Raw genomic sequence first — 72,089 nt, 5'->3', positions numbered from 1 at the left:
CTAAAAAGTGAGTATCAAAAACGTACCTTCAGGTACGCATGCTCCAGCGTTGTAACTTTCTAAACACGTCCATGTTTCTATTTCGTGAGCTTTGTAAACCTAATCTTGTAATGATCCTATCGAACGTTACGAGTGACCAAAGTTTTGGGAGGGTGTGGAAACACCACTTGCCCTTAAACTCAGGACCACCAAACTTTCGCATACATACTCTACATCTCGAAAATCGACAAGGGGTGGTGTTTGGGGTGATTTTTCGATTTATTTTTTCTCTATCTGGAACATTGGAACATTGGAACATTTTCGACAGAGAGCCTATGTTTATTTTGTAAGGAGATCAAAAAGAACACTGAGCCGATGCTAAGGCAAAAACCTCATGTCTCTACGATGATCCTATCGAAAGTTGCCAGTGATCAAATTTTGGGAGGGTGTGGAAACACACCTTGACCTTGAACTCAGGATCACCAAACTTTGCAATACATACTCTACATCTCCAAAATAGACAAGTGGTGGTGTTTGGGGTGATTTTTCGATTTATTTTTTCTCTATCTCTCACCGTTTTCGAGATATTCGCAATTTTTAACGCTGAACTTGAAAAATTTTCAGAGCCTACGATATTTTTCAATTTCCAGCCAGGGAGGACACGAACATGTCAATGCAACCTTCGAAGTTACGAACGATCAAATTTTTCGGCCCACCCTTGAACTGTTTAGGACCATCAAACTTAGTACACCTACTCTACATCACCAAAATTCGACAAGGGGTTCAATGGGGGAGTTTTTTCGATTTATTTTCGCGTTATCTCAAACCGCTATCAAGATATTTTGCAAATTTAGCTATGGACTTGTAAAATGTTCAGAGGTTGTGCGTGTGTGTTATGTTACCCTCACAAATTTTGATGCGTTAGAACTGTTCCGTCACCCTTTCTTTCTTCACATCTTGGACGAAGGACTTCTCGGCGACCTTAGGATGACGCTGCACACGGTGTCGTCGGGCAGTGCATTGTGAAATTCGAACACGATCTTGATCTTGGTGCGCACCACCTGTCTCCTCTTTGCTTTACGTGTATGGGAAAAAATAGATCAGCATATTCTTGGTTAATTAACATGGATGAATGGAATGTGTGATTACTAAAGCTTTTTTCTCGTCTGATAGGAGGGAAAAAAAGTTGATTTCGGCATCTGAAAAAAAAGATCGCTCCACAGCATCGGAATTGACCATCATTATTTATCCTCATCGTTGCGATGTAAAGAGGAGAAGATTTTTCCATGTGAGTTTTCGTTATATTAATAGTTGTTTATATTATTTGTCTCGTCCTTTAGATCTGTTAGTAGACACAAACTTCCAACTTCTTAGGATTTTATGTATTTATAATATAGGAATTTTAGTTTCTGCGATATTATACATATATTCTCTGATTCATTCTTTCCTTTTGCATTAACTATCTCTCTCTCATCTAGTTTCATAATCTTATTAACAATTATACAAGCATCAACGTTGTTCTTATATTTTTTTGTTCAATGCAACATGATTTTATTTTTTAAACACACTTAATGTGTGTTTCAAAGAAAGGTACAAAGTTTTTTTGCACTTGGACAAAATTATTACTTTGTATATATTTTAACTTTAGAAGACAGAGAAACGTAACACACATATTCTTAATTAATATCATTTTTCATTTGTTAGTACTTGAATTTTGGAAACTGACACACACACTAGAATTTTATACGATTGGTTTTTGTGAGTATGCGTTAAATCACCACTCCATTCCTTGAGCAATATTATTCCCTTGTTGCGACGAACAACAGTCAACTGCCTTTCCTGTACATTTAAAAAGGTAGAGAACATGTTTCTAAGAGGTAGGGTTAGGCTGAAATTTTTTTCTTAGGCTCTTATTTTCAAATACTCTCAATTTATCTTCCTTTTTCAATGCAAGGGATCGAGTTTTCGTATCCACAGGCAAAATTACTGTTTTGTATATTTCAACTTTTAGTTTCTTAGATATTCAAGGAAAAGACAAATGTTTATGAAGAGAAAAATAACATGCATTATAAGAATTAATGCTTCTTTTCATTTGTTAGTATTACTCCTAAGTACTTGAATTTGGAAACTGGTTCAAACCGAGTAATTATCACTTGGTTTCGGCCTGTAATTTTTTCTTCGCTAACTTCCTTAGCTGCTTTCAAAAATATTTTAGCATTATTCTTAATTGTATTTACGTACATCATCTGCATATGCTAACAGTTGTGTCACATTGTTTAATTTTAGTACTTCGTTAGTTTCTTTTACCTTCCTAATAGCATATTCTAAGGCAAAATTAATAAGCAATAGATATGATGCATCTTTCTTTTATAACCTATCACGAATTGTACATTTGTCAGACATATTAACAAGATTTTCAGGTATTTTAAATCGATTAATTTATCTTTTTTCACCGAATCATATCCTTTTTTAAAAAATCAGTGAATAGCTGATGGGGACATTTTGATTATATTCCCACTTTTCTCAAATGTCTGTCTGATGTGAAAAAAAATTAATCCACATCGATAATCACATATATTATTAGTATATGGGGTTAGTCTTGTTAAAGGAATGTTATATAATATTTTATATGTTGTTGAGAGTAGAGAAATTCCACGATGATTATTGCAGTTCATTTTATAACAGGAACAATTATGGATTCTTTCCACTGTTGAGGGATTTCTTCTTTATTCCACATTAAACAAATTAATTTATGAATTTGACGTATTATCGAATTCCTATCATATTTAATTAACTCAGCTGGTATTAAAATCAATGATATGTGCTTTCTTATTTTTTTTAGTCTTTTAATAGCATCTTTAATTTCAATCAAATTTAGGTTCTGCTGTGTGTACTTTATTTACTTCCGATTTATCTCCTACATGAACATTTAAGTAGTTCTTCCATCTATTTAAAATATCGCTTGGATTCGAATTCTTGAAGAGACGGAGAGGGTTGAGTTTTTTGAGAATATCACGCATTGCACGTTTATAAGAAATTGTATTTTCAATAGAAAGCGCATCCTTTATCGATGTTTCATGAGATTTGGTTGCCAACTAACTTTGATGAGGGAGTAGTGTGTCCATGTTCGAGATCCGTATTTCTTTGATTTCCTCCGCACAATTCGTACTAAGCAACAAAAAAAAATATTGTGTGTGTTCAAGGTGGAAGGGTGGTGAATAATTTTTCTTTTTCGTTGTTGGTGTAAAAAGCAAGAAAAAAATATTCCGTCAAATGTTGTGTTCCGTGTTAGAAATGTCAATAATCCTTATTTTTTTAAAAAATATAGTTTCGTTCGTGATTATTTTTTTAAATGGATTTTTCTTCTTTAAGATTTTTTATAATTTTTCATGTAGCAATTTCTCAGATCATTTTTATTCGATGATGATATGTTGTAGTTTTATGGGAAAATTATAAAAAAATATATATATATTCACACCCCGTAGTTTCCAGTGATTGTTATTAATGTTTTTGACAGTTAGCAAATTATACTCTTGGCGTGATGTGTACGGAAGTAGATTGTAAGCGTGGAGGGCTGCAAAAAGAAAACTGAGAGAGAAAACTACAAGTTTTGCATCCTTGGACTTGATGAATCGATAGATTTATTAGGAACATGCACTTTTTATAGTGACGTGCACCTGGTATCGAAGATTCTGATGTATTTTTGTTTTGGGTTATAAGTGTGTTATTCGATACAAAACTGGATGCCATTTCTCCTTCTTGAACTCCACATTAATTGTAATCCAACCGATGATAATGCAAATGGGTGACATGAAGCAAAGAATAAAATGTTGCAAAAGTTGATCCGTTTTTCACGATAGGGAACTCAAAATGTAGAATTTTCATTATCCTCCGATAACAAATTTTCTCTTTTCTACGATATCTGTATCTTGATCAATTATCTCCCACAAACAAAAAAAAATATAAGAACAACGTTGTTGCTTGTAGAATTGTTAATAAGAATGTGAAACTAGATGAGAGAGAGATAGTTAATGTAAAAGGAAAGAATAAATAAGAGAATATATGTATAATATCGAATAAACTAAAATTCCTATATTATAAATACATACAATCCTAAGAAGTTCGAAGTTTGTGTATATTAACAGATCTAAAGGACGATACAAATAATATAAGCAACTATTAATATATCGAAAACTCACATGGAAAAATTTTCTCCTCTCTACATCGCAACAATGAGGATAAATATTGATAGTCAATTCCGATGCTGTTGAGCGATCTTTTTATCAAATGCCTATATTAACTTTTTTCCCCTCCTCTCAAACGAGAAAAAAAACTTAGTTATCACACATTCCATTCATCCATGTTAATTAACCAAGAATATGCTGTTCTATGTTTTCCCATACACGTAAAGCAAAGAGGAGACAGGTGGTGCGCACCAAGATCAAGATCGTGTTCGAATTTCACAATGCACTGCCCGACGACAAAGTGTGCAGCGTCATCCTAAGGTCGCCGAGAAGTCCTTCGTCCAAGATGTGAAGAAAGAAAGGGTGACGGAACAGTTCTAACGCATCAAAATTTGTGAAGGTAACATAACACACATGCACAAAATCTGAAAATTTTACAAGTCCAGACATAAGATTGCAAAATCTCGTAAACGGTTTGAGATAGCGCGAAAATAAATCGAAAAATCTCCCCCGTTGACCTCCTTGTCGAATTTTTGTGATGTATAGTACGTGTGCCAAGTTTGATGGTCCTAAAAAGTTCAAGGGTGGGCCGAAAAATTTGATCGTTCGTAACTTCGAAGGTTGCATTGACAGGTTCGTGTCCTCCCTGGCTGAAAATTCAAAAATAACGTAGGCTCTGAAAATGTTCCAAGTCCAGCGTTAAAAATTGCAAATATCTCGAAAACGGTGAGAGATAGGAAAAAAATAAGTCGAAAAATCTCCCCAAACACAACCCCTTGTCGATTTTGGAGATGTAGAGTATGTATGCCAAAGTTTGGTGATCCTGAGTTCAAGGTCAAGGGGTCTTTCCAAACCCTCCCAAAACTTTGATCACTCTAACTTTCGATAGGATCATCGTAGAGACATGAGGTTTCTTGTCTTAGCATCGACTCAGTGTTCTTTTTGATCTCCTAACAAATTAAACATAGGCTATCATGGTTGACCCCCCTCTGTCGAAAATTTTCCGAGTCCAGCGTTAAAAATTGCAAATATCTCGAAAACGGTGAGAGATAGAGAAAAATTAAATCGAAAAATCTCCCCAAACACCACCCCTTGTCGATTTTCGAGATGTAGAGTATGTATGCGAAAGTTTGGTGGTCCTTAGTTCAAGGGCAAGGGGTGTTTCCAAACCCTCCCAAAACTTTGATCACTCGTAACTTTCGATAGGATCATTATAGAGACATGAGGTTTTTTGCCTTAGCACCGGCTCAGTGTTCTTTTTGATCTGCTTACAAAATAAACATAGGTTATCATGGTTGACCACCTCTGTCGAAAATTTTCCATGTCCTACCTCTCTGTCAACAGGTAGTGGGCCAAAAAAAAGGGTTTGGGGCCAAAGAATACAATAAAACAAATATTTGTTTGCTTGAAAGCACACATTTTTTATTTACAACTCGCAATACAGAAATGAGAGTTTGGGGGGGAACATTAGGTTTACAAAGATCACGATTTTGAAACCTTTAATGTTCCGAAATGAGAGGTGCGAACATTAGGTTTACAAAGGTCACGATATGGAAACATGAGAAAAACAACAATAGGTTTACAAAGCTCACGATATAGAAACATGGACGTGTTTAGAAAGTTAGAACGCTGGTGCATGCGTACCTGAAAGTACGTTTTTTGACACTCACTTTTCACAGCCTCTTTGTCGCTCTTTTAGTTCGTCACTGCAATAAAACAGCCGCGAAACGTAGAGAAATAGTGAGTTCGTTAACTAAAATGGCAGGGTTTTGAAGTGTCAAAGTTGGACTTGTTCTCAAATGCATATTTATGCCCTACTCACGTTGTGCTGTGTGACATCAAATTGTAAAGTACCGATGTTATCTCGATCCTGTTGCTTAGACTTAATGTATTAGAAATTAAACTCATTACTAACAACACCGAATGATGACAACGCCGGTTTGTTTGTGTAAAACTTACACATAACTCATCACCTAATAAGAACGTTTCCATATACACCTTTGTCCATGTTCGTTTCATAGAATCAAAATCGTGTAGTTATGGAATTCACACCAACTATGAACTTGGTTAGCTTTTCTTTGTACCAATCATCTTTCTCCCGTACTAAAATAAGTTATCCAAATAAATAAAATATTAACACACTACAGAATTAATTTAATTACATTGGCATCTATCTGTTGGTTTTCTGTAATGAGTAGATTTTCTAACTATCCTGGGTGTAGCAGTACAATCATTGGACAGAACGGAGGTAGTATTCCTTCCTTTCGTCTGAGAAATTGTCAGAGAGTGTTGTTGAACTTCTGGGGAAGCAGCACTGCAGCATATGTCTTCTCCTACCCATCCATCGAATGTTCAAGATTTTGTGAATGCCATGGAAAAAATGAATTTGATGGAAACAAATGAAAACAAGTTTAGAATTTTCCATTCCCTGTGAAAAGGCAGGTTTTGCAAATTTACGAGATTGTACACAGACTAAATCTTCTTCTCCATTATCTTCCTCTGTTCGCTTTCTTGATTTCTGAACAATGCAAGATTAGGTGAAGTTAGTATGTTGCTTACGTATCTTGTATAGATGATATTTGACCATTGTGACGTACCACTCTGACAACCCATTATTTGGATTGTGGTATGGCAAAAGGTCAAATATTGAACACCATAATGCTGAGACGGAAATTCGCGTACTTAAGACTATTGAACAACAGCACCATTATCATACATCAATGTTTTAGGTAAGCCAAGCACCGAATAACAATGTCTTATCCACCTTATAATTTACGATAAGGTGACCAGACATACTCTTTTTAAGAGTATTATACTCTTTTAGAGGTTTATATACTCTATACTCTTTTCAATTTGCAAAAATCCGCAAATATACTCTTTTCCTTGCTATTTAATTTCATTCATTATTTTATTTGTAGGAAAGCTTTAAAATCCACACAACGGAAAACGTCAAGATGTCAACAAACTAAAGTATTTTGTCCTTGACTCAAGAATTTCCTACGAGCAATTTCAAGAGTCATTTTCATATTCCATCAAGAAGTAAATCATATTTCAAATTCATTGGAATTTAAAGATAATGATTAGGGCTGAGTCGATACCTCTTTGAATCGATACCGATGGCGATACTCTCATCGATACCGATACTTGAAAATTGCAATAATTAAAATTTGTTCAAAATATTGATCAATATTGGTGTGTAAATATTCTCCTCCAATTATACCAAAATACCAAGAAATTTGCTGCAGAATATTCAAGAATTGCATCAGAATATTAAAATAGATATTATGTAGTCACAAAATATAGTTTTTTGTGCAAAATTAGTGTAAAATAAAAGGAAAGTTTTAATTTTGCATAATTTCAAGGATAATTAGACTGTCAAAAAGTCGTGCGGGATTTTTGCAGACCCCGTGAAAGCCCAAAATGCCGGAAAGTATCGGCTGGTATCAGTAGCTGAATTTCAACCGATACTTTCCTATACCGATACATCGGCATCGGGATCGGCATCGGCATCGGATCAGCCCTAATAATGATATTTTTGAAACTTACTGTTCAATTTCAAAAGCCGTTGAAAAACATCTTGAAAATTGGGGGAAAAGAAAAGAATCAATGATGGGTAAGTGGAGGTCAGTGTGCAAAGATGTAGTACAGGCTGGATCAAATTTAAAAGTAATTGTGCATCTTATACAATTTTTGTTTACTCTGCCTGGTACAAATGTTGGTTGTAAAAGACTCTTCAGTGTTATTGAAACTCTTTGGCGAGAGGAAAAAAGTACACTCCTGGTGTCAACACTCGAACAAGTAATGAAAGTGAAATTCAATATGGAAATGACCTGTGAAGAGTTTGGACTGGCAATAAAGTAAGATTTAAACATACTCAAGAAACCAAAATCATCCCAGAAGTATGAACGATGGTGCAATTGGTGAGTACGTATTTGTAATTTGGTAATTTCATTATACCCATAAGTAATTTGCATCTGTAGAGTGTGGGCCTATTTTATAGGGGCAATAGAAGCAATAACAAATAGCCACCCTTATTTTCGTTTTCTTTTTATGTCTTGTGCATGCGCAACTTCAACCGATAGACTATACTCTTTTAGGTCAATAAATATCTGGTCACCCTACGAAGAATCGAGAGAATGAACTGGCAAAACAACGAACCAACGACTGAAATCGTCAACAAAAATTAAAAATTTACGATCATCTAAGAAAGAATGATCTACATGATTTTCTTCGCCAAAAGTAAATTCACGATTTCATTTATTACTCAATGCCTTCCGAACTTTAGGTTTCCAAGTCTGCCAAATATCACATTTCTGCATCAACACAATATATCTTTATGAATTTTTGGTTACCCAAATTGTGAGGTAAGCATCTTCTTCATTGCATTTAATCCAGGATGATGTTTGTGGAATAGCGGTAATATAGAATTTCTAAGAGAACACAATTTACTTGGTTTGCCCATTTACATATCGCAATTGGATTAATAGGAAAGAAACTGTATTCTTTCCAAAAAATGTGCCAAACCATCCTGTGTCAGTCCTAACGTTAAGCGTTCATTCCATCCATTTTGAATAGATGTAAATACTAGGTTGAGTAGAGGATCTTTACCCTTGTGTTTTGCTATTTCCTCTATTGAGACTGGCACTTTTCTCTCTTCCACCTGACAACAATGAACAGCATCATCATCAATTGAAGAGTCTCCTGGTAATGGTACTTTACGTAATATTTCAACTACTGTAACTTAGGATGAGGATATGATGTTGAATTTCAATGCTGACAACAATAAATACTAATTAACAATTATATTGGTCTTATGTTTTGACGCACCATTGTCTGGAGAAAATGTATATTTTATTGCAGTGGCATTAGATAATATGTCAAACCTCTGACCTAGTAGAAATGCATAAAACTTGTTACTACCAAATACCAAACTCATTACCTCACCTTCAACTTGAGCGTATTTCATCTCCGTTTCATTAAAAATTTAAAGACAGAAGATGCGCATGCAATAGTATGCAGTTTACTATTAATCCGATGGTACAGATGAGCTCCACATCTATACGTCTATATGGCGAACCTCCGCAAATAAGAACAATGTGTTTATTCAGATCAAATACAACGGATGGTTCATTTATCTTTATTTCCGAAATTATATTTTGGAATTCATTTGAACATTTCTTTGACCAGTTATATGTGACATTCTTCTTCAGCAAATTAGTAATATTAAATTATTTGGAGGCTAGAATTGGAATAAACCTTCGATGAAAATTTGCCATGTCGATAATTGATGTAACTTGGATCACATATTTTGATTCAGAACAGCGTAATTGAGCATCTATGTTCTTAGGAGATGGACTGATTCCACCATTACATATTAAGAAATCCAAATATTCAAGGTTCTGAGATTAAAATGTAAATTCCTAAAAATTAATTTCATATTATGTGTAAAATTTTAGAAGCAAAAAAAATAATAAATAGGTTTTCTTATACCACTAAGTCCACGACCACTTCACATCAGCATTGGCCAAAATTAGAGTAAAAGAAAAAAAGGTTAAATGTCAAAAGCCAGACCTGCAAGAATACACAAACCCGCAACTCTTTTCTCTTTTAACTCGATACCCCTATTACCTCTGTGGCAAAATCATCATTCATCATACCGAGCTATGATCACAGATATAACAAATTTTAGCCTCCTTATGCATACTGACAAATTAACGTGGATCTCGAGCACCCAATCACCACCGTACAGTATACTTCCATTTTATTTAGTAGTTGCGATTTGATATTGGTTTCCGTGTTTGTGGTCGTCTAGCCACGAAAACGGAATCAATCTCAACATGTACCAAACAAGATGGAATGCTTAATCAACAAAATCAGAACAATTGGATACTTCGAACTTCAACTTTATTGCCCTTTATTTTCACAACCTATTCAGATAGTAACTTTTTCCCAACAATTAAGATCAATATCTCTTCCTAAATATAGTAGTCGGTACAACAGAATAAACCCACAAGAGTAATAAATAATTTTTTTAACCATACATACCGTTAAAAATTATGACGATGAACACACATATTAAATAAATATAACGGCATTTGCACGGTTTAGGTGATGGGAAAATTTGTTATTTTATCGACAATATTCTCAAAATCAAGCTGACGAATTTTGACTGTACTGTGGTTGGCATGGAATAAACGAACTAAGATTCAATGCACAAAATGGATAATTCAAAAGTATTCCTGAAAAGCAAAACGAACTAAAAGTGTCCGGTCATTAACACAAACAAAAAGAGATAAATTAGTATACCTAGTTATTCCATGTTATTCCAAGGAAGTTTCTTTTCGTATGAATGCCACAGCAGCAACTGTCGTTCTCTCGGGAGAAAACCTCGCCCGTAGCAGTGGCTTTCTCCCTTGAGTTACAAGGTTATCCCGCTAGGGGAAGCAGCGTTGCCGGATTTACTTTGCTCGACGTCTAGAGCCGAACCTCAGGAACACACTGACTCAAAACTCCTTGTTAATTTAACGAGGAGAATGTGGTGGAGCTTTTAAAATTATACTTGTTACAAGCAAACACCACATCCTTCCCACACATCGAGAAAAAGAAACACAGGCACCTTATAAAACGTTCACTAAAAAACCAAGGCAACAATCCTAATAATTTACAATAATAATAGCAATAAATAATAAATAGTGAACAAAGCAAACATCAAAGTTGCCCATAAATATCATGACTAGGTATAATTTGTAAGCAGATAGTGCATGACATATTTCCCATAATTTTCCTGTTTTTGTCCTTTTGTTTGTTTATATTTTTTATATTTTTTGTGTATATTTTCCCTCTTTTAAACATAATAGTAAACCTCATCAATATAATGTGATATATGAAATATGCAAGCATTTATCTCAACACAATATTAACCCCAAAGCTCCAATATGGAGAAGAAACCCACAGAGATATATGAAACCTCAATCAAATGGTAAACATACAAATATATATATCCATCTATGATAAAAACATGACGTGAATATACCTTTATCGGAGTGAAGAGATGAAAACAGCGAACCAACGCTTTCAATATAAATACCCATCCATCCCTATGATTGATACCAATTTTCTTTAAATACTCGAGATTCAAGTTCAAAAATTTGGAAATATTTGAGTATGCAAATAATGCAAATAACTACCCTTACACTTGACACATTTTGCAGATGAAACCTGTAAAAAAGAATGGCTCTCCTGCCAAAGAAAGTTTCTGCTCGGTAACAACCTAAATGTCAGAATGCTCTCTTAGCCAGGGTACAACCATAACATCCAATCAGACAAACGTATGCCTTGAATTCCAAAAAGGTTTCATATCTAATTGGGTCAGGATTCCCTTGTGAAACATGCCACTTCTCCAAGGACATCAGAGTGCTTCCCGCAAAATAGAATCAGGAGAAAACATTCACCATAGAAAGTACATCGAATCATATTACTGCAATTCCATTTCCACACAATCGTGACGAAAAAATCCATTGCTCAAATATTAAGGGGCCTACGTCAAAATGCATCCCACATAATGTACTCCTTTAAAGAGAATCTTCTTAAAACCTACTACGACGCTCAAATATGCACGGACATTACCCATACTTGAAAATTTATCCATCGTAAACACTCCCATGTTAAGGTTAAAAAAGAATGTATGAGATAAGCACATTGCACTCGAAAAAACACTTCGAGCGAACTTCACATCTAGGGAATCCTTGCAGGAGAAAGGTTCAGAAGCTAACATACCGGAAATTCATCGGTCTGAGCCCGTCTACACCGTCACACAGATCCAAATTCCATTTCCAGATGAGCCATCGACGAATCGACAAAATTGTCAAATCCCGGGTGCGACAAAAAATCCAATGGATTGGCAGCAATGTAGAGCAGGTGCAAGCGAACCAAGCAGAATCTGTAGTGGCAGGTCAGCAGGTGGCAAGCATACAGCAATCATGGCCCTGACCAGTATAATTCTGTGTGTTTTCCTGTGTCTTATCCTTATGTGTGCTGAGTGCCTCTTTACAGCCTCAGCTTTTGACAAAGTCTTAATATTTAGTTGCGACACGACATTAGTTATGTTTATTTTACTTCTGTTAACATAAGTCAGAATATTTTAAACTCCCAACGTTACATATATGTTAACATTTACATTTGACTTCAGGTAAGGGGCTGGACCCCGTATAAAGTGGCGGGTTCAAAATAGCCTCAGTGCTGACACACCCAAAATTTTAAATTCAAAATCAAATGAAAGATGTATTTTCGTGGTGGAATACTGCAAGTCATTTTCGAAATATGAACCTGTTTTTTTTTCCGTAATGTACATTGGAAATATGGGACGATCTCTCAGCAAGAAAACTTTAATTAAGCCGCCTTCTTTTTTCAAACCTTTTCAAAGTTTTTTAGTAATTAGTGTCCGGAAGTTGATGAAAAATTAACTTTTTCTGACCCTTAAAAACAATGATTTTTTCAAACCTTTTCAAAGTTTTTTAGTAATTAGTGTCCGGAAGTTGATGAAAAATTAACTTTTTCTGACCCTTAAAAACAATGATAAATCTGATATCGTGTCAGTTTCCCTTCAGTTAGAACCTGAAAAACTTTCTATTTTAAATTTTTCTTTGCATATTTCAGTCCTTTTTGGATTTTAGTTTACTTGTCAGTATCTTTAATAGTTTTGTTGCATTTTTTTTAGGTATATTTTTCTCCTACCCTATTGTTTCGTGCATTTTAATACATTAACTAGTAAAAGTTACATATTTAAATTTCTTGACATGTTCCTTTTAGCGAATGCACCATGAATCGAAAATACGGTCAATGGAAAAGCATAATATTAATGTTAATTCAAATGTTTGGCAGTGGATTAAAATATTTTATGTGAAGCCTACATTGAGGTTATTTTGATGGACACTATTATCTTTCATCTGTGGCTTTAAAGTAAAATTAGTGACCATGAAATAAACAAAGAAAACTACATTATCACTTAGTTGCTCTCTTCCCCCTTTGCTTAAGTGGGTTCAACCACCAAACAACTGGCTTCAACGACTAATTAGACTAGTTACTCTCTTGTAATTTAGGAAAAAAATCAAGTTTTCATTTTTACAAGGAAAATTTTTTTATAATATTTCGTTACCATTTTTAGGTCATTTTATAGGTCATTTTTTGTATTTCTTTTTGTCATCAACTTCCGAGCCTTAGTCATCATTTTTAATCCGACAAGCATTCTTCAGCTATGAAAATTACACCAGCAAACAACTAAAACTTTCCACTTCACTCTGCACTACACAACATCAGAAATGTGTATGTCTTGATCTCTGGATAAGCGTGCATAAAGTAGCGTGAACACTGTGGTGTAGGGAGATCGTGCTTGCCGAATGGAAGGTCTTGGGTTCAAACTTACTTGTTACCAAAATATTTTTCGGAAAGTCAACTGCTCTGTAGAATAATGTTTGTCTACCTTTTTCTGGATATTTACGTTTGATATTTATGTGATGTACGTCCAGCATTTCCGGATGCAGAAACATGCAATTTAAAGTCTGAGATGGGTAGTTTCAAAGGTTGAATATAGCATGATATCTGTGGTTGTATCATGTGTAAATCCGACGTATATTTTAGGTCCGCAGTGAAGTGTACAAATAAAGATCATCGTACTTTTGTGTATGTGTGTATGATGGTATGTGTTTGATGGTATGTATGTTTTTTTTTAAAAAAAATCTACTATATGCCCTGATCGGCTAATCGGGACTGGATCTACAGTTTAAACAGGAATCCGAACTACTGTGCAAAGATATAAAACCCGAAACACATTGAATACAAGATCCTGTTTAACAACATATATTTATGACCAAGGCTTGGAAGGTAAAGAAAAATCATTTTCTTTCCAATTGTTCGAAGACGAGACCAAACATAATATACGTATGTTCATTTGGGGTCATTTTAGGCCAGAAAAAGGTTGCTTTTATTTGACCTTCTTTGCTTTTCGGATTTTTTTTGCTTATTACTACTTTTTTAGCGTTTGTTTAGGTCTTAACGGCTTTTCTTTGCAACTTCACTATCTTTCGACTACGTTTTTACTGCCCATTCTCAATTCGAATCACCATCAATTCATCACCTCTTAAACATCCTTTCTGTGGTAAAGAAAATAATAAATAAATAAATATATTTGAACCATTTCTGAAACGAGAGAAAAACATTTTTGGACGACTGAAACAGGTACGATACAAGGTCCTTTAACCTTAACTTGTCTGGAAGGTCGGGCTCTAACGGGAAACTTTCTCTTGTTTTGAAGCTTTCAGCAAGGTATATCCAACCAGACAGCACGCACCTGCAATGATCTCAGGTCAGATACGGAGGTACCGCACACATTCATTAAATATGTAATTAAAACTAAATTTATTAAATTAATTTGGATCACATTTTATACGTCCTTTTTTCCGTTGTAGGTCCTTTTTATATTTTTAGGTCTATTTATAGGTTTTTCTTTTTGGAAATTTTTAGGTATTCAACTTCCGAGCTCTATTTATGACATATAAATATTTAATGTTTGTTGGCAAAACTTTTGGCAGCTAAATGAAAAGAAAGGTCTTGCCAAAAATGCTGCCAGTCACTGAAAGATCAAGAAGTTGAGTAGAAACATTCTCGAGGTAATCATCGCATAAATATTTACAGTGATTTAATATAATCTTATATTACATTATTACAACACTTCGTACTCGGAAAATAACAATAAAATAATGATCAGTAATGGGTGAGATTTGAACCTACGATGTTTCGTTCTTGAAGAAAAAGTATAACAAGACGACCGTCTAACCATCTTCTCCAGGAGATTACTAACATAAAACTCTGTAAAACAAGTTGTTCCCAGTTGAAATAACATTTTGCAAAGTACCAAAACAATTTTCGCCACAGATCAGGCAAAAAAACGCTCTTTGTAGAATCGTCTGGTATTTTGCAAATTTCTTTACTGTATTTTTGCCTAAAATCGAGAGAAATTTGCTTCATTGCATTTAAATGTGATGTTAATTCTCTCCACGTGGTGGAGAACCAGATTAATGTTTCCAACTGCACATAAATTTCACTTTTTTAAATTTCAGAACGAATACTCGTAAGCAAAATATCATTCGTAACTCTAATTTACGATTTTTCTTTAATTACGTATTATACTACTGGTTTAGGATTTCTAACTTCATGGAATGTGAAAGAATGATAGAAATGCACAGGATGCGTTTTCGTTTAGAAAGAAAATCTGTTGGTAAGTTTGATAGACTCTGAAGCAATATGTTGCCAAACTAATTCAGGACTTCTAATTTTTTAGGGGCTGTCAATTAAGAATTTGCAAAGTTCGCGTGTTGATTATCGCTCTTCTTCCTCATATCTTGGTAAACTTAACTGGAGAGTCTTAAATGCCAGGTGTAAAATCTGCGTTATAATTCTACGCCGATCAATATGTTTTGATTCATAACTTCGGAATTAAGAAAGATAACTTCCCCAAAAAACTATAAAAGAAATCATGAGAACTGTGTTTTACTTTGTCAAACAAAACAATTTTATAACAAGAAAAAATGTAAAATTCGAATGTTGTTTGCTTCAATATTTAAGAAGCGAAAACCAAGTTTCATTGTGATTTCGTACTTTCTCTTTCGAATTGCTAATGTATGTACTATAGTACCGTTTTCTATGACAAAAAATAATAAGCTAAGGGTATTTGCCTTCTGCCATTTTGAATCCAATATGGCGACCACGGTCCCAGATTGCGAATTTGGTGACATCACTTGTTTAACTCTCCATAATGACCTCTTTCAGAAAATTAGTGTTGTCGCTTCAGCAGGTGGCATTCCTACGACGTTCATTTCTGGGCAGTAGTCGCCATAATGTAGCTACTATTGAGCACTATTTCCTGCGATAAGGTTAATTCAATCACAACCTCACAAGACACAACCAAGTACCCACCAGTGAAAACATATAATATTTTGCATTTTTGATAAAATTCGAAACATTTTAAACCATGATTTTGTTATTTAAACGCTCAACAGATTATCCCGAAATGCTTCTAAACAACAGTAACAATGTGTAATTTCAGCTGAGGTTTAAAGATATTAATTAGCTTAATTGAGAAAAATACTCTCAATGTTAAATCATAAGCAACAATATGTAAATGCTTTAAACCTTAGCACAGAAAAATTGAGTGACGGAAGAATTAAGGACGATTATCGAACGAAACTGTCAAATAGACTCAATGTTTTCCAGGGTTTTAGATATGATGAAAATATACATGAAATAGACTTAAATGAGTTTTAGGAGCATATACGTAATGCAATTGAATCAGCACCTAAAGCAAGAAGTAGGATGCCGTGGTGTTATAATGAATGTAAAAATCGAATAGATCTAAAGAATCAGGCTAGATGTAGATGGTAAGATAACTCTGATGATACAAATGTTGGCAGTTGTATTAGATTAAAGGGAGAAGTTAAACGAACGTGTAGAAGTAAAAAATAAGGTACTTAAAAGAAAAAAATACCGACGTTGATACAAGTAGTGGAAACGTATTGTTTCTAAGTCACCCTTATAGGTATGCCTAGTATTTAACCTCAGTTGCGAATTATTTTGATGATTTTGATGATTCTTTATGGATTTTAATGCGTTCGACGATGTTCTAGCCATACTTTTTGCTCAATCTCATTTTTGGAGCCTCACCTTTGTTGGTATGCCATGATCTTACGTGATATAACTTAACCTATTCACTTTTTACAGCCTTTTACGGGTTAAAATAACCTACAAAGTGTAAAATGGTTGTTTCTATGTTATCCTTGTAGGTGGGACTAGTATATAACCTCAGTTGTGACAGTTTTTGATGATTTTGATGCTTTTTTTATGGGTTTTATAGCATTTGACGATGTTCTAGCCCTATTTCTTGCTCAATCTTATTTTGGGGCCTTATTTGTGTTGGTGGGGCCTCTACGTAAACGCCTACGATGTCTTTGGGGGCCTTATATTTTTTTTGTAGGTGGGAACTAAGCGTAAACGGCTACGATGTATTTTTTATGATGTGTGAGCCCCCCTTTTTCGATATATGTCGTTGCCTTTTTACAATGGGTTCAATGCCCCCACTACTATTGGAGGGGGGCACAGTGGGGGCTCGCAGTGATGTCAACTTACTCCACAAAAATTTCACCATATGATATTTCACAGGCGAAGCTAACCTACAAATAGGAGATGGCACTACTCAGTATTGCCATAAATTTCTATAGTATAGTGATTTTATTTTATGTGTGAAGAATATTTGGATCTAAGGTAAGTGTAATTTTTATAGGATTATCCATTTCTTTTTCTTGTATCTGAAACTGTTCAGTCACTCTTTCATTCTTGACATCATACACTAAAGTTTTCTCTGCAATAATAATGACGGTGCATAGAGTATCGGCAGGCAAGGAGTCATGGAACTCGCACACAATTTTGATGTTGGTACGATCGTTTAAGACTACATGCTTTGTCTTCTATGTGTTAATGACGAACATTGGTCAGCGAGCTATGAACTCATTGGGGTTGTAGTACACGTCCACATTGCCGGAGGTCACCCTCTTGTAAGCTGTGTATGCTTCGTACAATTTCAAGTAGTCGTTGTTTGCAATGTTCAGGTTGTAGTTCTCACGCGGGAATATCTCGTTCCTGCCATTTTTGAGGTAGATGTTCTTGATCTTGCAGTTGTCGAACTGGCTTGTATCGTTTTCTTGGTTGTTGTCCTCCCCTGTTTGGAACAGCACAACCACAAACTCTGGCATATCCTACCGGAGGCTGTTAAAATGTGTGGTCACGTCAAATTCAAAATGGTTGCCAGAAGCAGGTTTCTGCACGCACTGGTAACCGTAAAATTGGATGGGTACTTGGGGATTCTTCAAAATGTCTGCTTTGTACTTGAGAGCGTAGTTAGTTTCGTATTCCACTACGGGCATGCGCAGCTCCATGGACTGGATGATGCACTTGGCATGATCGGGTAGTGTGTTGGAAAGGGCTGAACCGTCTGCACTCAAGGTGTTGTAACCCATCAGCGCATCGTTGTCGTTGGCGCTTCTGCGAAAAGTGACGCGCAAACAACCCTTCCACATAATCTCTGTGTAGTCGGAGAAGGATCCAGGAAGCAGGCGCATGGGAAGCAGTACTGTGTGACTTTGAGTTTTGATTTTTGTATCTGCTTCGAATCCCCCTGCGTGGTAGTATGCTGCATCGTTCTTGGAGAGTTTCGGTGTTCCCACAGCTGTAGAGGTAATTCCGGGATAGTCAACCCTATCGATGACGGTGCCATGCTTTCTAACTTCCACCTGCGAGAACAGGTACGGCACAAAATCATCTATAAGTCTTAAATTTGTATTGGCAAGGAATGCTTCGCCGTTGTCTTTCTTCACAACATCAAACTTGATATACAAATCACCTCTGTGAAGGTGAATGAACACGTCCCCGACGTCCTCGTTGTATTCTATCTCTCGGTTCGCTTCATTGAGATTGGCAAACGTTCGACAATTGGGTGGGAAGGACTGCAACTCGTAACTTTCGATTTGCTCCATTATGGTTATTTATTATATGTTAATCTCCACGACGGCAGTGGTCGTGTCTCCTGCAAAATCAACCACCTCTCTCTTCTCGTTGGTAATTGCCAATTCTATCTTTATTCTATGCAATTACGAGATACAGGAAAGTATATCGGTGGGGAGGGTGTGTAGATAATTGGCTCCATGAACTCAGAGTTTGGTTTGAACGTAGCGATATTACCTGTCTGCTTGTGACTCCCTGGGATGCCGTCAGAGTATTTGGTGATCATACCTTCTGACACATTGCAATGTATGTTCAGAGTCTCGATGGCTAGAAATGTAGGAATGTTAGCAATGATGTGCTTGATGCCAGGTTCGAGCTTTGTGTTGTTCTCGAATCCCAAAAGCTCTCCGATGGTACCCAGGTCTACGGTTTCCGTGGCAGGCACCAGTTCCACCCTGTGAATTACAGAATTTTGCGACAGCAGCACACTTCTTGGAAATTGAGCCTGCAAGGTAGACAGGTTGTACTGGCCAGGGGTGATGCTGATTTTTTCGATGCCAATTTTGATGGTATTGTTGTGTACCGTCACATTAGGTATCAGGTACATGCTGTAGAATGCACGAAGAGCAATAGATTTAGAATAGATGATATCGTCATGCAATGCGAGTTTCAGAAGCGAAGTCTCGCTTGTGAGATGGAATACTCCCATAGTGCTTCAGATGCCACAATGCTTTCTGGAAATCCTCGATTGTTAGGTTATTTAATTGCGAGAGGAAGACAAGCATGGAAACGCAGAGATGGCTACAGTTCACATCGCTGAAACCCTGGATGCGTTCGTCATTGTAGTATAGGTTGACAACATTGAGATACTTTACCAACCCAGCAAGTGGCATGCCTCCGAATGAATCTAAAACAAATGCTTTGTTGTTGTTGGCTTTGAGGTAGCATACACAATGTGTACCTAGATTTTCGTAACTGTCTAGGTTAACCACACCACACTCTTGTTTCTTCACAACAGAGGGTAGAGAATCAGACATGAAAACTCCCCTGAAGTGCTTGACCCCCAACGATTCCATCAAAGATTCAGTATCGAAGTTCTTTTTTTATACTTTTTCAAACCTTCGAGGTTTTTTTTTTCGCTTTTTGGTCACACCTTTCCCCTACTTCTCCATAGCCAGGTTGTGGCGTTTCTGCTCTTCTAACTCGGCCTTGTTCTTTTTTTGCTTCGATGATGGTCTTGGCAATGGCGACACTGCCTCCTGCCAAGCTGCCTACACCACCCAAAGCTGCCAAGATAGCCGGGATGCTGAATATGAAACCTCCAGCCTTATGCTGCTTCTACTCCTCAACTGAGGAATGCTGAGCAGCAATTTCATTCCCTGACCTTTTGCCAAGCAGGAGTGTTTCTTCTCGCGCTGCTTTTTGGTGAGCATTCCATTTAATGTTCCGAGAGACTTGAGGTTTGCGTAAGGTATTTGGTAAACGACACCTTTGGGCTTCATGGTGATAGTGTGTTATTTATATATCGTGAGAGGGTAAGAAAAAATCTCTGCTTTGTCTAATGCAATGAAGTGATGCTAGGATGGTTATACAAGTTTTTTTCACAACAGTTATTTAGTTACAATCTCCACCCTAATTTTGGTTTTGAGTTCATGGCGATGGTCGTACCCAATGCTGCAACCCGTTCACCTAGCGATGCATCTGTGCTGACGATTCTCCCAAAAGCCGCATGCTCCAATTTCTGTCAGCATTATGACGTGCGTCAAGATTGGTGTGAGCATTGTAGGCAATGTCGTACTCCTTGCATGCTGCGTCCAGTTGGTTCACTCCCTTGTCTCCTCTTTCCAGTCGATGTTCGAGTTTCGTACCCGGACCGGAGTACTGGTAACCTGACAGGTGCATCTCGAAGGGTAGCTTGTTGATAATATCGTTCACGAGACCTCGACTCTCGGCTACATTCCAGAATTTGGGAGGCAGGGTGTTGATGATTTTGATAATGTAACCTACACCTTTGTTGTCGTTGACAATGAATTTGGCAAGCTTGGTGCTAATCATGTCCATGATGTCCATCTTCTCGTTGTAGAAGTTGCGATTGTCTGCATTTTCTTCGCCTGCGATAACCAGCAATTGATCTACAAGCTTCCTTACGTTGTCGACCCAAACAAACTCCTTGGGCAAGGTGTAGAGTTTGACACAGCTCCTAGTCTTGAGCTGAATCCATATTGGATTGATGAGGTTCCTGTACTTTTCTCCACTGCTAGATTTCACACGATTCTGTGTTGCATCTTTGTTTTGGTACAGTGAGTCCGTCATGATCAAAATTTCTGTGTAACTTCGGTAATCCTCGTCTGTATAATCTTTCGATTGCTTCTTAGTGAAAAGTTCCCACAGTCCCAGCGTGCCAGGATACCTGGCCCAACTGTTCTTCTCGCCCAAATTAACTTTTACATCGTCGCCCTCGAACGTGACTTTCGATTTTCCATTTTTCCAAACCACACCCACGTTATGTTCCATGGTCGGGTACAATCCGAATACCTCGCATTTTTCGAATTTCCCAGTGCTTAAGTAATCCCTCGCCAACGGACCAAGCTCGAATAGCATGTCCGAAGAGGTACTGCCTATCGGAGCCGGAGCAAGTTAGAACAGAGTAGTGTGAATGCCGGATATCGGTGTAGGTATGATATAATTTCGAGCAGTAAGTGGCACAAGCTCGTTGATTAACTCCTTGTTTTGCTCGGTGACATCTTTTATTACTTTACCAAGTCCACTGATGGCATCGATGATAGGTTGGTCTTGACACTTTTTCTCTTCGTAAATTTCACGATTCTCGGATTTCCAACCCTTAAACCGTTTTGCCTGAGAGCTACGTAGCTTCAGGTTGTCGTTTGCAAGTTTGTGTTTCATTTTTTTTTGTATGTAGTTATTTATAATAGGTCAAGACGTTTCTTGTAACGTTGCAACGTTTAAAAAATTATTTATTTTTTTTCTGTACTTTCCGTTATTGGGTTTCCTCGTCATGTATATTGTGACAAATCCAAAATCATCTTAGTTCCAGCATGGAGAGCAAAATTCTTGAAAACTGATTGTAGTTTATGTCCCCACCTACATAATCATCGTAAGCGTGTTTTAAATTGGTGTAGTCTTGACGAAACAAACAAATGAAATTAGCATTGTCTCGGAGTAGCTGCTTGGGGATTTTGGAAAAAGTCTGAGCAAGGTGCAATCAGTCCATGCTTCTGTGCCGACCCTTAGTAAAAAAAATGAGAATTTCCTTCTGGTTCTGCAGGAACACATCGTCAAAAACTACCACCGTATTTTCGAGACAGCAGTCTATAGGTATCACTTCAGAAGCAAATATAGCTATGCCTAGTCCCTCGTACAGTTTCGACAGCTGGCGATACTTTCGTTGCTCCAAACTTTTGGAGAAAACATACAGGTGCCTGTTCTTCCAGTTTAACCAGTTGGGTGCAAGAGGAAAATTATCAATAAGTAAAGATGTTTTTCCACATCCAGAAGGTCCAACAATAAGACAGCGAATGTTGTCGGGTAGAAGCTCGCCATTTTTCCTATCCTGACGTTCCGATGGAAAATCTGGCATTCGCCGTAACACATCCCAAGCAGCCGTTACACAATCACCTCGTTTACGTCTATCCAACTTTTTTCCTCGAGTCCCAGCCATTTCACCAACAGATTGTCACCTTTTCTACGTAATACTTTTTCAATAAGATATGTGTCGGGGTATTTTGTTTTAGAAAGTTCCTCTTCGTAAAATCTTCCATTCAGAATTTTGACGCGATTATCTTTTATTATATACCTCTGACGGTTTCCGGGTAAGACTCGAACTACGGTGAAAAGTTCCGTACTCCAAATTTTAGTGAAGCCTTTTTCAAGCGCACGCTTAAATTTACTGATTCTCACCTGATCTCCAATTTTGTGTTTCGGTTTCTTGCTTGTAAATTTGTACTTTGGACAATAAACCGTATAAATTAAACGCTGCTCGTCAGATTTCTTGACGTCAGCTGACTTCATGTTTATCATGCGATGCAAACTGTGATTATAGCTGTTAACAAGTTTCGGAAGCATGTCGAGCCACTTGTAATTCACCTGAAGCGTGAATCGTTTCCACATGCGTGTTTTGAGAGTTCGGTTGAAACGTTCCACAATGCTGGCTTTGGTGTCACTAAAGGTGGAGTAATGTTTAATATTTTGTTTTTGAATAAATTGCCGAAAAACAGAGTTGTAGAATTATTTTCAGTTGTCAGTTTGATGAAATCGAGGTCGCCTTTCACTTTTATCGAAAATAGTTTTGAATGCTTCCATACACAGTTTCCTGTTTTTGCCTTGAGGGGTAAAGCCCAAAATGAAAATGTGTCTATAACGGTGAGAAGATACTTGTATCCCTTGTTGATTTTATGTAAATTTTTTAAGTTGCCACCGCTCACTTCCACAAGGTCAGCTTGCCAAAGGTCTTCTTTGCTATTGGTTACTACCGCCAGTCGTTTATAATTTCGTCGTGCAGGTTTATGCAGCTTGTTCACAATAGCATGCCTAGACATTGTGTGAAAATATGAATATAGTTTGGATGGGATTTCTGGCTGCAAACTATGCCGGGTTTTCTATGTACAACTTCTATGTACACCTATTTCAATGTCGATAATTTGAGTGGCATCTTCGGAATAGAAAGTATCGCGAGTTTCGGGGTGGGTGAAATCGAACAAATCAACTCTTATTTTAGGCTCGTCACTGATGTTCGTCACGGTCATGGTTGGTAAGTGGCTTGTGTGAGGCAAATACCTGTATGAAAGCTTGACGAACTGAAGTGTGCCAGCAATGAAAACTGGTAATAGGGTTTTGCAGGAGTCAGCATGTAAAGTTTGGCACCTGGATGGAAGAGCGAGGAAAATTCCCTGTTTGGAATGCTGTACAGTTCGATGACAACAGTGGACTTGAGATTGTCGATGCTGGCGTTCATGGTGTTTACATTGGTTCGAAAATCGCTCTCCACATCTTCCAATCTACCGTTTATTGATTCCAGATGCTCCTCGATAACACGGAAAACAGTGTCGTAATCGGGTTTGATCTTCACATCGACAATAAGCCTCATGAATTTTTCGTTTAACGCATGTATTTGGGTACTGAAATTGGTTATAGCCGATTCCTGGCTCGCCTCGATGCTGCCAATTTGCTATTTCACATTGGCGATAATCTTCTATAGACTTTCCACGACTGTTAACTTGGAGCTCTGGATTGCGAGGTCGTGGACCTGGGTTCTAATTTCCGTAAGCAATTCATGTAGCTCGCTGATGTTCTGGTTGGTAGGCAAGGATGCAACAGACTCCCGAAGCAATTCAATTTCGGTATGGATGTTTTTGATGTCGTCAGATTTGAGTATTCGGTTGAGAGCTCTCTTCACGCTTTTCAATTCCTGCTAGGAAGCAGGGTGTCTACCGTGTTTTGGAGTTACTCCAAAGCTTCTTTCATCGCGTCCAACTCTGAGGCAGCAGCAGCAACGCGTATGCCTTCTTGTAATTGTGTTATGTCGTCCTGTTTGGGGGTGGATTTTTGCAAAGTTTCCAAATTAGTTTGTATGTCGTCGATCAAGTGATGAAAATGCGACAACTCGGATTCGGTCTTTAGATTTTCCAACTTGGTGATCTGCTGTTGGACGTTGGCCAGAGTATCCCTGATGCCAGGCAGTTTGGATTCCAGTGCCTCCTGTACGTATGCCAGATCATTTTTGATGACGTCAAGAGCATCCTCAATGTGCGTTATGGTGCCATGCAGCTTCCCGAAATGTTGGCAACACTAGGGCAATGGCGTTCAGCTCGCTGGACAAAGGTAGATTGTCGATGAAGTCCTGTAGCTTTTGGAGTTTAGTTTTGACTTCGGTGATGGCTGCATGCAAAGCGTCCCTTTGAAGATCAGCCTTGATGCTTTCCAACGTAGGAATTTCGAACGATTGAAACTGTTCGTTCAATTTGACAATACTTGCATTCACGCGATCGTAGTTATCTTGAGTTTTTATACTCTGGATGATGGTTTGCAGTTCAGTCTGGATGGTGCTAGATTGGTCCTGCAAGTGTAGTTTCAACTGTTCCACGTCAGAAGTTTGCGTTTGCTGCAGTTTCAAAAGTTCGTTCTGCAGCTTGCCTATGCTCACCGCCAATTTGTCGAAGTTATCTATTGACGCGAGGTCGGGGTACTATTGCATCAGCGATTTGAGCTCGGCGTCCATCTTGAGTACGGGGTCCAGGCACTAAGACTGCATGCTGGATATCTCTGACTGGAGGCTGGAGTTGAGCGTGGACCCTGACGTCGATCATGAGAAGCTCGTCGCTGTAGTCATCGCGTTTCGTGTGGCCAAAAATATCGCTAGGCATTGTTACCACTGTGGTTATTTATTATGGGGTAGATGAATCGCATTTCTATGAAGAGAGGGATGAGTTTGTCGTAGTCGTCCAAGAGCTCCACGTACAGGCGATCGCCAGCAGACACACTTACGCAGTAGTGCTATCCATCCTATCATGCTTGATGCGATAGATGTTCTTGCGAGAGGAAACCTTGACCTCCGCTTTGTTCTCAGGGTTCATGTTGAACTGCAGTTTGCCGGAAATGAGGAACCGGTAATAATTCAAGTTGTTGTTGAATACATAGAAAGTTTTGCACACGTCAACGTCATATTTGGTCAGGATGCTATTCAAGTGTATAATAAAATACCCTTAACTTTAGATAGCATGGAAGGCAGGAGTTCGGTGAAGCTCGACGACGACGTAGGCTCGACGGACACTTCCATAGCTTGCTTTCTGAAGCCAAACAGGTTACAGGTTCATAGGCATGGTTATTTTATATGCTTGTGTTGATATAAATATTTGCCAGCCGTAAGGTTACTTGCATGCAAAGAAATAAATGTTTTTTGTATGATATAATAATTGATTTTTTTGTATGTGTACGATTTTTTTAAGTGCATTATATGCATTTCTTACTACTATTTAAGCGATAGTGCTCCCAAGGGAAGGTGTGAATCCCACAAGACAAAATACATATCTTATCATCATGCGGATCTAAAGCTACTTTCCTAACTTTGTTTGTTGTAATCACATGGTCTACACTTTTGATTTTTTTTCCAATCGTAGCTGCGGCTTCAGTTTCTTCAGACATTCAATATCGTTTTCAAATGAATGTTTGTTTTGTATAGTATATTTACCAACACCTTTAGCTTTGTTCGTGATGCTGCTCTCAGTTCTTAATGTATACATTTTGGAACGCAAACCATCAAACTCAAGAATGATGTCACCGTTACACTCTTCTTTTAATTTACCTAGAACTTTTTTGTTACTAGATGAAATTCCAAATCTGTTCGGTCGAGGGTAGAAGAAGTATCAAAATAATAATCAAGCAAGGACGGATTTTTTGCATCTTCATATAGATTGGATGTTTTAAGGCTATAAATAAAACTGTCGGTGTCCATGTAAAGTAATGAAATGCTATAGTTGTAGAAAGGTTTCATAACATTGTAGTGAAATTGAAACATATGAAGTTTCGATAAATCTAAAACTGTTGGTCCCACATAAATAGGTTTTCCGAATTTTATCACTTTTATATCTAGATTGAAAAGTGACAGATTCTCGTTGTAAATTTTTCGTGATTTAAATCTAGGATCAGCCAACAACTTACTGCATTTATTTTCATCTGAAACCAATTTCACGTACACTCGATTTCTCACGTTCTCCATTGTTTTCCATATACAGCATTGTTCATCAATTTGTAAAAATCTTTGTCTAAATCGGAAGTGTCAATTGTTCTATGTTGTGTGTTTGTTTCAATGTTTGGTTTGAGCCACTTGGAATGTTTAAACCTAAGGACTCTTCTAATATCCAATACCTTAACAGCCATCGCAATAATAAAATTTAGACTTTTGTAATGGAGAGTGTATCTTTCTTTTTTCTACAAAGTTATTAAAAGATTGCGTTGATTAGAATTAGGTGGATATTTAAGTTCGGGTGCCGGTGGTAAATCGGAAAAAATACCATGCAAATAGTCGGGCAATTTAATATCCACTTCTGCAAAAGAAAAAAAATTCACAATCGTCAAAATCAATAATATTTTATGGAAGTTGCCTCAATCCATTCGAAACCTCCATAAGGAAGTTTCTGTAACATAGCATATCCATAGAGATTATTAACGTCGATGTAAAAAATGTAATTCGATGGTATATTCGCATCATATTTTTCTTCAATGTGCATGTTGTTGGCTTCTGCATGTCTCTGTGCAAATTGTACCATCCCATCGCGAATCCCTCTCTCGATGAAAAGTAACATGTTTACATCTGTTAATAATTATAACTTAATTTTAGTTTGCAACAACATTGCAGACCACGCTAATCCCGGGAGGCTGAAGAAATGTTCAGAGTCCAACTTGTAAATACACATTGACGTTTTCCTGAATGCTTGAAAAACATCCGCAAGTATTGTTACGTCTAATTTCAAGTATGCATTGTGATAATCTCCAAATGTTTTACATTCTAGTTTATCCCACATCAGTTGTACATGTTCGTATTCTATGTCCGTAATTCATGTTTTTCTCAGTTAACTGAAGAATTCTTTTTGAGGAGGGAGAGTGTCGTCATTAAATTTAGATTCATTGTTTACATATTCATCCCTTTACTTTTAATCAGTTTTATATCTTTGTTGGGAAAACTAGCTTTCGTAATTTTGAATTGTTCGTCACAAAGTTTACTTGCTAGAGCGTCCAAACGTGCAGATAGAAATCTGAACGAGTCAAGAAACCTCATCTCTATGGTTTTATTTGTTCCCGAAATCTTAACTTTCTTACTTATAGAAATGTATCGTTCTTCACTTTGAGCAAGAATATCTTTTTTTGTGTGTCATATCCAAGTTTCCGAATTAAATGATGAAAATCGTAATTCGATCCATTATGAAAAAATATGGGGACAAATTTGGTCCTTTGAATTTTGAGGTTGCAAGCATTACAGATTCCGCTGATGAAACGACCGTCTGTGTGAGAATGGTGAAACAATTTACGATTCTCGTTTCTGAAGTATTGATTGTATACTGGACACTCGAAAGTTTCATCAAATATTTTTTGTTCCTCTGTTGTCAACAAATTCAAGGTTTGGATATTTGCAAGAAGCTGCCAATTTTCTCAACCTGATGTTCAAACAAAGCCTTGTACATTTTAAATTCTTCGACTTCGTTCTTTTTTGCCATCAACATTCGAGCTGGTTTGCTGTCACCGCAATATATTTCATGTTCGACACGTTTTCAGTAGCAATTTGCATGTGGTGATTGGATTCTCTTCGATCATTAAACGTGGTCAAACACCTTGGACATACCTCGATGTGATTTGCATACTTCGTTGCTTTATTTCTGATTAGTCGTGATAGTGAACGAATAAGGCAGTAATGGTGAATATTGTTGTTTGAAATTAAAAGAAGATTAATTATATAAGCATTATTATCGTTGATATCATTTATCCTGATGGGATGCACAAGATGTTTTTCTGACGTATAAGAATTTACATTAATAGCAATGCGTTTTCTACTCGAACTTTGATATGTCTGACAATGCCACGGGGTATTCAATGCTAGACATTACATTTTCAAACTCTGTCTCGCACTGCTTGAAATGATAAACTCTCTCTGGATTATTTTTCCAATGAACAGGATACAGAGCGGCCAAGATGCACGAAAGAAAGCATTTTGAGTGATTATTTTGAATATTTAATAATGCTCTTTTGCTTTCAATGTTCGGTGGTAGAGGAACGTAGCTCGATGCAAAAAAGGCATGAATTTGTTCAGGTAAAAGGTTAATGTATGAGGACTACCACATAAAGACCATCCCGACCCCTTAGCCTCGAAAGTGTCATGTTTCATAATCATCTCATTTAACAGATTAGATTAAAACTCGTCCAAATTTTCAACGTCTGCCAAATAAAGAGCCTGGTTTTTGGTACGATGGTAAAAAACATTTGTTGTACCATCGACTTTCTCATATTCGGAACATAAATCAACGTATACTTTTATGGAATTATTTTCAAGATTATTTTCAAAGTATTCAGTTCAAAAGTTTTCGCCTCACGCAAGAAACTAGGAATGTCACGGCCTGCATCAGACGTAAATGATAAATCCTGAAGTCGACCATTATATGCAAACCTAACTGGTATTTATTTATTTTTTAATTTAATTTGTTTTGGAGCAGAGGCTACGGCTTCAGAATAATCAATTTTTATTTTCAATGTTCCTTGTCTGGCCGATGGTTTGGAAATTTTCAAATGTCTACTTAGATGTGGAATGCTTTACTTTTCCACATTGAGCACAAGCTTTAGAAGGAAACAAACGATTTGCTCCGTTACACCTTGTCTTATGTATCGATAAATAATTCTTTGAAATTAGTTTCCCACAAGTGACACATTCGATCTTATCATTCTTACGACTAAAACAGGTAGGTGATTCCATTTTTTTGTATGCTTTAAAATATGAGCGAACAAACGATACAAATTTCAGATGTGTTATTTATATAAAATTTAAATTTTATATATAACATTTAATGGGATGGCCTCCCCGATGGTGCATTGGTAGCGTCGTCGCCTTGTAATCAAGGGGTTCGGGGTTCGATACCCGGTGGAGGCACATAGTGGTTCGGATTCCACTTTAAACTGTAGGTCCAGACCCGATTAGCCTTACTGTGCATAAAGTGGACTTAAAACACCAAATCAACCAACCATTTAATGGGATATCACCAACTTAAAATTAAACCTGATAATACTATTCCCTATGAAACCTCTATGATCTTACTTGGGTTTTTATCCGCCAAATTATATGCTTATAGTCTCCTATACTTTGGTGGAGCCCGTTCAGGTTCTATCTCCCGCGATGTGGGTTCCTCTGCCGATCCAGCAAAGGTGAGAAATCAGCACTGTGCTCTGACTTATACATATTTATAGAGCCAATAGAAATCTTGCTTACTTAAAACAATCAGAAAACACAACGTATAAATTATTAGCCAATCAAAATCTCTGTTTTTTAGCTATCATATAAAAAATGCAAAATTTCAATTCGATCCATATGTCTGAATCGAAGAAACCGACAATTCGTATATATTGTCATATCACTTTATGCTTGCCCCTACTAGCTCCTCTTTTGCTGTTCGTTTGCTTAATTAATTTTCACAAATTGGGAATTTCCTTGAAGAGGTCTAATAGAACAAGATACGGCGGTATGAGAAATATGCAAATTTAAATATATTTTAGCGAATTACGCCGGCATAAGCTAAGTTCGTATTGCTAGAAGACCTTCGTCGTTGCAAGTCACCTAACCCATTCACTGACAAAAAGAGTTAAAAATATTGACGTACTGAAAAAAATGACTTGTCCCCCTCAAGCATTCATCGAGTTCCAACATTTGCACATATAGGCTCTGTTATTGTTTGTTTTTTGGTCACTGAAATATCGATTTTCTCTAAAAAAGGAGGAAAATATGCAGAAAAAAACAGCTATGTGCAAATGAAATAATTGACTGAATTTTATTGCCCAATTCACTTACCATGTGATCTACAGTGGAGGTGTGTGAATGGAGCGCTAAAAAAACTTTGGCAAGGTAAAAAATTAGTATGATAATGGGAATGTTGGTGGGTTGGAGTTTAAATTTATACATGTGCACAGGGGAAACTTTACTTTTTTTATCTGTGAAGGTTCTAATGGTGGGTGAACATGTTGGAAAAAGCAACAGTATATACATAGACCAAAGTTACATGGTTCTACCTCCCATAGGATTCGAGAAACTCAACGTCTTATAAAATGTCTTAAGATAAATATCTTAATCTTTTAGAAAGTCCACTTCCGGTGTATCAAGATGTTACTCCCGGTCTGTCAAGAAACTTTTCTTAAGACGTTTTCTATAAGATTAATTTTCTTGGCTCCTAATTGAGTTAGGATGATAATTGTAGGTTTGTTGGATAGAGTTTGACGAAAACTTCTCGACTAGCAAACAAAATTAATTCCATCCCCTGAAGTTTCGGAAATATATACATTTTTTTATTTTTTAAGAAACTTGATTTACTGGCTTAGTTTTGACCCTAATTCGAAAATTGTAATAGCATTCGATAAAAAATTAGAAGTACTCTACAACCTATTAGACAGATGATGATTAGTGCTTCTTGGTTCACAGTTATTTTAGATTAAAATTTCAAGATGTAATTTCTAAGATGTTATGTAATTCATAAACTATGGCTGTAGGAAAACGATTCTTGCTTTATCTGCTATTGCTCGACGAGTTCTATAATTCCGAGCCCCCACTGTGTCCCCTCCAAAAGTAGTGGGGGTATTGAACCCATTGTAAAAAGGCCACGACATACATCGTGAAAAGGGGGATCACACATCATAAAAAAAATACATCGTAGCCGTTTACGATGAGGGCTCCCACCTACAAAAACAAATAAGGCCCCCAAATACATCGTAGAAATTTACGTTGAGGGCCCCACCTACAAAAATAAAGCCCCAAAATAAGATTGAACAAGAAATAGGGCTAGAACATCGTCAAATGCTATAAAATCCATAAAAAATCATCAAAATATGTCACAACTGAGGTAAAATACTAGGCCCACCTACAAGGATAACATAGAAACAATCTCTTTACACTTTGTAGGTTATTTTATCCCGTAAAAGGCTGTAAAAAAGTGAATAGGTTAAGTTAAATCACGTAAGATCATGGCATACCAACAAAGGGGAGGCTCCAAAAATAAGATTAAGCAGAAAATAGGGCTAGAACATCATCGAACGCAATAAAATCCATACAAAAATCATCAAAATATGTCACAATTGAGGTTAAATACTAGGCATACCTACAAGGGTGACTTAGAAACAATATGTTTCCACTACTAATACAAACTGCATAAATAGAAATATCGCACATTTATGTAAAGATATATACATTCATTTAATATGTCCAAATGAAATCATAAAGGGATGGCAACCTAAAAGAAATTAGTATTATTTAAAAACATGGTAATTTGCCTAATCCAAGCGATATTATACATAGATGGAAAAACTACTTTAATTACTTTTTAATTGTTTATGTAGGAGATAAATCAGAAGTTAATAAAGTACAAACAGCAGAATCTTCAGCTCCAGAACATAACTTCAATGAAGTTAAAGATTCACTTAAAAGGTTAATGAATAACAAAGCATCTGTCATTGGTTTAATATCAGCTGGGTTATTGAAATATGGTGGGAATACGTTCAGTGGTGAAAATCATAAATTATTTCATTTTTAATACGGAATAAAAGCAAATCCTTCAACACTGAAAAAATCTATCTTTGTTCCTGTGTTTAAAAAAGAGATAAATTAAAATGCAATAATTACTGCAGAATTTCGCTACTCTCAACATTACATAAAATATCATCTAAAATTATTTCAACAATACTAACCCCATATGTTAATGACATTTTATGTGATTTTCAGTGTGGATTTAAACGTAACAGATGAACTGTTGATCAAAATTCTCAAATAAGACAAGAACTTGCAAAGAGTGGGAATATAATACATTTTCCATCAGCTATTCACTGATTTTTAAATAGAACAACATATGATTCGGTTAAATTATTTCAACAATACTAACCCCATATGTTAATGACATTGTATGTGATTTTCAGTGTGGATTTAAACGTAACAGATTCGAGCTTGGAATACCTAAGAAGCCTGTTAATATGATACGAGTATGCAATAGTGAAACAGAAAGTAAATTTGTGTGGGTATTAACGTGTCTGACAAATTTAAAATTTATGATGGGTTAAACAAGAATATGGTTTTCCCCTTTGCTCTTTAACTTTGCCTTAGAATGCCCTGTAGGGAAGGTAAAAGAAACTAACGAAGGACTAAAATTAATCGGTGTGACTCAGCTGTTAGCATATGAAAATGACGTAAACATAATTAAGAATAATGCTAAATTTTTTCAACATTTTCATTACCGAGCCCATTTTGCCATGTATGCCACCCGGTACCAGGCCAATTTTTAGAAAAATTAAGGAGATTGACAAAATACACATGGCAATGATCGCAGGCATGTTTGAAACAAGGAAATAATTGCACTATTATCATATGAGCAATAGAACAGGACTTGTACCCTCCAATCGACATGCATGTGCTACATTGACTCAGTCCGCCACTGGAACTTGTCAATGCACAGCCACTCAGTACAAGCATTTTTCGCTTCACAACCACCATTTTGAGTGACTCAGAACCGCAGAAAGTCTTAGAAGTGTGTTATCAGTCTATTTTCGGACGTTGCTGGTCACAGTGAAGTCACATGAGGAGCACTTGTACTCGAGTACAAGGATATTTCTTTCCGCCTACGCTTTGTTACGCAACCCCTTCCTCCACCCTTAACTTCCCTCCTTTTGCCGACCTTCAAAGTACTTGGCAACCTCCTGCTACCGACCAGCATACTTCTCCCAGTAAACGTTTCTCAAATCGAGGTTCAACTGCTATATTGTAGTGGAACAAATATTCCGGCCTTTGTCGGCACAATGCTTTTCTTTCTTCAGAGGAAACCGCCATTTGAACACCTTTGTATGGAAGAAGAAGACGTGCAAGAGTCCTTACGGTGCAATATATGTGTTTGCAATAATATATAAGAAGAAATTCCAGCGAGAAATAGCGACATTACGACGTAAAAACTACACACATGTCAACATATCTCGATCGAGATATTTGGTTCCCGAGAGTTTAGAGGAAAATATCTCGATCGAGATATTTTGTAAACAAAGCAGTTAAAGAGACAGTATTAAAATTAGCAAAGAGCAAACTCAATTAATGCTTACAGGTCAAAACCAAGAGTTAGGTAATTATCAAAATCGAATTATTGATAACAACTCGTTTGAACCACTTTCCAAACTCATGTATTTAGGAGCAAAACCAACAAACGAAAATGATATTAAAGAGGAAATATTAACAAGTTAATTTTAGGAAATGCATGTTACTTTTCTCTTCATAAACTCTTACCTTCTCTTATAATATCTAAGAAACTAAAAGTTAAAATTTACAGTAAACTAATTTTGCCTGTAGTATTAAATGGAGGCTAAACTTGTTTCCTTACATTGAAATAGGAACATTAATTAGGAGTATTTAGAAATGAAATCCTTAGAAAAATATGTAAGCCCGGCGATATTATTACTTCTAACAAATATTACTTAAATTATTAAGAACACGATGTTTTACTTTGACCTTCCGAAAATACGTTGTGTCAATATGTAACTGAAATCAGTGTATTTGCCCTCAAGCAATTTTTCATACTCCGAGATAATAAATTCAACATGTTCAATCAGATTGGATTCAATACCACTTGCCAGTTGATGATGTTTAAAGTTCGATGAAGCACTTTAAAGGGTGCCATAAGTTCACAAATTCCTCAAAAAGTGCTTATTCCGCCTGCTTCTTAAAATGTGTTATTGGAACATTCCAAATTAAATTGGTGTAAGTTTGTCACCATAGTAAGTTGAAAAAATAGCCTAATTTATCTGTTACAAAATGCGTATTTATTAGAAGCCATAATGGGAACAAATAGAAAATTCTGATTTTGTGAATATGTGAACATTTTAGTACCTTATGTACGTGTAAATGTATGAATCAGTAGTATTTAACTAACTTACTTACCTGGAAACTAGTGATTCTATTCTTTCTTCAGAGGAAATAGTTTCAGGGCAAGTAAATATGGCATTTACTGGTACTTTCAAATTCATTTCGGCTTTGTTGTAAACAACCACAACTGGATGATCTTGAAACGCTCTCCAAGATTTCAGAACCATCGTCAAACCAATAAGAAAACTGACGGATACAGCAACAGCCCAGAACACTCTGCAGAAAGAGAGATATTTTCAAGAATTATAAACCATACGTCGAACATAAACACCTACACAGACATACATTTACAAAATATAATATGATACACAGGATGCTATTAAATGTATTATAAATATGCAATTATAATACATTATTATTATTATTATTATTATTATTATTATTAAACAGGGTGTCGTAAGACAACTTCAACAACGGTTGAGTGTTTGCAAATGGCATAAAATTATGTAACACATCCTGATATACATGAAGAGTGTAGTTTGTTTGCAAATAGCCCTTAAAATCTAGCCTGAATGTATTCAACCTAACACAGAAAACGTGCGAAAGGTCATAATTTTAAATCGGCTTGGCAGTCTTGTAACTAGATATCCCTTGTTAAGAGAGACGAATTGAAAACAACAATCTTTAAGTCTTACTTGAGTAATATACAAATTAATTATGATTCTTGATATGCTGCAAGAAATGTTTATGGTACTGTATTTACAAACTTATAAAAACAGTTTCCAACAAAGCTGACTGAAATTGAAGGCTGTTTATTGTGAAATGTCTCCATCGTGTTTCGAGTGCCATGCCATACCAATAATAGCAAATTACACATGCTACATAGGGCCTCACCTATGGCGCAGTGGTTGTGTCGTTCTTTTAATCAAAGGGCCCGGGTTCGATAAAAAAAACATGGTGGTTCGGATCACAAATTAAACTCCAGGCCAAGTCCTTAATAGCCTTACTGTACAAACAACGGCAAAGGTAATAGTAATCCCCACTGTGAAATGTGTTAGAAACCCTGAGTGCTTCAGGGCAGTTTTGATAATGAATCTGAATTGTATCGAGCTGAAACAGGAATGGGAGATCTTTAATCCCCAAAGCCATTCTGCAAAACGAATGCCAAAAGGAGTTTGTGTGTGGATTTTGCTGGGTAACGATAAGTTTATATGTTATTGTTTTCTGTTTATTATTTATTTGTTATTTTACGTTGCTTTGCTACCTCTGGAATTTGAATGACGAATAGATTAATTTGATGAACTTACATACAAGATAAAGCCAACCCCGTGGCTAACTGATTAGCCTAACGTCCTTCAAAGTCGAATAGCTGGGTTTAGAACCTGGTCTTGATTCCACCTTCACCTATTACATCTTTAATCTTTATCATAGCAATTAACGGAGACTGGTAGAAGATTGGCGTGAAATATATAATCTTCGGTGTCGGTTTCAGAGTTTGAAGCATTGACGTTTCGTCAATCAATAGGAAAGATGGACCGTGAGAATGAAATTAATACATAATTCGTATTTTGTAATGAATAGTAACAAGAGATATGTGATAGGTATTCCTCATATTTTCGCAAAGAACAAATTTCCAGTCTGTGCTGATAAGAAACTCTATTTAGTGTCCGAAATTCGTTTAAAATGAATTCCTGTTAATCGATGCAGATGCAACCCATTATGGAGGGCCTTCACGATGACGTAGTGATAACGTCAAATCTTGCAATCAAGGGGCTTCATACCCAGTGAAGACACATAAAGGTTTGGCTCGTACTTTAAAATGTAGTCCCAGAACTTATTAACCTATCTGTGCAAGTAGTATAATAAGAGTAATACTTTTACGGATCCCTTTTTTTCTATGGATTTAGCCTCAGTAGTATCATAGTATGACTGTTTGTTTGTGGATTTTATGTCGTTCGACGACGTTCCAGTGCAATTTTCACAGCAACTCGGTTTTCCTACCTCATATTTTGTAGGTATCTGACGACCTTAACTATACTTAACATATTCGTTTTTTTACAATCTTTCACCAGTGAAAGATAACATACAGGTGTTCTCATTCACGCCGGTTGTAACATGTCACGAGGACTTGTTTTTACGATTTTACCGACTAAATTATACTAGTATATTAAGAGCGGTTCAAAGAAATCGTTTGTACGAAACTCCTCATAAGTACGAAGCGCTCTCAGAGTAATCTTCTACAATTTTTTTCACATACTCGAGGGGCACTTGGCTTAATGTTTCACGGTTCAAGCTAACCTAAAGACTCTGGCAACATTTTATTTATACCTATGTATGCGTATCAAATGATTTATTGCATAAATTCTTGCCATGAGAGGAAACCCCAACTCCCGGCCAACTGCTAATTTTCCGTCACTGAGAATTGATGACCCGAATTAAGTGTGCCCTATGAGATAATTCGATGGAATTCAGAAAATAAAAGTTTGGTCTTGACTCGTACCGACTCATACCGACGGATATGAAGGTTGCTGTAGTTCGAAAAATGATAGCTTCCTTCCTTTTAGGCTATTTCTAAACCTACATAAGCGTTTTTTTGGTATTATTCTAAAACTCTTTCTTACCATTTTTTTTCCTAAAACTATCTGTAAGTAGATCCTCATCTCGTATGTGAGTTGCTGTTGAAAAACAATGATAGCTTGTTCTCTTTCAGGCTTCTTCTACGTATATAAGCGTTTATTTTTTTGTATCGCATATCCTTGCTAATTCCCAAAAACAGATTTTGACAAAGTGCAACCCTCTGAGATTAGTTCGCCAATTTTTAATTTCTTCCAGTCACCTAGACGATTCTAACGCAAAAAAGCCCATGTCTCAACGATCATCCTTTCGAAAGTTACGAGCGATCGAAATAAATAATTTTGGCAATTGGCAATTGGTGTTCTTTCCCCTTGATGTTAAGGCCACCGAACTTGGTATACATACCCTGTATCACCAAAATCGATCCAATGGGGAGATTGTTCGATTTATTTTTGCCCTATCGCTCACCGTTTTCGAGATATTCGCAATTTTAGGGTTTTTAACACGGGACTAAAAAAAATTTCGGGGGGTTCCTATAGCAATTTTATTAGGAGAGGACAAAGGACATCGTTTGCTAACGCAAATAAACCAATGTTTCTACGTCATCCTTTCGAAAGTTACGAGAGATCGAAAAAAATAATTTCGGCAATTGGCCCACCGCTTGACCTCAGGACCACCAAATTTTGTACTCGTACTCTACATTGTCAAAATCGACAAGGGGTTAACGGGGGAGATTATTTTTCGACATATTTTTCGATATCTCTTACCGTTTTCGAAATACGTCCACTTCCGGTCGCAATTTTTTTTCGGAAAGGTTGTGAATTTTTGATAGGCGACGACAGAACCAAACTAGTATGTTGTAATTTTCTAAAAACGTTTTTCAGTACGTCAATATTTTTTCCTCTCTTGTTAGTGTAATGGGTTAGGTGACTTGCAATGAAGAAGGCCTTCTAGCAACACGAATTGCGTATTTCACTAAAATATGTCTTTACTATTGTCATTTACGAACAGCCATCTTCTTGTGGTTCATTTGGTAATGGTCTATTGTCTGGCAATAGTAGTATAAATTGATTGTTTGTAACTCATCTAAAGTATCGATAGTCAGATCCGGATCCTGACGGATCTGAAATCCAGATCCTAAAATTTTTCGAATCCGGATACAAAAATTTCGGATCCAGTTTCGAACGGATCCGGATTTTTCGGATCCGGATCCGTTTGGCCATACCATATGTGCGCTTCTTTGGAAAGTAAGAATGTGATTATAACATATTTTTACACACACACACACACATACGTGTAAACATGGTCTGATAAGGCCCTAGTGAGTGTACATATGTTGTTGGAACCACTATAATTTGATAAATTAGCATAATCAAATTCATTTTAAAATGTCGAGACCATGCATTTGATTACAAATACCACCGTGGTTTTTGAAAATTATCATTTATGCAGTTTTCCTCACGAAAAAATGGTTACTATTATTGTTGGAACCTGGTGCCAATATCACCTGTCTAATTTATGTGTTGTAATTTTAATACAATTGCATCCGTTGTGGGTACCATTCAATATTGCACAACCCGTCCAACCAATCACAATTCTTGTAGGTCACATGATTTCTTCTGTGTGTTAGCAGCTACGTGCCATACCGAATTGGGCAAATAGTTGTGAAATGCGCTTTATGGCGTCAATTGAGAGCGCGTAGTTTGCACCTATCTGTCTCGGCGCAGAGCATTCGGAAGGGGAGGGGGAAAAGAAGAGTTCCTCTCGCGGCGGAGTTAGGAAGGGATTAACTGTTGTGAAGTCAGTGCCGTACTTAAGGAGTTTTTGCCCCACTGCGGAATTGAGAAAATAATCACATTTACCCTAATCGCTGAATCTTAATTTTTACTTTGCATACTTTTATGTGTTGTTTGAAGATTTCAGAAATCAAAGCAGGCTTGTGCGGCCTATCATGCAGCAACTGTGTGAAACGAAGCTCTTTATTGGAACGCTACCAAGCGAAACGCAATAGGTAACAAGCGACAAGAGATACGTATCGCTTGTAAGTGAACCCTTAGTAATCGATTCGATTGATTTGTTGATTTGTTGTTTTAAGTCCACTTTATGCACAGTAAGGCTAATCGGGACTGGACCTACAGTTTAAAGTGGGATCCGAACCACTTGTGCCTCCACCGGGTATCGAACCCAGGACCCCTTGATGACAAGGCGACGACGCTACCACTGCGCCATCGGGGAGGCCCTGTAGTAATCAATTCGATCTTTCGCATCGATGCGACAGGGAAAGCTGCACATGTCGCTTGCGGGTCGATGAATTAGGTTTCTCGCTCATGTGCGGTGAATTTCTTGCTTTAGATTTTATTCGCCAGTGTTCATGGGATTCCGGAGGGGGGGCAAGGGGGGACTTGTTCCCCCTGGAAAATGAAATTCGAATAAAAATTATATATTTCACACATATGATTTCATTTCAGCCACAATAAAATGTGTTAATTAATGCATGAACATGATAAATTCAAATTTAAGCAATGTTTTTTGAGGGAACATTGGGGAAATTGTGGCTTATTTGCCCCCCTGGAAAAAATACCTTTTTTCCCCTCCCTGGAAAAAGTCCTGCTGATGTCGATGCCAGTGTTGCCTGTCGATTGTCGCCTGCCGATTGCCGCCTGCCACTTGTCGCTTCGATCTGAAGTCTCCTTGAAGGGGTCAGGGGAAGAATTCTGACGGAGGCGACAAGAGACAGTGTGCTTCCACATCGACTAGAGACACGGGTTCCTTTTGTCTTGTAGACTAAAACATTCACCGCCCGTGCACGACAACAAGTGGAGGCGTCACGATGCACAACATTGATAAAATAGCCAGTTTGAGTGACACAACCAAGCGACATGAAATATTTGCAGCTTACCGTGCTGTATCAGTTCGAAACGTTTCATTGATTACCGAGGCTTGTCGCTTGTCGCGTTACACGGTCTGGAAGCTGCTTAAACGGCATAAATGGCAGGCGACTAGAGACATGGAGATTTTATACCAAAGCAACAAGCGACATTAGAAAATTCAATATAAGGCAAAACATTCACCGCGCATGCGAGAACAAAAGTACGAAGCGACATGATGCACAGTATTAACAAAACTGGCCAATCAGAGCGACACCTGCATCTTGTCGTGTCGCTTCTGTTCGAAAAGTTCGATTCATTACTGCGGGTTCGCTTCCAAGGGACACGTGGTGTTTGTCGCTTTCGTGTGAAATCTCCCTTACAAAGCCAACAAGCTGCAAACGACAGACGACAAGTGACAGGCGACAAGCGTCACGGAGAATTCACACAGAAGCTGCAAGCGGCAAGCGACACTAGCATAGTTAGTTTAAATTCAAACATTCACAGCACATGAGCTAACAAGAGCACGAGGTGACAGGATGCACGGTATTGAGAAAACAGTCTAATCAGAGCGACACCTGCAGCTTGTCCAGTCGCTTTGATACGAAAGGTTGCATTTATTTCTGAATACTGGTTTCCAAGTTAAGCGTGTCGCGTTCCGCTTGTTTTATTGAATTCTTCTCAGGAAAGGAAGAGGATGCTTTTACAAATAGAGTTTCCCGCATAATTGTAATAATGAATGATCGACGTATAAACTTGATGTGAAGCGTGTTTGTTTCGCGAATGGAGCGAACAATAAAACGTTTTATAAATCTCATTCCTTGCAACCACCCAATCACAGTAACTGTTCATCCCCTGACCTCTACTTCCACGTCACCCATGAAGTCTGCAGGTGTTCCTTTGCGTCCTAGCACAAGCGTTTCGTTCTCGCGCCTTTTTTTACCGAACACCCGGTCCTTTCTTACTTCGGTAGTTCTTCTCGCAGTGAAGTGGGAGGGGTAAGTTCCACTTAAAGCCTCCCCGATGGAGCTGTCGACCTCCGTGGAGGATTGGTTAGCACAGAGAGCTACGACGCCACAGGTTCCGGGTTCGAGTCCCGGGTAAGGCATAGGTATTTGTGTTTGTCCAAATGAGAAAAACTGAAAATTGAGATTAACCAAGAAATGAAAATCTTGAGAATAAAGTGAATAACTTCCGCTTGGGGGTATTCCTTTAAACAAAATGGCGTAGTAGTAGCTTCGTCGCCTTGTAATCAAGGGATACCGGTCCGATACCCGGTGGAGGTACTTAGTGGTTAGGATTCCACTTCAAACTGTAGGTCCAGATCCGATTAGCCTTACTGTGCATAAAGTGGACTTAAAACACCAACTCAAACAAACGAGTTCCACCTGCACCAAAAGCAAGCATACAGTCAATAAGTTTAAATATCGTATGTCTTCATGTCGATAAAAGTAACCCTTTTTACCAGCTTGCTACCTCGATATCACAAACACTTCACCCTTGCAATACGCAACCACGATTAAGAAAGAGAAATGAACCAACGTTCTCGAGGCAGATTTGGGAGGAGTATATTATTGATAAAGAAGCATATCGTACAGACACTTCTCTGTTGTAGCAACATTATTGACGTTCAATGGGATCATTACTACCACGACTGTACAACCCTAAACTGATGTTGCGTTATATTTTCTTGCAATGTCGGCTGTAATAACTCTCATAACATGTCGCAATAAAACAAGTGTCTACACCAAACTGAGGTAGAGGCGAACACACTATTATTCTGCACTGTTATCTCAAGAGTCCGATATTAGCAACACAGGGAGACATTTCTTAATCACAAGAAATGCTTTCAATTCACTACTTATAAAAAGTAGATGGTGTCGTCTTGGCAGAACAAACTGACTCGACTACTAAAGCACAAGAAGCTAAATGTCTCGATTATTGCGATCAAAGGGTCTAGTTTTATTATATTGTGTACTTTTATCAACTAACCTTGAAAGAAACAGTTTGCATCGACGTACACACGAAACATTTCCAACCATTTACAGTACAAAACATGTCGCTACTAATACACAGAGACGTAGTGCAACATGCCTACAAGCACAAAATGAACAATCTCTATTTTATGGTGGTATTTTCAGACTTTAGATTTCAATGTCGTTGGAGAGAAAATGAACTGTGCACTTAAGCATATGCCGTGTTTCAGGATATCTTTTACGCGGAATGAAGCATTACAGCCGTAATCCATCGTTAACAAAAAATAAATTGCATCAGGTTTCCTCACTTTATCCTACATTGCGCAAATCTTTGTAACATTTAATTACATCAATGAAACTTTTATTTCTGTTATTTATTTTTTCTAAATAAGCATTCAAAATAGAGACCTAAACGAATACGTACATGTGGGCATGTTAGAGATTTTAAAAAAAGTAAAAGTAAAGTGCTCCCCTGTGCAAAGCACCAAACCATGAAGGCGTATAGGGGGTGTGGGGGTAACGCCACACACTTTCTTGATCCGGTCGTGAGTGGGGGTGATGTGATCAGCATCACGCCCCTGACCGCCTTTACCCCCCAGGGTTTCCCCCAGGTACCCATGTTATTCGACGCTGGGTGGGCGCCGGGGCCGCTTCCATCATTATAAAAGTTCCCGGATTTGAACCGGCCGGGGATCGAAACCGGGACCTTTAGCATGGTAGTCAGACGCCTTACCGACTGAGCCACCGCGGCCATGTTAGAGATTTATCCTAGAAAAAAAAATATTCTTCGTAATAAAAGAGTTAGTTAGTTAACACGAACAGTTTTCTTTCTCTTCGTCGGATACGGTGCACAGTTCACTTTTCCCTTCAACGGTTTCTCATGAGCAGACCTGTCATAAAAAACTGCAAATGGCTAAATATTGATTCGAAGTATTGAATTAATTAATAATAAAATCCTAGGTAGGTCACCCACGTTCATTATTGCACTTCAGAAATTGCATTATAATATTAATTGTCAAATTGTCAGAAAGGTGTGGAATATTTATTGATGATATGAATGTGAATCATGTAAAGATAAAATAAAATTTATTAAATCGTTGCACGAATGTAGCTGTTAGAGCCCACACTTCCTATCTCACTTAATGTCCACTATTTTGGACAATTACTTGATTTAGGAATATTTGAAAAATACTGGTCAACGACGAAGCTGCTATGTCTGCAGTCGTTTGTAGAAACCACAGAAAATCTCAGTCCGGAGACGAGTGCATCAGCTTAATCTATGGCGTAAACTTGATCTGACTTTTGTAATTGTTATTCGGCCCAGATTTGAAAGCACCACTGATGCAAAGCCTCTTGTTGAGTGAGCGTGTCATCCGTTTATTTTCCTCAAATCCTAACTTATGGTGGCGGGATCTCACCTCACGTAAAAGTGTATCATTTTAAAGAGTGGGAAGTTGCATGAACGTTTACTATACCGTAGCTAAGAAATGCTGATTACAATGACAGAAGTATATTAATGTTGCAACAAAGTTATCGTTGAGAAATCACATCTTGTAACTTGGATATCTAGAAAAGTATCACAAGAAAGTTTGAACATTGTAATTTTTGAATTCATTGAAACGTGATGAAAAATGTGGGAAGATTTTTATTATATTCTTATGTTTACAGTCAAAAATACAATTAACACCTGTTATTGTAAAATATTCTGGCTGCGAATATGAGAATTGTTGAAAGGTTCCCAATATAGCTATTTCGTTCTTTGATTTATTGGGCTGCTTTAAATAGAATTCGTGAAGGCAACGAGAGCAAATGAAATATTCATTCGAGAATTAGACTGCAACAATCTCTAGCAGAGTTGTCTGTTTTCATTCGAATCGAAGTAAGTTCCGAGCGACCCAGCTGACCGCTGGCGCCAAAGTGTCGGGAATCGTCTCAAGCAGACCCTCAGTGAGCACACACACAGGCAACGAATTCGGTTTCTAACTGACACGTATACATACAAGACCAGGGACGTGACCGGGGATGGAGGATTGGGACAAAATATACTTTGTTCAATTTGGACCAAATTGTCTGTTTTACCATTTATTTAATAACAATTGATTTGCTCGCTCACACTCTAAACATTTGTTTCTATGACCCGAAACTCAAGATTATGCTTATTACTTCAAAATTGCTATTATAAAATTCTTAATTTGACTTCACGTAATGGAAGTTTTTAGTTTTCAATATAACGCAGGTGCTCTGCGTAGCCATGGAGTCCAACAGCCTTTTTAAAGACCAAAGCCTATCAATGGGTTCTTCGTTGAGCGCATTGAGTCCCATCGCCGCTGTTATCAGACTTTCTCAATAGGAGCCAGATCGTTCTTATTAAGTTTTCCGAACTATATTCATTCTTTTGAGTCATCACCAAAATTTTGGAGCTCTGACCAGTGTTCGAACCCGGGACCGCGGATAATAAGCGGGAGACCTTTCATGGTAAGAGTATGATAATTACAATGGAATGAGAGCCCCGAAGCTAGATATTTTGGCGCCCTAGTAGTAGGGTGACCATAATATTTTGGCCCAAAAACGGGACATCCCAAGGAGATCAGTTTACCTCCTCCCCTCCTGAAAAATCAGTTAGGCCTAATTATAAAATTATTGTTATAATTTTACTATCGTTATTATTATTTGAAATATGAACTGTCGTTTTTATAATCTCGGTGAGACTCACACGGTATTTCTGGTTCCTTCTGATCAACCTTTTATGTTAGCCCTACTCTAAAGTTGAGGAGTGCAAGAAGTATTTATCAGAACAATCAATCTTCTTGAGAGCAGCTATATTTTTTCATCAACCGTTTATAAATCTCCTTGAAAAACTTACCCCACACATCTGAAGCGAGATTTGTCATTTGAGTTTCTGGTTTGTGTCTTGTACCAAGTCACTATTGAAACTGCATGTACGCTTCTTGGGCATGTTTATGCACTGCTCTACAAATAACAGAACACACGCAAAACAATGCAACTTTTTTTTAGCATGAAATGTCTCAACTATATACTTGGTTTTCAAGCTAACACCTAGACTTTTATAAAACAGGACAAATAGTGTTTTTAAATAATATCGAAAGGACGACCGGGACATGCCTCTCAAACGGGACTGTCTCGGTCAAAACGGGACGTACGGTCACCCTATATAAATGACAACATCAATAAGGACCTAATGAGTGAACTGATGAAAAGAAGAGCGTGTCAAACAGCACGGTGTAATGAAATCGAGAGGTTAGGTTACGATGAAATGTTGCACGCAGAATGAAGCAACAACTGTCTACAATTTATCACCACCGAAACTTAAGTCTTGATGGTTATTTATATCTCGAAGGTAGCAGCTTTGATGACGTCAGTGTTCATATAATGACGAGTAGATAAATGGTTACTACGAAGTCAACGGTTGTGAACACGATTTACTTGTCGCTCGGCGTCCAATGTTCCGAATTCTGGACTGGGCATGGATGTGAGTGTCACTTCATCAACTTCATCCTCATCGTCGCGATTAGTCAAAAGTGACCGAAAAGTGAAGTAAAATAATAAAAATGAATAAAAGTTGAGTCAGGTCTAACGACCTGAGCGTTTCTGTGTGTATTGAATCCATGCATCGTTGAACTCCTCCTTTAAGAGGCAGATCTTCACAGTAATCACCTAAGATCTTTTAAAAGTTCAATACCTGTTCAGGATAAGAAGACCGTTCTAAATCATACTTTGGATGGAAAGTCAAAGCAATAACAATCCTTCTCATAGGCGTGCTCACGGAGGGCAAGGGAGACATTACAATATGTGTGTATTGTCCATCATGAGAAAAAATCACATAAGCACAAGAAGACCAATACAATTCACTTAAAAAAAAATCGTGGTTGGTCGACACGTGAGCGTCAAGTTAACATAGACAATGTGTTTACAGGATAACGGCACAGCTCCTAATGACGAAATGAAATGCTCCACCCCAGTGGCGGCGATTGGGTTCCAAAACCGAGGGGGCAAAGACAATATTTCCCTTTTAAGATAAGGTTTAGTACAGTGCTAGGCCAAAAGTGACGAAGAACAGGGGGCAAGTGACCCCCTCGCCCCCCTAATCGCCACCATTGCTCCACCATATTATAACCCCCCTCCGGCCCGTGACCAAACAAAAGACTTTCGAATTTTAAAACAGATATATAAGCACATAAATTTCAATGTTAGAGCAACGCTAACAAGTAGACCAACGTCGGGTTAAAAAACATGAAGCAATATTTAATGTTTTGGTGGCTCCGTCACTCGGCCCTTGCATACGCGGACTATGCATTCAGTGATTTATTTACATAGGAAATTTAATATTTTGAAACTTGTTTCGTTCTTGATAAGTCAGCCCCCGTGGTGGAGTGGTTAGTACATCGCGCAACGACACCAGGGGCCCCGGGTTCAATCCCGGCCTTGGCCTGGATATTTGTGAGTGTCCATTCATCAATTTCATGATATCATCACTCATCCCCATCTTCGCAAATTAGCAAAAAAGTGGCACAAGAAGCGAATTAAAATAAAGCAAATAAATCAATCAATCGTTCCCTATAATTCGACATTGATTTCAGCAATATCAATTTCCGACGATGTGGTTTGTCCTGCAATTATCAGGCAAGTTATATTCACGAAATCTATTCTAGTTGTTACAGTCACCTAATGCTTCCAAATTAGTTTGTGTGAGATAATTTCTCCCCCAATTTATGTTATTAAAGCTTTTACATTCCTGTGATTTGGCATAAGCAAATGGACAAACTTAAAAAAACTACGACAAAAAGTCACATTTTAAAATTAATATACGATAGGTAAAATGGCTTTTTCTAGCCTCGTTACAACACTATATGGTATAACCAAATAATTTTGATTGTGAACTATAATAATGTCTTCAGCAATGTATGAACTTTGTTCGGCAACACATAACGAAGTGTTTTTCGTAAGGCCGTATAAACAGCATTTGGATAAATTTTCAGAAGAATGATGAAAAGCATCTGTGTACTATATGTCATTCGGATTTCTCTAAATTTGCTCTGAAAGACCTCCAGGGACTGCACCTGCACCCTGGCGCTGACTCTAACTGACAGTCATCTTGAAACGAGCAAAGGGGCAATGTGTTTTCAAGCCGTTTATATTGATGGTGCACTGGTAATGCTGTCAACTTTTCATCAAGGGTCCCGAATTCATGTCCGGTGGAGGCACATATTTGCTTGGATTCCGTCCAAACCCGATTAGGTTTGAACGAATTATCTTCATTCTCGGGACTTAAATCAACTCTTTAATTATTTCCATTAGTATTCAGAAAACGTCACCCACCATTCACTTACTCTGTACGCATTTCTGTGTGGAATTTACTTCCAATTCCAAGTTTTCCTTTAGTGCACCGCCCTGCGTAACAAAGTGGGTAGCACGCCACCAGTTCTTAGTTCGATTCCCGACCTGGGAATTGGGGTTCTTTGAGAGAGTCTCTTCTTCAATTTCATCACTCATTCTTTTCTTCGCGATTAGCCAGAAGTAGCAGAAAAGCTAAGTAAAATAAACTCAATCAATCAGTGAATCAAACTTTTCAAGGGCCTCTAATCAGGTAGTTCTCAACCTTTTTCAGTTCGGGACCCACCATGAAGAATATTACACTTCTCGGAACCCACAAGTATGGGTGCCGGCAGAATTACTTGAAGGGGTGTGCACCCAGTTTATAATAGTACGTGTTTTTGCTAACATCGAGTAATTTACGAAGCCCTCTTTTACGCTTGCTTAAACAAATTTCACATACTTCATTCTAGAAAAGTGCCATACATATCTAATTTTAAAAGCTGAAATTGAGAGATGCCGGTGGAAAGCAATTAGTGTTGCCCACGAGACGAGACTTTGGCCTGTCTCGTCTCGTGGAAATGCTGTGAAATGCTGTCTCGTCTCGAAAATATTCGTTTGTCTCGGGACACATGATCAATCTCGTCTCGTTTCGAATTTTTAAAAGCCTGTCCCGTCTCGTCCCGTGGGCAACACTAAAAGCAATGGTAGGTTGCGCATAACAGAAATGTAAAGCTTAGACTACGGACAACACGGGTTGAATTTAAAATATTGAAACAATATATACTAGTATTTTAAGTGTAATAGTTTTGTAAGACAGTAAGTAAATTCTCAAGCCCGACTTCGCGACCCACCAAACACCTTCTCGGGACTCAGCTGTGGGTCGCGCACCATAGGTTGAGAAAATATACGATCCAATGCTTTATTCCCCCTCGCACTTGAGTCGGACAGAAACAAGTTTTGGAAGAATGCTTCTGCAAGGTGTGTCAGTGCATGGCGCATCGAAGTCTGGAGAAGGGTCGGCGAAGACTAGGAACCAAGGAAGGAAAAAGAAAACGTTTGCTTCCACAAATTGAACTTGCAATATGGTAATTTTACTTGCATTCTCTTATTTTAAGCAGCAGCTGAAGCAACAGGCAAGTTGTCCATCACTATGTTTATAACTATGCCATGTGCAATACAAAATTTGAGGATTGAATGAAAATCGCTAAGAAGACCGAGGACAACGGTAAAATATAAAATAACACGACGTACTTCGCGACAACATAAAGGGGATAAGGTATATACAACCTCTCGCCTCACAGAAAGCAAGTTCAAGAGAAGTACAATCAACAAACGATTTTTCAAACCCATATATTTTATCTTCGTATGGTTTTTATGGGTATGTCCAATGATATCTTGTCCCTAAAATACACATTATTCTGTCTCCCTATTTTTCCTGTTGTATTTTCTGGTACAATGGAAATATTACGGGACGGTTTCCTTAACTTCATATTTACCATGGACCCTGCAGTACGTTCTCAAGACACTCGATCCAAATAATGTTTGCGATTAACTGAAAGTAAGCGAATGAAATATATCTAATCAAACCTATCATTATAAGCAATTTTATTGGCATACGTACATTCACTAAAGTTCCAACCAGCGACGTTGATACTATTTCAAAACTTCCTTGCAACCTCCCACGGTTAAGTGGTGAGATTAACAGCCTCCGGAGCCAGAGGTAAGTTGGTTCAACGCTGGTTAGGCATAGACGATTCATTTTGTTTGTGCGATTTTCATGCCATTACTTCATCATTCTACGCTGAAAAGCAACGTAAAATATCCAAAATGAGACACAGAAATAGAAGAATCTCCCCATTAAGCGTAAAAGAGCCTATGCAATTTAAATTTAGTCATGGGCTGATTAACTGGGAAATGAGATAATCTCGCCCAAAACGTCTCAAAATATTATAATAAATTGGATGGCCGAGTAACATTAAGAAAGTATCCGCCCTTGTACCTCCATCGGAGTAGAGGTCGGTGATCCTCTATGACTAGGGAACAACATTCTTCTATATAGTTCACTTTGTTCACAGATAGGTTGATCGAGACTGGATCACGAGGAGAGGGGGGTGCTGCCATGCCTACAATATCTTGTTATCAAATTTTTAACTGTAAATATTTTAATGAAAAATGAAAATAAATTACACAGTTCTCTAGGGATGTTCCCTACCAATGTTTCTAAATTTATTTTGTTCATAAAATGATTTAATGTAACGTGTATGGAAGGGAAATTCACTTAGTAGGCCTAGCAGTAAGGCACAGTTCTTGCAGTAATAATAAAATATTACTAATTGCCAGAGCTTAACCGTGATCGATTGCGTCGCCATCGATGTGGCAACAGATGGGGACGAGTAATACAATTCGACAAGACGTGAATTTTGACGTGAACCTAGTTTCAGCACCGTTCAACGTGAAAGCTTCATAGGTTATTTTCAATGATCACTGTTTCAAAGTACGCGAGCTATATTTCCGCATTTCTATTCGTAATGTCACTGATTGAAAATGACATTCTAAGAACGTGGATTTTCATGAATTATTAGGTGAGTGAGTGTGTGAAGAAAGGCGTCTCCTCTGACTAAAAGCGCAAAGTTATAGTACAGACCCGTGATAGCAGCGTGCAAAGATTTATTGGCGGTAGGAGGAGAGGGGGTTCACGTAATTTTTAATATATCCCATAGGAAACTTCAAGTCCGTGCTTCTTATGTACATGGATACAATACGATAACCCCACCCTTTCCCTTGCAGGAATAATCCGGCGAATTCAGCAGTTCTTCAAAAGCCGCCCCTTCGCCCTCTGTGATGTCTCAAACTGAAAATACTAATATATAGGTTTACTACCTTTAAATAAATGGTTCTCAACCTTTTTCAGTTCGGGACCCAACTTTAAGGATATTACACTTCACGGGACACACAGGTGTGGGCGCCGGCAAAATTACTTGAAGGGGTGTGCACCCAGTTTAAAATCATATTTTTGCTAATATCGAGTACTTTAAGAAGCCCTCTTTTACATTTCCGTAATGAAATTATTAGAGTTTATCCGCCCTTGTGGCACTCTTTCTCATCCTATTACTGTGTTTTTTATATATATATATTGGTTACTGGGACTCCTTGTTGGCGTAGTGGTAACGTCGCCTCCTTGTAATCAAAGGGTCCTGGGTTCGATAACCAGTTGAGGCATAACATGGTTAGGTTTCCAGTTTAAACTGTAGGTCTAGTCCGGTCCATACTGTATGTAAAGTGGACTTAAAACACGAACTCGATTAATCTATAATTTATTTTACTGAAAGGTGCTATTCGGAAACGAGCAAAGTGTTTTCGTTACTTAAGAAAAATTATCGAACTTTAACCAACAGAATTATAATCGAAACGTTGTTTTATATATCTCGGCTATGACTGCCTGGAAAAGATAAAGGAAGTAACGATTGTTAAATGTAGGTTGACTCATTATCTTAGCACAATAAATTCTGGGTTCGAATTCCTATGTCAGTTTCATCTGTATTACGTGGCAATAAATAATTAATTAGAGCCAGAGATATATAAAGAGACAGCAAACATATCATTTTGGGGAAAGGGGTACTGACTGCATTGACGCACAGTATCGGCAGTATTAAAAAAAGTCTGTAATTGCTTTGGTAATATATCAAAAGGTAAATAAAAGCAATCGATATTATTCACTTTGTTGATTTCTGATTATTATTTTCTTTATTATTTCCTTGTTGTTAATTTTATCGGAAGAAAAAATTCTTACACTCTGCAGAAGATAAATCATGTATTAATTTCCGAATAATAATTAATCACCATTATATATTATATGCCTATCATTAACATTCTTCTGTTAAGCCTTGCATGTATCCTGCAGCGAAATACGGACAACTGTCAAAATACTTTATCGCAACCAAAGCAGTGGGACAAAGGCCACGACTGTAGAAATGAAGGATCCAACGAACGTCTGTTTCAGGCGCCAAAAAGTCTGGATTTGTGTCGCTGAGAGCTCGAGTTTCGGTTTCGGTTGTAAGTGAGTGAACACTTAGGCTATATACACAAGCAACAGTGGCGTGTGCATGGTGGCAATTGGTTGACAATACAGTACTCCCAATATGGTTCAAGCTCGCTGTACAATTAACTTCAACTGCAAATAAAGATGGCGAAATGGTGTGAATGTTGTCTGCTATCGCAATTGTCCCCATTGGCGTAGTGGTAACGGTATCACATGTAATGATGCGGTCCAGCGTTCGATCACCATTAGAGCCTCAGCGGCTGTTTCCATTGGATGATATTCAGCCAACAACTTCCCCCACAATTGTTTGCGCGAAATCACACCCATTGAAATGATTCCGGCAAACGTTTCGGAGCGTGTTGTAAACACACTTTATACGCATTGCACCTACAGTGCCTGTGGCAGTGATTAAAGGTGTAAATATAACGATTATATTCTAAATGTAGTCCTGCATTTTGTTTAGTCTCTTAACAATGACCAGACTGTCTATCAGAATATATAAAACGATGTGTAGGGCCTCACACAAACTTCAATCGCGGCTAATTTGGAGGTGAACAAGAAAAAGCATAGATTCAATATTAACATATTACTTTGAGGTTTAGAAAATGATAAAATATGTGTGTAACTCTGGTGCAATAATTGGTTCCCTTTTAATTAATGATTATAATTTTGCAATTATTATAATTATTATATAACTGCACTAATATAAACAACAAAGGAAGAAATGATTCATTAGAAAATAGTTTCTTGAATTTTAATGTTAAAAAATATCAATATCTATTCATGTCACTGCTTGGGAAAGACCTACTAAAAGCGCGGATTTTCATGAATGACTAGCATGCGAGTCAATATGTGAAGAAAATCGTCTCCTCGAATTAATAGCGCGGAGTTAGAGTAGAACCCAGAGAACCCTGGTAGCAGCGGATTTTCCATTTATCCTTTAGGAAAGTTCAATTTGCTGCTTCTCATGTAGTATATGCATGTGAAATATTGAGTTCAGAGTGCTGAAAACATTTCTCCCCTACTTCTCTGTTGTTACTAGCGTTTTACATGAGAGTATTTACGTTTTGAACGTAGTTTCCCCCTTTCGCTGCAAGTAGGGTTGCGAGATTTCTAAAATAAAAACAAAACGGGACATATAGACATGGATATAGATACATTTATTTTTATAACATTTTTAAACATTACAAAATCAATTGCAATTTAAAGCATTGTTAATGCCGAATTGTTAAGATTTTGACAAAATGTATTAATATTTGAGTGAACACTTGGCGTACTTTAAAAGGATCTTTGTTTAGAATAATCACTACTATAAGAACATACACAACATAAGAATATATAGAACCCATAATAATATTAATAGCGATAATAATAAAATCGTCTTTACTAGAGCGGGCGTGTTTCGGCCGTCTCTATCGCAAAGAAAACAATGAGTCGAAGTGGTTGGTAGATGAGAGAAAATAAATACAGACGCGCACAAATATTCTCGTAGGGCCTAACGTTAGTGCCTCTACTACTCAACCTTACAAGATATAAATGAATGTCACCATTAAAGAGAGTACTTTATGTTGGTTACCGAAGATACCGAAAATGTCGGTTCTCAGTATATCGATATTTAGAGGTCATATTTTCGAGTACAAATAACGGATCCCGTATATAGAGGGTTTCAGCAGAAGGCCTCCGTGGCGTAGTGGTTTGCACAGCGCCCGGGGACCCTGGTTCGAATCCTGGCCAGGGCATGGGTGTTTGTGCGAGTCTCTTCATCAATTTCATTAGGCCATATCATCAATCATCGATGGCGCAGTGGTAGCGTCTTCGCCTTGAAATCAAGGGGTCCTGGGTTCGATACCCGGTGGAGCCACATAGTTGTTCGGATCCCACTTTAAACTGTAGGTCCAGTCCCGATTAGCCTTACTGTGCATAAAGTGGACTTAAAACACAAAATCAATCAAGCACTCATCCTCAACTTTACAATTAAGAGGCACAAAAGCGAAGTAAAATAAACCATATTAATCAATAGTTTCAGCAGCACTAAATATACCCCAATTATGAAACGATTTCATTATATTTTTGTCTAATTTTGCCTGCTTTACGGTGCATTATATACACCAGCAAGTTAACCTCAAGGAAATGAAGTAATTAGCTAAAGAAGAGGATTACATAAAAAATAACTCCATCGTAGATTCCAGCCGAGGCTACTCCCTTAGTATCGTGACACTGTAACCATCAGCCATGGAATCACTTCTTGGTGAACAAGGGCAATTACATTAACATATTATTATTAATAATATTAAATAGAATAGGATTATACACAGTGGCGGCGATTATGGGGGCGTGGGGGTAGTTGCCTCCTCCCAAATTTTGGCACTTTTTGCCCCCGCAACTGCGTCCTCTAACGAAATTTCCTGACACTCCTCTCATCTCCATTTCAAAATCAATGGAATAAAGAAATAAGTATGTTAAGAATGGATGACCAAAATTAGAGGCAAACCAAAAGAGTGATCATGTGAGAAGTGGACCCAATCCTTGAAATAATTTGATTTCGATCAGTCAAGTATGAGTTTTTAAACGTTTAACAACGTTTTAGATGAACATCTCTTTATTACATGAATGCGTGCGTTTCGTTGGTTCTCTTGCTACCGCGTTTGCCATTCGTTTCTCTGCAACGTAAAGTTTGGGGGACGGTCGAGATTCTAACCCGAGGCCACGTGATCAACAGCTTGACATGCTTTGCCCATATGTCGGCTCGTTTTGCCCCGTCGCACGGTAAAAAAAAAAAAGGAGCTCCCTCTCCTATCAGGAGAAAGAAAACCTCGCGAAGTGACAACCCGGAGACTTCGTGACGTGAGGTGAGGTGATACTCATTTAGGGCTAAAAGGGGCTAAAAGGGGCTAAAACATCACCCTAGCTGTTGCAATCAATGGCAGAATTGCGATCCAGTCCCATGTCTTCATCTTTGCTTATGGGTGCGAGAAATCCCCCCCCCCCTCCTTTCCTTTCTCATTTCAAGTGCTGGGGAGTAAACTTATACCTTGCAAGTGTCAGTCTCAGAATATTAGGAGTATAGAGTGAGTTTTAGATACCGGGATTCAATATCTCGAAATACCGGTTACATCGAAGATGCAGAAAGTACCGGAAAATAGCGAAGGTACCGTTTCGATATATCGATATTTCGGTGTTGCCAATACCTGAGATTCTGGTATTTTCAAGTAACGGTAAATCAATAACTCCACCATCTTTAAAAAGTATCACGTTTCTTATCATTCATATTTATTTTCTAATCACACATTTATACATATGATATGATCCTCCCGAACCATATAAACATTCGGTCATATTTAATATTATTCTTAAAACGCGGTGGCTCAGTCGGTAACGCGTCTGTCTACCATCCTCAAGGTCCCGGGTTCGATCCCCGGCCGGTTCAAATCCGGGAACTTTTCTAACGTTGGAAGCGGCCCCGGCGCCCACCTAGCGTCGAATAACATGGGTACCTGGGGGAAACCCTGGGGGGTATAGGCGGTCAGGGGCGTGGTGCTGATCACATCACCCCCACTCACGAACGGATCAAGAAAGTGTGGGGCGTTACCCCCACATCCCCTATACGCCTTCATGGCGTGGTGCTAAGCACAGGGGAACACTTTTTTAAAATTATTTTACTTTTTATATTCACTATAAAAACGTTATAAAAGATGAGATATTTAATAGTTGAACTAATGACCTAATTCTGTCATTCGAGAAGTTTAGAATTTGTTATTTGCAAGCTTCTTGAAAGCAAAATCTTTCATTGTTGACAATTAGTCAAAAATATGTGTTCTCAGTTTTAGAACAAACCATTATGAAAGCCATAAGAGCTATATTTCAGTTGGAGTTATTAGTAATATAAGCCTTATGGACATTGGGAAGAAATTTTTAAGAATGTGACAACTTTATGGTAGAGAATATTATAGAAACTTTAAGGATCATAACTGTTGTCTTAGACATAGAAAAATGAACCTTATGGAAAATACTGTTTAATCTTTAGAATATTGACATTATACACAAATTAGTTCTGCATATCACAGCTGTAGCTATGTTTATCTTTTGTGTCACGTGAGGCGCTTTGCTTGACATGCGGGGGTATAAATACAGCTTCGGAACATAATTCTGGGGCATTTTCATCACCGACTCCGATGGATTAACATCTCAAATACTCAGCTCCCTTTATGGGAGGGTTCAAGAACTCAGTCTTCGTTCACAAATTAGCTTAGAGACATAGTTATTCTGCCGTATGAGTAGGTTCGCCATTTGGGCATGCTAACATGCCATCATACGGAAGAATAAGTTCGGATTATTTCGTCTCCATGATTATTATTTATTGATCAGGTTATTCATTATTGATATCTGGCATGGTTAGGTTTCGCCCTGTGAACATGCTAACATGTTGCCATACCCGATATCAAGTCGATGTCTCTAATATTTTACGAATTATAGCAGTTTGTATTTCTGCATATATCTTGAAGCCAGACCATAATGTCCAATTTATATTAAAATCGGAGTCAATACTTAAAACCTTCGCCAGTCACGTCAAAGTTATGCTTCATTATGTCAAGGAGAGTTCATAAAGTTACAAGCAAGCGCCTGGTCGTCTTTATATAACTGATATGACAGCTTCATCCATATTATGTAAATAAACTGCAAAAGTCGCGTAGATTTAATTATAAGAAGGAAATCTGTTCTGTCCTTTATTTATGGAGATCTGTAACTAAGATGTAAATTTATAAAAGTATCTTGAAAATAAACCATCTTCAGGAAAATGATTGCCCATAAAGAAGCCTACTGAAGACGCAGACCTTTCTTCGGAAACAGATGTTATTCGTTTATAAAATCTCCCTTTTCCGCAGCCTGTCAAATGATTTAGTACATAACAGTCGAAGCTTCATATCCCACGTATTTCTACTACTATACCCGTACCTGAGAGGGGTCAGAGTATCCCATTAGCCCACTGAGTTTTAGCCGAGGTGAAGAAACAGATGACATAGGATATTGAAAGGTGATTGAAGGAAATAGGAAGGTAAAGATGAGGATGGACGCTTTGTCTTCGTGATTTTTTTTAATGTAATATCTGCGATTGTATAGTTTTTCGAAGGCGCTTCATGCTCGAGCACGCTGACGACAGAGGGTGGCCTAAAGGTTCGAGAGAGGAACCGCCACGAAGCCTAGTTCAGTATGAGAGCAGCCTAAAGTGTCGCGATGGATGTTTCCGCTCACTTTCTTCGTCTCCTTCGAAGTTTAGAGTTGGCGATCGAGCGCAGGTCTCTCCCCAGCCATGCAGATAAGCCATGATGATTTCAAAAGGATGGTATTTGTTTTATTTTGATTTTGAGCGTTTTCCCTCATCAGTTGTTATGTTTTCCTTCCCAATTTTTGCGTACAATGTACTTGGATCCAACATGGCGGCCAAGACTATGCGTCGCTCTTCATAGTCATTCACCTGTTGATATGTGCTGTTAGGAATATTGGCAGCCCTGAAAGAACTCCCCCTGGAATTGAAGGAAATAGGAAATGAAGGGAGAGTGGTTAACACTTCGAGGGCGGAACATTAGACATATGTACACATTGTGGAGGCTGTGTGCCATGTGATGATACTGAATTGAAATAATGACGTCAATATAATCTGAGAACAATGCCTGCATCGAACCAACATAGTGTCATTCCTTAAAACAGCACAGGATGTAGAATAAAAATTAATGAAAATAGCAATGGACAATTTGCCTACCATTTCTTTGCTGTTGACTGTACAAAGTAAAAAGAAAACACTCTTTGGTGGGTTCCTTTATTTTCCACTGTGGGCTTTCAGAACGCCACAGGCGATAGCTAATGCTGTGCAACTTGCTTCGTAGCTTCCCTTGCTGGCAGCGTCAGCGGAGTAAAGAATGGCGCCATCCCCCGGTCGGAAAAGCTACAGACTCAAAGTTGCGTTTCCATTAGCTGCAAGTCACTACGCACTTCGTTTTTGCCATCGTTGGTAACATGTGTCCATCAAACTTGGTCCATCATCCACTTAAGTAGGATATAATTGAAGTGAATATGTGCGATCTACAAAGCAAAACGGATGAGTGAAGGGTGGGGGGTCAATGTTGTTTCATCGTGTAATATAGCCTACGTGTCATAGCAAAAGTTTGGTCAAACCACATTCATCTGTGGTTTAACTTTGTTTTGAGTCCACGTTTTGCATGATAGGCTAATCGGGAAGGACCTACAGTTTAAAGTGGGATTCGAGCCTCTGATCAATCTGCCCCAAGCAGACATGAAAGTTCGATCTCGGAATCTCTTCATTATAAAGCGACAGCGTTGGGCATGAAACAATCAGGGAGGCTCATATCCTTGAAACGGAAGGCAGAATATGGGTGTAACATCATCATATTGACTATTCGTCGTTGCCTTGTAATCAAGGGGTACGGGGTTCGATGCCCGGTGGAGGCACATAGTGGTACGGATCTCACTTTAAACTGTAGGTCCAGTTCTGATTAGCCTTAATGTGCATAAAGTGGACTTAAAACACAAAATAAATAAATCAATACTGACTCTTCTTCTTTTTGCTTCGTGTACGTGGTGTGAAATCACTGTTTGAGGGGGGAAAGATCTTAATCTACACGCACGTGCGCACTAATATGTATACGGAATTAAATACAACATTACTAATTATAAAATCACTAAATATTTAAAAATAACATTATTAAATACATTTAAAGCAATTATTTTTTACATTTATAAATATCAGATTTGCATCAAGTAGCAAACTGATTTCTTTACTAAGTGGTTAAAGATGTCAATTAATTTCAAAATTGTTGAAATTGTTTTATTATGGAACAGCGGAAAGAATGATTGATTGAATTGGTTTATTTTTCTTCGCTTTTCTGCCACTTTTGGCTAATCGCGAAGATTGAAATGGCTGATATACAATGAAACCGATGAAGGGACACTCACAAATACCCATGCCCAGGCGGGATTCGAACCCGGAACCTCAGGCGTCGTAGCACGCTATGCTAACCACTTCGCCACGGATGTCGGCGTAACACTTGAAACATTATGTTTAGTTTTTCTATTAATTTAAATCAATTACGTTTCATTCTTATATTTATTGTCCTTTCTTGTTTCACTTTAATTGTGAATACGTTGCTATTGCTGCAGATCTGTTAATGATCTTTTGAAAGAGAGATTGTTAGGGAAATGCACCCGTTGCACCTTGCCCTTGAACCTCTCCGCTCCCAATAGTTCTCATGCACTATCATCCGCTGAGAGGAGATCGTTTCCAGGGATATTGAGCAATCCAGTGTTACGGTGAAAAACCTTCCTTCATTTCACTTCAGGTGACAAGAAAATCACAAAAAATCAAGTATAAAGAACAGATTGAACTGTTTGTGACATTTCGATTATTTTGGTAAGATAATACGTGTAAGATGTACATGGTAAGATGTCATTTAAAATGTTTTACACCAGAGCCCTTCATTTAATGAATTTATTTTGACTGTAATTTTAGTTTTACGTTCAGTTACTCAGCGCTGGACCTAAAGTTAACTTCTCAGCCCGGACCTTGGGGTGCACGAGTTTGGGGTGGCAAAATGCCTTATCTTATTTAAATCTTCTTTTCTTCAACATTCGTGAATTGTAGTGATAGTGAGTTGCATGTTATTGAGTATAGGAAAGCAAGCAGAGAACAGCAATTTCAGGAAATCAGGCTGTGATTCCGCCCTTTGGAAAATTATTTCTCACTTATTGCAGATGATTATTTTACCAGAACCTTTGATAACTTGCAGCAAATATCCCGTTTCTTCCGTTCTGCACGCCCTCTCATATCCGCCACGTGGTTAACAAGACGGTACAAATTAGTTACCTTCACCTCGTACTAATCCACACAATCCACAATACTTTCACAAAAAAAATACTTGGAACGGAAGCCATATTATTGGTATTATAACCTGAGCATTGTATTGGTTTGGTTTAGAGTACAAGGTCGTTGTATTACGAAGTTTATCTAATTTTGTGTGGTGTCGCCAGTGTCACATGTTGGTACAATGCTGAGGACTTCGGTTTTCCCCTTAGTTGACTTAGTAGTGTAATTGATGATATTATAAACTCGAGAAGTGATGAGCCCCCCTCAAGCAGATTTGGCTACACTTAAAACAAGCTCAACATGCCCATATGAGCTTATTGCTCAAGTGTGGTACTCTGTCTAATCCAAGATTTTTGTAAAAATGCCCTCGGGAATTTCCCGTGAAATGATGAGCCCCCTCAGATTGATTTGGCTACACCTACAAAAGCCACATCTGTGAGATTTTTGTCCATAATCCTGTCAAAAATATGCTCATTTTGATATTGTTTTTGCTACACTTAAAATTAAGCTAAAAAGCCACACACACACACACACCCACCCACACCCACACCCACCCACACTTATTTACTTCCGGTTTAAATTCAATTGGATACCAGGTTCAACTTGCATATCTAATACTAAAACTATGTAATATGCAGAGACTTTCTAGAATTTCTCTGTGACTCTCTCATTTCTTACATCATAAACATATGATTTTTCACCTATGAGAATAACACTACATATGGTGTCATCAGGGAGTGTATCGTGGAATTCACAGATAATTTTAATGTTTGTCCTGTCATTAACCACAACTTGTTTTCTTTTTGAGGTGTTGATGACAAACATGGGTTTCTGTGCTTTGAATTCATCTGGTGTGTAATACATGTCAGTATTGCCAGTAGTGACCCTTTTGTATGCTGTAAATGCTTCATATAATTTAAGAAAATCATCCTTGGACATGTCTAAATTATAATTTTCTCTGGGGAACACCTCATTTCTGGAATTTTTAAGATATATGTTCTTGATGTTGCAGTTATCAAATTTACTTGATTTGTTTTCCTGATTATTGTTTCTTCCAGTCTGAAACAGTACCACCACAAAATCTGGCATGTCATATTGTATACTGGAGAATGAATTTGTAGCATCAAACTCATAATTGGTACCAGATGCAGGCTTCTGTACACATTGAAATGTATAAAATTGTAAAGGAATCTGTGGATTTTTTAGGATATCAGCTTTGTATTTAAGAGCATAACTGGCTTCATATTCAACAACTGGCATTCTTAGCTCCATAGTCTGAATAAGGCACTTGCCCTCATCAGGTAGGGTATCAGGCAGAGCTTCCCCTGTAGAGTTTAATGCACTGTACCTCATCAAAGCATTATTATCATTGGTAGCTCTTCTAAATGTGATTCTTAAACCACCCTTCCACATAATATCTTTGTAATCTGAGAAGAATCCTGGCAACAGGCGCATAGAAAACAATACTGTATGGTTCTTAGATAATATCTTATCACCAGCCTCAAATCCACCTATTTTGTAGTAAGAAGCCTCGGTTTTGGATAATTTTAGTGTTGCCAAAGCTGTGGAGGTAATGCCGGGGTAATCTACTCTGTTTATAACAACACCATGTTTTCTGATCTCAATTTCAGAGAACAGATGTGGCACAAAATTATCTACCAATCTTATATTTGAATTTGCCGGATAATCTGTACCATCGAGCTTTACAACATCAAATTTGATGTATAGATCTGCTCTGTGGGGGTGTATAAAGCCATCCCCTACATCAAGATCAACCTCAATCTCTGTGTTGGGTTGATTTAAATTTGCAAATGTCCTCCTGTTTGGAGGGAATGATTGTAGCTCATAACTCTCAATATTTTTCCTTTTTTTCCTTTTTAAATATTAATCTCTATGATAGCAGTTGTTGTGGCTCCAGCAAAAAATCAACTAATTCTTCTTTTTCATTAGTGACCATCAACTCAATGTAATCTATTCTGTTATGGCACACAGGAAAATATAATGTTGGTGATGGAGTGTAGATGATGGGCTCCATAAATTCAGAGTTAGGTTTGAATGTTGCAATGATGCCAGTTTGTTTGTGAGTGCCTATGCCATTTGATTTGGTGATCATACCCTCTGCCACATTACAGTGAATATTCAGAGTCTCTATGGCTAAGAATTTAGGTATATTAACAGCAGTGTGTTTGATGGCTGATTCAAGTTTTGTGTTGTTCTCAAACCCTAACATCTCTCCTATAGTACCAAGATCCACTGTTTCTGTAGCAGATACAATCTCTACTCTGTGAGTGACAGAATTTTGACTTAACACTACACCTCTGGGTAATTGAGCATTTAAAGTGGACAGATTATACTGCCCTGGAGTGATGACAATTTTTTGATCCCCTACTGCAATTGTGTTGTTGTGGTGTGTAATATTAGGGATCAAGTACATGCCATAAAATGCTCTGAGAGCTATTGTTTTGGGATACACTATGTCATCATGTAATTTGAGTTTTAATATTGAATTTTGGCTGGTGAGATGGAATACCCCCATGATGTTTTCAATACCACAAGGCTTTTTGAAAATCTTCAATTGATGGTTTATTTATTTGAGACATATATCTAAGAACAGATAAACACAGATGTCCACAATTAACATCTTTGAAATTTTGAACACGGGCATTATTGTAATAAAGATTAGCTGTTTTTAGATATTTTACTAAATTTTCAGGTGGAACACCTCCAAATGAATCAAACACAAATGCCTCATTTTTTAAATATTTAAGATAACAGATCCAATGAGTGCCCTGATTTTTGTACTTATTATCCAAATTAACTATGCCACACTCTTTGTTGAGTGGTTGTTCTGGTAAAGAATCAGACATGTACACACCTCTAAAATGTTTGATGCCCAGTGGCTTGATTAAAGCTTCAATATCTTGGTTTGTAAGCGGCTCTTGTTTTTTTTAAACTTATTCATGGCTCTCTTAACACCTTTGCCTTGTTTCTCCATGGCCAGGTTATGGCGCTTTATTTCATCTAATTCTGCCTTATTCTTTTTGGCATCTATTACCGTTTTTGCTATGGCAGCTGATCCCCCAGCCAAGCTCCCCCAGCCCCAAGTGCTGCTAAGATGGCCGGGATAGTAAATATAAATCCACCCACATGTGATTTTTTTCTTGATTGCTGTATTTTTTTTAATTGGGGGGTACTAAGTAACAATTTCATACCATGGCCCTTGGCAAGACAAGAATTTTTTTCTTGCGCTGCTTTTTGGTTAAAAGACTATCAATTGTTTTAAGAGATTTCAGACCTGCATAAGGTATCTGATACATAACACCCTTGGCCTTCATTATAGGTTTATTATATATATATTCACAACCCCCACCCCAGTTTTTGTTTGGTATTCATAGCTATGGTGGTCCCCAATGCTGCTATTTTTTCACTTAAAGAAGCATCTTTGCTTACAAATCTACCAAATGCAGCCTCTTCTATTTTTTTGTCTGCAACATGTCTCTTGTCAAGATCAGAATGTGTGTTGTATGCTATGTCATGGTCTCTACAAGCAGCATCTAGGAGATTAACACCAGGATCACCTCTGTTTAATCTATGGTCCAATTTTGTGCCTGGACCACAATACTGATAGCCTGGAATGTGTAGTTCAAATGGCAGCTTGTTTATAATAACCAACCCCCGACCCTCAGAGATATTCCAAAATTTAGGTGGTAGAGTATTAATAATTTTTATAAAATATCCAATCCCCTTAGTGTCATTCACTATAAAATTAGACAATTTTGTGCTTATCATGTCCATAATTCCAACCTTTTCATTGTAAAAATTGTAGTTGCCAGCATTTTCCTCCCCAGCTATGACCAGCAACCTATCTACAAGTTTCCTGACATCATCAACCCACACAAATTCTTTAGGCAGGGTGTTGTATTGTTTGATTCCACTGCCAGTCTTGATCTGTGACCATATGGGCTTGATTAAATTGTTGTATTTTGCTCCACTGCTAGACTTGACTCTTTTTTGTGTGGGATCATTGTTCTGGTATAGAGCATCTGATTTTATTAATATTTCTTTGTAATGCTCATAGTCTTGATCTGTATAGCTGCCAGGTCTCTTCCTAGTCATCAATTCCCACAATCCAGGTGTGCCGGGATACTTAACAAAAGCACCTTTTTCTCCAAGATGAGATTCTGAATATACAACTAGATCATCTCCCATAAATGTTACTCTGAAATTGCCAATTCTATGTATGATGCTACCATCACGCTCTGTGTCAGCATATAAGCCAAAGACCTCATCTTTGTTATCTTTAGGTGTGCTTAAATATTTTTGAGCAAGAAGACCCAATTCAATAGGATCCTGAGTAGCTTCAATTCTTCGAGGAGCAACAGGACTAGGTGTATGAATACTAGAAAGTGGGGTGAATGGATAATCTAATATGTTTCTAACAGCTACAGGTACAAGCTCTGTGATTAAATTTTGATTTTGCTCTGTAACAGTTTTGATATTTTTACCTAATTCACTAATAGCATCAATAATTGGCTGTTCTGTGTGCTTGTGTTGCTCATAAAAACCTCGGTTCTCTGATTTCCATCCCTTAAATCTTTTTACAAGATAATCTTTTAATTTAAGATCATCAATGATTGGCCTTTTCATGTTTATTTATATATGTTTCAATGTCTAGAAAATTGTTGATTTTATTTCTGTATTTGCCACTATTGGGTTTTCTTGTCATATCAATTGTGACAAACCCATAACTATCCTGGTTCCAGCACCTACTGCAAATCTTAGAAAAATCATTGTAGCTCAGGTCCCCACCTACATATTCATCATGTATGTGTTTGAGGTTGGTATGGTCTTGATGAAACACACATATAAAATTGCTGTTGTCTCGGATCAGCTGCTTGGGTATTTTAGAAAAAGTCTGTGCCAGGTAGAAGCAATCAATGTTTTTGTGTCGGCCCTGTGTAAAAAAATTTCTAACCTTGTTTTGATTATCCAGTATAATGTCATCAAACACAACAACAGAATTATCGAGACATTCATGGAGTGGCTTAACATCTGATTCAAAAGTGGCTATATCCAGTCCATCATATAGCTTCATCAGCTGCTGATATTTTAATTGTTCCAAGCTCTTAGACAAGACATACAAGTGCCTGTTTTTCCAGTCTAACCAGTTGGGTGCCAATAAAAAATTATCAATCATTAGTGTAGTTTTACCACAAGCCGATGGCCCAACAATAAGACACCTAATATTATCAGGCAGCAACATTCCATTTCTCTTAATCTGCTGTTCAGGTTCTGGCAGCCTTTTTATAACATCCCGGGTGTTCATATTATCACTTTGTCTGCATCGATCCAGCTGTGTTCTGGAAGTCCTAGCCATTTGACAAATAACTTGTTGCCTTTTCTGCGGATGATTTTTTCTATGAGATATGTGTCAGGCTGTTTAGTTTTGTTGAGTTCTTCTTCATAGAATCTGCCTTTGAGATATTCTCCTCGGTGATCTTTTATTATATATGTGTTAAGGGTCCCAGGTTTAACTTGAACCACTGTAAATAATTCTGTGCTCCAGTTTCTTGTAAAACCTCTTTTGAATAAGTGCTTATATTTACTGATTCTTACTTGATCACCAATCTTGTATTTGGCTTTTCTTGTTGTTGGCTGGTATCTAGGATAATAAACAGTGCTGATCAATTTTTGCTCATCAGATGAAGTTACTTCAGAGGGTTTCACGTTGATTGTGGAATGGACCGAGTTGTTATATTTTTGTAGAAGTTCTGGAAGAATATTAATCCATTTATAATTACCTTGAAGTGTAAATTGTTTATACATATGATTTATTAGGATTTTGTTTAATCTCTCTACAATTGAGGCCTTGAGATCACTGTAACTCGAGTAATGTTGTATTGACTGGCTTTTAATAAATTGTTGGAACAGAGAATTATAAAATTCTTTGCCATTATCTGTTTGCAAATAGCGCGGTGATCTTCCACTCTGATTGATGATTGTCCTGAAGGCTTCTGTAACACATTTTCCAATCTTGGATTTGAGTAGCACAGCCCAGGCAAATTTTGAAAATGTATCTATGACAGTGAGTAGATACCTGTAGCCCTTGTTGATCTTGTCTAAGTTTTTCAGCTGTCCACTTGCCATTTCCACCAAGTCGCTCTGCCATAAATCATCTATGCCTTTTGTGAATACTGGCAGTCTCTTATAATTATGTCTGGCTTGTCTGTGTAATTCATCAACAATAATTTGTCTAGACATAATATGTAAACAAGAATATTGCAACTATAGGGTGTTCAGCAGCTGATACTACAGGATTTTCTAAATACAGTTTGTCTCCTATTTGTATATGAAATTCCAGAGAGCCATCATCTTCAGCATAAGATGTTTCTAATGTATTGGGATCTGTAAAATCCTCTAACTCTACACTGGTGATTTTTGGTTTGTTGTCAGCATTTGTTATTGATAAGGTAGGGTAGTGGTGTGCCTGTGGTTGAAGCCAATATTTGATCTTGATTGGTCTCAGTGTGCCCCCAACAAAAAACTGGTAATAAAATTGTGCAGGGGACAGCATATATATTTTGCCACCTGGTGTAAATGGTGAATCATATTCTTTGTTGGGGATACTGTACAATTCAAGAATTACTGTATGCTTAGGATTCTCGATTATGCCTGTTATTTCTTTTTCTGCTGTAAGCAATCTACTTGTTACAGATTCAAGGTGCTCATTGATAGTCCTAACAACATCATCATGACCTGGCTTGATTTTTATGTCCACAACAAGTTTCTTGTATTGTTGCACAATCTCTTGTAGCTGGGTGGCAAAAACAGACAGAGCATTTGCTTGATTGGATTCCATGGTCCCTAGCTGTTGCTTGATATTAGCTACAATTTCCTGTAAATTTTGCCAATTTTGAATTTTGAGCAGTAAGATCATGGACCTGTCTTCTGATATCCTCAAACAGGGCATGCAGTTCATTAATATGTTGATTAGATGGTAGAATGGCCACTGTCTGAGTAAGTTGTTTGATCTCTGTCTGGATATTCTTGATATCTTCTGATTTCAATAAGCGATTCAGTGCTCTCTTAGTATTTTTAAGTTCCTGTGATGTAGGCAGATTTGATACAGTATTCTGCAAAGATTCAAGTGCCAATTTCACATTATTTAATTCAGAAGCATCAACCACACCACGCATAGCATCTTGGAGCAGGGTTATGTCTGTCTGAGTGGGTGTTGATTTTTGTAAAATTTCAAGCTTTGTTTGGATATCATCGATCAAGTGATGAAAATGAGATAGCTCAGATTCAGTGTTGAGGTTTTCAAGTTTTGTGATCTTTTGCTGACACTGACAAGGGTATCTACAATACCCGGCAGGCGGGATTCTAGAGATTCTTGTACATTTGTCAGATTATTTTGCACTGCTGCTATTGTACCCTCAAGATGAGTTATGGTACTTTGAATTTTTCCAAAATCTTCATATGTTTCAAGTTGCAGCTTGATGTTGGCAACACTCCGAGTTATTGCACTCAAAGCATCAGAAGATGGCAAGTTGTTCATAAAATTTTCAAGTGTCTCAATTTTTTCTTTAATCTCGGCTATGGCATTGTTCAGAGGGTCCAGATTAGGTATCTCCAGTGATTGAATCTGTTCCTTTAGAGTGGAAATCACTAGATCAAAATCTTCTTGTGATTTTATGCTTTTGACAATTGTTTGAAGCTGTGTCTGGACATTATTTATCTGCTCTTCCAATTGTTGTTTCAATTGCTCAGAGTTGGTGGCCTGGGTCTTAAATTTGGCTTGAAGAGCTGCTACAGCTTCTTCTAAATTTTGAAAATTATCCAATGTGGCCAGGTCAGTATATTTCTGAAGCAATAATTTAAGTTCTGAGTCAATTTTAAGAAGAGGGTCCATGCATTGTGATTGTAAATTTGTAATTTCTAATTGAAGACTGGCATTGAGTGTGGTTTGTAAAGCTTGTAAATCACTTCTTAATTTCTTGACTCTGACATCAAGCATCAGAATCTCATCACTGTGATCTTCATGCCTTGTATGGCCAAATATATCATTAAGCATTTTTGTTTTAGTGGTTATTTATTATTGAATATCTAATTCTTAATTCTATAAAAAAAGGTATAAGCTTGTCATAAGATCCCGGGACCTCAATATATAAGCAGTCACCAGCAGAAACAGTATATACAGTGCCAGAAATCATGTTTGAGTGCTTAATTCTGTAAAAATTTTGACATCACCCTCAGGGGTTGTAATAAATTGTAATTGACCACCTACAGGTAATTGGTAATGATTTAAATTATTGTTAAATATGTACAATGTTTTACCTGTTTTATCATCAACATCTGTAAGTATGCTGTTCAGATGAAAAATTAACAAAGCACTTAGTTTAGATATTATATCAGGAGAGGGTGCTGGTGTCGGCAGGTCCATAACAGCCTGTTTTTTGAACCCAAATAAGTTCATAGGCATGTTTATTTATTTCAAATCATGCTCTGTGATTGGACATTGATTGCCACTTCTCAAATCACAATGACCCCATGATAGAGTATGTATGCCACATGATAAAATGCATCTCTTATCATCATGTGGGTCCAGAGCCACTTTTCTTACAATATTGCTTGTCAACAAGTGATCCACACTCTGAATTCTGGATTCTGATGTTCTGATTGTGCTACATGATTTGAGGCAATTTTTGTAATCTTCAAATTCAAGCTCTTTGTCTACAGTCACTCTGCCAATGCCCTTGGCTTTTTAGGCAACAACAGAACTACATGTTTCAAAACTGTACATCTTTGCCCTTAACCCAGCAAATGCCACAATAACATCACCAAGTGTCTCATCTTTTAACTTGTCAGGCACCTTTTTGTTGTGGGGTTGAATCCTTGTATGTTCACTGGTATCAAAATATTCAAGCAATTCAGGCTGTGACATATCTTGATAAACATCTTCTGTCTGAATATCAAGAACAAAACTATCTGTGTCCATGTACATCAGTTTTACACGATCCTTATAAAAAGGCTTCAACACATCATAATACAATTTTAACATGTGTAATTTGGCCAATTCCAATATCACAGCCCTACATAAATAGGCTTATCAAACTTAATCTTTGTTTTTTTTCATGTTGAAAAGTGCCATATTTTCATCATAAATTCTTCTATAATTGAAATTAGGCTTTGCAATCAATTTTTTGCTCAGGCTGGGGTCAGTAATTATTTTAACGTCAGTATGTTTTCTGACATTTTCAATGGTTTTGCCATATACAGAATTGACCATCAATTTAAACAAAGATTTATCAAATTGGCTCATTGCAGATGTTCGAAGCTCTGTGTTTGTATCAATATATGGCTTCAACCATCTTGAGTGCCTGAACCTCAAAACTTTGCCAACTTTGCTCACTTGAACACCATGATTCATCAGGAACTGGAGGTTTTTGTAATATATGACATAGCCCTGTTTTGGCTCCAGAGTCATCATCAATTTCTTTTATTTAGAGCCAGGTGAGCACTTAACCTCAGGAATTGGGGGCAGATCAGAAAATGTGTTGTGTAAATAATCTGGAATTGTCAGATCAACCTCTAAGAAGAGGCCATAGTCACTGTCATCAAAATTTCCGCCAAATTATATGCTTCTAAGTCTCCTATACTTTGGTGGAGCCTGTTCAGGTTCTATCCCCCGCGATGTGTGTTCCTCTGCCGATCCAGCAAAGGTGAGGAATCTGCACTGTGCTCTGGCTTATATAGATTTATAGAGCCAATAGAAACCTTGCTTATTTAAACCAATCAGAAAACACCACATCATCACATTATGTCATAACCAATTAATCAGAAAACAACACATGCCTTGCATAATATTACACAACATGATGCAATAAAAGTGTACCGGGAAGTAAATATGTATGGATGTGGGTGGGTGGGGGTGGGGGTGGGTGGGGGTGGGTGGGTGTGTATCTTGGCTTAGTTTTAAGTGCTGTGTTCAAAATAAAAATATAGTGGCTGGTAGCTGTATACAAGCCCTATTGTATTTTTTGTTTCTACATTCTGTCACTAGTTTTGATCCTAGGACAGTTATATTTATAGGGGTGACTCTGCATGGCCCACAGAGCAACATACTGAAATTTTGAAAAAATCGATTATTTTATTTTTGCAATTTTCACTAGTTTTGATCCTAGGCCAGTTATATTCCTGGGGGTGACTCTGCATGTTCCCCAGAGCAACATACTCAAATTTTGAAAAAATCGATAATTTTTTTAAATTTTGATTATCTCTGGAACCATAAATCCTAGAGACATGGGGTTTGTTGCTTTGGCCTGGGCATGGTAAGATGCAACTTTTTGATGTCTATAATTTTTCAAAAATCTCTTGTTGTTCTCTAGATCTTGAATAACTTGCCTATTTTTCAAGATAAGTGCATGGGGGTTGCATATTTGAAATCTAGAGGCTGTTTAGAAGTTTTGTTAAAAAATCGATATTTTTTTAATTTGAGATTTTTCAAAAACAATCAGTACTGGAGACTGTAGGCATATTCTAGGCATGATTCTCTACATTTTTGTCTCTATAAATTTCCTGATATATGCAATATTTAAGCTGTAAATGCCTAATTTTTATAAATAGAATTTTCTGAAAAATGCAATATTAACAAAATTGTTAATATTTCGAAATCTATACATGCTAGGGCACTATAGCAGTCACTATACTTAAGATATCAAAAAATATCAAGAGGGGCATATTTTTGACAGGATTATGGACAAAAATCTCACAGATGTGGCTTTTGTAGGTGTAGCCAAATCAATCTGAGGGGGCTCATCATTTCACGGGAAATTCCCGAGGGCATTTTTACAAAAATCTTGGATTAGACAGAGTACCACACTTGAGCAATAAGCTCATATGGGCATGTTGAGCTTGTTTTAAGTGTAGCCAAATCTGCTTGAGGGGGGCTCATCATTTCTCGAGTTTATAATATCATCAATTACACTACTTGACTTATATTCAATGACAACTTAAGGAAAGCTAAGCACTTGTTTATCGCAGAAAAAGAAATATAACAATGTAAAATGTGACAAATCCACAACAAAATTATATGCAAGGTAATTTCGTACTTTGTAAGTCACGTGTATATAACCTATACTGAATGAATGAATGAATACTGCATTTAAAGTTCTTTGAATATTGCTCATGCATTAAATTTTTTACGAAGAGCTTGCATTTTCTGCAGATTGCGTTTGCAATGTATGAGGTTGCAACCAGGAGGCAGGACAACCAGGCGATCTTGCTTCTCTTCTATCCGTATCTAAGGTTGCCAGACCGTCATCTTTTATGCTTAACTTCGCTGCTTTAAATTACGTTATTCTTTTAACATTAAAGGACAAAAGTGGTTTACACATTTTAAATTGAGAATATTTCTGTTATACATTTCGTGAAGCAATGCAGAGATAACACGGGAGTGGGCGTTCTTAGTTCTCTCTCTTCCCACACGACCTGCATGTGTTTCTGAGGCAGTGGCAACCATGCCCACTAAGCAGACAAGGGATGGGGGAAAACCACTCGGTGTTAATTTTAGATGTTATCTGTAGAAGCACTTCGCAGGTTTCTCTCGCTCTTTCTGTGTAAATTGCGATAAATGCAGAATTCCTGTGTTGTGCGCACAATCGAAGGCAAATGTAAAAATAGACAAATTGCTAATTATTATGTTAATTAATTCTGTGTTCCTCAATGTGATTTTCCCGTGTAAAAATACTGTAAGCATAAGTGTAACCCTACTTCAAATAATATATAAAAATAATAATAATACAGCTTCTTAAAAGAAGCCCTGTCTTGGAAAGTAAATAATGGAAAAAACTATGGATATTTTGCCTGCTATAATGTTTGCCGTTGACTGTATATAGGAAAAGGACGTTTTGCTGTGGTCTTGGAAAACGTTAACGTCAAGGGGTCGTGGGTTTGATACCGGTGGGGACACGTAGTACAGTGGTACGGATTCCACTTTAGACTGTAGGTTCAGTCTCGAATAGCCTTTCCGTTCAAAAAGTGGCAATTGAATTCTTCGAAAAGTAGCACACCTTTCAAATCTTGGTCGTCTAATACACGAATGTTTGTGCTTACAGTTGCCATGCATCGCCAATGTCAGCACTGAACTAAGAGTTCCAGGGTATTTATATTTTACACCCATTTTCTACCTATTGGGTTAATCGCCACATATACGCCGAATTTGCATAAATTTCATATAGTCTGAATCTCTGGTTCATTCCGCGTACAACGGGATATCACTCATCTCTCTAGGGCAATCATTTAATTGAAACTCTACATTTTACTCAAAATCGGCTCGGGACCAAGGGAGTTACATGTGAAAATGGCCTTGGGAATCAAAAGGTTAATGTAAGAAATGGTCGAAAAGTTAACAATGTTTCCCAGTTTTTTTGTTCAACAAATGTAAAAGAAAAATCATGCTAAAACGCTTTTGCAAGTCAGTTTAAATACAGATGTCTGAGAGATATGTGCAATGAAACCATTGCCAGTATTAATGGAAGGACTATTATGCCAACTCATTTTATACAGGCACATTTTGTGCTTGGGGGAAGTGGGTGGTCAGACGAGGCACTTTCTGCCTCTCCCAAATAAATCAAGATTAAATTCTGAACTCCCAGCAGCCACTTACGGTTAACAACTTTTTACTTTAGTAGAAATTTTAGACTAAATATTTGGTCAAAATTGCCGGTTTTTCCCTCAATTTTCCAAAAAAATATTTCTTGCTTGCTTCGATTGTAATATAAATGTTTCTACTCGTCACATTATTTTGAAAGAATTGGCGACCTGTTCAATTAAAATGTTCCCTACAAAGCTATTTTTTTTTTTTGGGTCTATTTTGTGATTGAATCGAGACAATGAGGTGGAATGATAAAATTATGAAGGTACAAACACGATATCCATGACTCCATATTATCGCGTTTATTCCTTAGATTTAGCTACACTTTGCGGAAAATTGAGAAAAAGTATTAACGCAATCTTTCAAACCAGAATTTTGGTAATTGTTTGACACCCTCAAGATTGGCCCATGTAAGCAATTGGATCTCCGACGCTGTGCTTCTTGCTTGAGTGCGAGGGGACGTCAA

Source organism: Lepisma saccharinum, chromosome 16, assembly GCF_977018435.1.
Source record: "Lepisma saccharinum chromosome 16, izLepSacc3.1, whole genome shotgun sequence".
NCBI lineage: Eukaryota > Metazoa > Arthropoda > Insecta > Zygentoma > Lepismatidae > Lepisma > Lepisma saccharinum.
This window is presented reverse-complemented; position numbering follows the sequence as displayed.